This window comes from Prosopis cineraria, unplaced genomic scaffold, assembly GCF_029017545.1.
Source record: "Prosopis cineraria cultivar Desert tree isolate PC_DT_omini unplaced genomic scaffold, ASM2901754v1 PC2, whole genome shotgun sequence".
NCBI lineage: Eukaryota > Viridiplantae > Streptophyta > Magnoliopsida > Fabales > Fabaceae > Prosopis > Prosopis cineraria.
The window spans coordinates 43379995-43452083 of record NW_026555333.1 but is presented as its reverse complement, the minus strand read 5'-3'; the positions used below and the strand labels follow the sequence as shown (position 1 = coordinate 43452083).

The 72089-nt window shown below is 33.0% G+C and overlaps 3 protein-coding genes, 1 non-coding gene and 1 pseudogene across 5 annotated transcripts; all 5 read right to left on the bottom strand.

Moving 5' to 3' along the window:
- Positions 1-5576: 5576 nt before the first annotated feature.
- On the bottom strand, positions 5577-8683 carry LOC129302788 (subtilisin-like protease SBT4.3). Its single transcript, XM_054941669.1, has 2 exons — positions 7951-8683; positions 5577-7129 (listed from the first exon to the last, which is right to left on the bottom strand). The coding sequence occupies exons 1-2, from the start codon at positions 8681-8683 to the stop codon at positions 5577-5579; spliced, it is 2286 nt and encodes a 761-aa protein (XP_054797644.1).
- Positions 8684-18476: 9793 nt separating this feature from the next.
- LOC129302787 (subtilisin-like protease SBT4.10) lies at positions 18477-42391 on the bottom strand (annotated as a pseudogene).
- A 12769-nt stretch (positions 42392-55160) lies between these two features.
- Positions 55161-58185, bottom strand: LOC129303403 (uncharacterized). Its single transcript, XM_054942693.1, has 3 exons — positions 57973-58185; positions 56316-56353; positions 55161-55586 (listed from the first exon to the last, which is right to left on the bottom strand). Exons 1-3 carry the CDS (start codon positions 58043-58045, stop codon positions 55473-55475), a joined length of 225 nt encoding a protein of 74 aa, XP_054798668.1. The 5' UTR covers positions 58046-58185; the 3' UTR covers positions 55161-55472.
- A 17-nt stretch (positions 58186-58202) lies between these two features.
- TRNAE-UUC (transfer RNA glutamic acid (anticodon UUC)) lies at positions 58203-58274 on the bottom strand. The gene has a single exon. It is a non-coding gene; the product is annotated as a tRNA-Glu (tRNA).
- Positions 58275-60524: 2250 nt separating this feature from the next.
- Positions 60525-70245, bottom strand: LOC129302479 (PH, RCC1 and FYVE domains-containing protein 1). 2 transcript variants are annotated; one of them, XM_054941401.1, is made up of 10 exons: positions 69977-70245; positions 69569-69833; positions 67915-68001; positions 67334-67423; positions 66685-66765; positions 66338-66532; positions 64095-66233; positions 62906-63052; positions 61602-61987; positions 60525-61146 (listed from the first exon to the last, which is right to left on the bottom strand). In XM_054941401.1, exons 2-10 carry the CDS (start codon positions 69635-69637, stop codon positions 61014-61016), a joined length of 3327 nt encoding a protein of 1108 aa, XP_054797376.1. In that variant the 5' UTR covers positions 69638-69833; positions 69977-70245; the 3' UTR covers positions 60525-61013. The 2 variants fall into 2 exon arrangements, with proteins under 2 accessions (XP_054797376.1, XP_054797375.1); XM_054941400.1 differs by having other exon boundaries at positions 69569-70245.
- Positions 70246-72089: the final 1844 nt, after the last annotated feature.

Here is a 72089-nt window from a genome sequence, read left to right as displayed (position 1 = left end):
ATAGTTAAGTGATGCTATGTGACTGGTCGGTTTAATATATGGACCATTAGAATAGATTATAGCTCATTGACCTAAGTTGTGTGGTATGAGTTATAGTCTTCTTTTATGCTATTTGCTGTGATAAGTGATGTAGATCACTTATATGTTATAGGGATTGTTGGTGGAATTTGTTTGAAAGTTAAAGGACAAGTCAAGTCATATTTTTATATAAAGGGAACCTTTTGGTATAAAGGGGTTGAGGTAATAGAAGAATTTATATTTCTTATTACTTTGTTTAGCTATTTTTGAGTAGATAATATTATCTAGCATGCATTACATGTTTTAAATAATTGAATGCAAATAAAATGTGTTTTATAAGGGTTTATGGGATATTACTTTAATAATAATGCATATGTGTTTACTATCTATTTAATAATGATGTTATTTATGAAAATAAGATTATTAACATGCATTGTGGTCATAAAAATGAGGAGTTACACTTAGAAAGTACAACTAGGTTTGGTAACCTTAGAAAGGCTAAGGAACTACTTAAGGGATAAATTATGAGCGTTATACTATCCTAGAGTGTTAAAGTGGTTAATACTCGAGAAAGGTAGAAAAGGATAGAAGGCATGATCTCGGTGGAGTTCACTAATAGGGAGATATGGCCTTGTGATATTCTATGACTCACTGTTAGTACTTAGTGTTGCCTTTCGTATTGTGGGCTTAGTACATTAAAGTGGTTAGTGAATTGAGTGTTCAACACTTTTTAGTGGGAGAGAAAATTCCGACATATGAAATGAGAGGTTAAGTACCTAGGCCAAGGTAGCTCTCACATGAAGAGTAAGTCGGGCTGGCTCTAGGAGGAGTTAGCTTTGACTTCTTAGGATTCACGTTGAAGGGACACCAATGCTTTGGTAGACCAGATCATGCCTTGGTTTATATTTTATGCCTGTGGAGGTACAGTGAGTGTAAGGTTTACCTACAAGCTAAAGAGTGTCAAGGGATATTCTATTGGTTAGGAAAGATCATATTGGCCTATTCATACATTCAAACATTTTAATTAGTTAATTATATATTATTTTGAATCTATTATTTATTTACTTGACTATGACTTTTTGTAATAAGGAATATTGATTTTTCTGTTATTAAGACTGTGGTTGTCTCACCCCTTTTTCATAATATTTACAAGTCTAAGCAAAGGATCCAGTAATGGATGGGAAAAAGAGTCGAGCTAGGGGTTTGTTTATAGATTGCAAAGATCTGCAACCCCTTTCTTTTGAGCAAGTATATTGTAATGTATTTAGGTTAGGGTGCCAGTAGGATATGACTATACATATATGTGCATATGTGTGGATTGTGTATGAATTTTTACCGCTTGTAAGCTTGTGTTTAGAGAACTTGGTTATGGTATGTGGTTTTGATGGATTCATTTAATAGACAAAGTTTTCACTACAAGCAAATATTTATTTGGTGTATATATATGAATATGTGTGATTTTACACACAATTGTAAAATGGTTGCATTGCGAATTGTATGCTAAGGGCAAACATACATCTTGGATAGAGAGAGTAGGTGCGTGGGCCCTACGGGGATATCTGAGTGAAGTGAAAATATTTAGCATGTGCATTTATATAAATATATGGTATTTGAATTAATTTTTGACTACTCTTATATGATTCGTGCATTTTGGGGGTTTAGGGTTCATTTTGAGAAATGGCACCCGGGTGGTCAAATTTTGATATAAGGAGTTTTTCTATAATTTGAATGTTCTATTAGGTACTCTTAGTCCTATTGATAGGTCCAAAGTATTCTCACAGGTTTGTGACCATTAGGATGAGATTTGAACAATTTTGAAAATGATTTTTACCAAGAAGCTATACTTTTGCATCTGGGTGTTCAAATTTCAATCCAACCGTTGGATTTTCATGAGATTTGGATCACAAGTAAAAAATTTTATAATCTTCATGTGGGCTTTAGAATCACCTTGATTGGACATCATACAGAGAAACGGTATACTCCAGAAGTTAATTCAAAAGTGCTGTCATGACAGTTATTTAATGCTGTCATGATAGTAAAGTTGCCGAATTTGTAACATGTACAAATTTTAATTTAACCGTTGGATCTTTTTAAAATTTGGTACGCTTGTAGTATCCTTTGATTTTGATGTATGGGCTCTGAATCGCTCTGATCAGATGTCAGATGATGAAATGGTGCACTCTAAAAGTTGGTCTGAATGTGCTGTCATGACAGCAAAAATGATAAACTTATAACATCCAATTTTTAATCTGATTGTTAAATCTTTTTAAAATTTGGTGCACTACTAGTAATCATTAAGAATGGCGCCTCCCAAAAGTTAACCCGGGAGGGCTGTTATGATAGCAATTTAATGCTGTTATGACAGTATCTTTTTAACTCACTTTTGCCTAACTTGCTTCCGTGCGCTATAGGTAGAACTTATAAATTTTTATAAAGGTTTTAAATGTTTATTTTGCGACGGTGTATCTATTTAGTGATTTAAATGATTTGTTTCTTAAGTTAGTTTTAGAATCAACTCCTTAACCACACTTAATTTATTTAAATTGTGTGATTTTTGGATAACACTCGGGGCAAGTGTTACAACAAACAATGAGGGAGAATCAATCTTTTTTATTCCAGTAACCGATTCATCACACTTAGTTGCTACGATAGACCAATATCCATTTATCACATTTCAAATCATGCAACAATAACATGGTTTATAAGTCATCAACCACACAGCAAAAAATTTACTCTTCAAATCTCCTATTAAAAATTTTCTGAACATTTAAATAAATTTTCTATGCTTCCTAAAATCATCTCTTTATGCAAAATAAATTTAAATCCCTCATATTAGTCCTTAATATATTAAAGATAGTTAATTACTCTACTCCAACTCTTCTAGACATTTTATCAAACATCTAGAGTGCATTAAAAATTCATAGCATATCATCAAATTTCTAACTAACAATTTCAATCCACATAGCTTCCAATAAATCTAATAAGACTAATACCCCAATCATTCAGACATCACTATGATCATGATTGAGGGATCAAATGTGTGATGCAACAACAAAAAGGGAAGGTTCCTTTGAGCTTACCCACGACAAATCACACAAATGGGAAAAAGAAGGAAGAAGCATGAACAAAGACAGCAAAGTGACAGCACGGACAGAGGAAGATGTGGAAGAATTTGGCAACCTCTAGTAGCAAAAGATCTCCACTTCACACATACATAAGCGACATATAGACGAAAGAGGAGGAAGAAGAATCCATAGCAAAAGATCTCCACTTCACACATACATAAGCGACATATAGACGAAAGAGGAGGAAGAAGAATCCAGCAACACACTAACACCCAAAGCAAGACATGAACAATATAGAGAAATTTAGGCAGCATGAAATAAAGGGAGAAGAATTTGGTGACCTCCAGCAACAGCACTTAGGAAAACCCCTTACCCACTTACTCTCGCCGATGACTGAAAGAGGAGGAGAATTGCAGAGAAGGGTCTTGATGCACACAAAAACTAAAAAGACACCGCAAGTGTATGGATCACAATTGTATCTAATGCCAAATCAAGGTTGATCTTACATAGAATTAATTAAATTGGCAAATAGACACTAAATTCCCAATTTCATTCAAGTTAAGTAAGCAACATTAAAGTGATGAATGATTCAAGTTAAGAATAAAATAAAATGTAAAGTAGGCAACTGAGATTTTAAAACACTCTAAAGTCAAGAAATAATTAGGAAAGCACCCTAGAGTTTTAATCCCTCATTTTCTCCATTGCACTTAACTTACCAATTAAATTGATTTTAATTTCAATTTTAATGGTTAGGACATTAGAATTAATTTTTAAATATCTTTCGATTACTCAAAATCTTACTTAATTCTAATCCAATAATTCCTTGCTAAAATTAGATTAAGAGCATTAAGTTTAAATTCCTTCCAACCACTTATGTCCTTTAAGTACATTCCTGTCCTAGAGGCAAATTGCTATAATTAATCTTAAGCATTCAATTCGAATGGTCTAAATAGAAATTTCTTTTTTAAGTTCATTCTGTTCCTCCAAGTTATCACTTAATGGTGGCCAATTATCAAGCAACATCAATAAAAACTAGAATTAAAACATAAAACATCTATTAATCATAAAGTAATCAGTAAATTAAGATACAACTAGAGAAAATGAGTTCATAGAACTTTAGAGCATCAAGATTCAACTATACATAACTAAATACAATCTCAAAATAGCGAAATAATAGGACTAAGTCAAATGTACAAGAGAAAGAAAAGAAAAGTAAAGAAAAAATCAATGGAAACATAAAGCTCCAAAATCGTCCCAAGCTCTTCAAAATTGCCTCTGGACCTTTAGAGAACGTAAAAAATAAAGCCTCCCTCAAGAAATCCTAATTTCCCTCTTTTATCAAACAGAAAAATTGAAACTGTGCGTTTTAGTGTGAAACATCCAAAATCGTCTCAAGCTTTTCAAAATCACCTTTGGACCTTTAGAAAATGTAAAAAACAAAGCCTCCCTCAAAATACCCTACTTTTTCTCTTTTATTAGATAGAAAAATTGAAACTGTGCGTTCTGGTGCGAAACTCACTATAGTGGGCCATATTTCTAATTCAAAATTTGCCTTATAATATTGACCCACTATGGTGGCTACTGTAGCAGGTGATCATAATAATTCAATTTCTTCATTAAAATCATTATATTTTCTTTCTTAACCTCTTTCAAGTTCTTTTAGAGTTTCCTAAAATCCAAAATGACTATAATTAACAAAAAAAAAATCCTCTAAAACAAAATCAAAATACAATATTTACAAGACAAGCTAAGTAACATCAAAATAAACTCTAAACACAAGATAATTAATTAAAAATAACTAGATGACTCTTTAATTAACTAATAAAACTTCTCAAAATACATGAAAATATAGAGTCATTAGGTCTCAAAGGTTCAAGATCCCTCTCATCTTTGTCGGCACTCTCAAATGAAGATGGAGAAGAGAGCCGGTTAAAAAAAAAAAATCCAATAGTGTGCTGTATTTTATTTTCCTTTATCAATAGGTGCATTTTGGTAATTTTTGAAAACTGAAGCAAAAATGAAATTTCTCATTTTGCACTACAAGATTCGAACTCGAAACCAAAAGGATAAGCTACCAGCCAATTCTCCACCAGCACACTGACGTTTCTCGTCATATTTATTCCAAAACTTAGTAAGATCAAAATATGCTACTAATTAATTTTGTTAATTTCATATTTCTCTAGAGTCATTACAATTATCCCTCTAATAGAAGGACTAACATGGGAAAAACTATAAAGACCTAGAACATTTAAAAAAAATATATAAGAACTAATAACAAAATATCATAAAATTATAAAAATTAATAATTATGTTTTCCCATATATTCTAGGATATCTCTTGTTGGGTGATGTGAGGAGGGAAATTCGTTGTAGAGAAGGAACTAGATTTTATTTTATAAATTTATTTTTCTAGCATATATCATATAAGAAGGACATCAAATTTATAGATAACAAATAAGAAATTGCAGTCGATCGATCCTAATTAGTTAATTAATTAAGGAGTGTTATACGCCATCACAACAATTGGACTTCTCACAACGTGTCTGCCATCCGACCATACCAACGACGATGAGATTGCTGAACGATCCGAAAGTTCCTTTCCACGAACATCGACCACAAAAGATTTCCTCTCATTCAATGATTTGAACCTCAGAACCTTAGGTTTCACTGTCAAAGTCATATTATTAAAACTTGGTGATGAAATACTTGCTTTGAACGTTGACTTGGCAAGTCCAACATTTGTCACTGTCCTATTGAACTGAACAGTGAATGACTTCAAAGGCTCAACTTTAGCCGCCAGTGAAGGATAATTAAGATTTTTCACCATGTCTGTGTGAGAAGAGCTAGGACATCTTCTGCTATAATTACCTCCAGAAATCTGCTTAATTTGTGTAGTGTTAAACCCTAAGTTGCATAACATTCTCACGTAATCTTCTTCAGATATGTCATAAATCAACCCAGGATCACTGGCCTGTACTGGGTTCAGAAGTCCTGATCCATATTCAAACTCACCAACCAAATCCAAAACTTCAACTTTCTTCATGGGTTTTGCTGTGGTTAAAATGGCTGATTTTATAGCTGCAGGTGACCAATCTGGGTGAAGGGCCTTCAAATATGAAGCTATTCCAGAAACATGAGGGCAAGCCATTGAAGTTCCTGATAAAAAACTGTATCTCACAGATCTTTTGTCTTCTGAACTGCTTGAAACTGATGCAAGAGGTGAATATGCAGCCAAGATATCAACCCCTGGGGCACTTATATCAGGCTTCAAAATCTCTGCAACTACGAGATTAGGTCCACGTGAAGAGAAAAAAGCTGTTTTTGGAGCAGTTTTATCTCTCACAACCTCACTCTTCATAATCTCAGCTCTTGGATCTTTACTTGAGTTTGTGTACAACACAAGACTTTCAAAACCCTCCTTGGGAATCTCCAGTGAGGGTAGCGACACAACCTCAGCGTAATCACGAATTGCATTTTCGATCACACCCACAATACCATGTTCCTTAACGTTCTTGCCTTGAGGTAGTTCTCGACATAACACAATCTTACCTTTGACCAAGTCTGTGTCGTCAAGACAAGGACAATCACGTGAATTATTTTTAGGACAAGTCAACGGATCACCATTTATGTTAGCTATCGGATACTTTGACCCATTTGAGTTAAAAGCATTAATGGAAACACCGGTTAGTGTCTTGCCATTCCCAAGAACAACCTTGTCAATGATTTTGCGATCTGTAGTACTTGCAGCAACGGTTAGGATCCATGGTGCGACACTGGCGACGGTGGCGATCTCTGGGCCACTGTTGCCGGCGGAATGGACTGTGAGGATTCCGCTCTTCATTGCGTGGAAAGATCCGATGGCTATGGCGTCACTGAGAAAATCAAGGATGTCTGAAAACCCTAAGGACACTGAAATGATGTCGACGCCATCTGAAATGGCGTCATCAAAAGCGGCTAAGATATCTTGTCCTGTGCAAATGAGTCCGTTATAATCACAAGCTACATATGCAGCGATTCTTGCAGATGGAGACCCTCCTCTTGCTGTACCTGTTCAGTTCAAATATCACTTGCCAGATTTAAAAAACACATCTTTCTAAAGCTCCAATAATAATAGAGTTTCAAATAGTTTATAGTTAAAAAGATAAGAAATTATAACTTCTAGTCCTTAAATTTTGTTTTTTTCTAATTATTGGTTTAGCTTCTAAACTTTGACCGAATACAATTCAACCCATACAATTGAGTTAAAAAATTATAGAAATTAAGTTATAGTAAGTTTAAAAACTATAAGAATCAACTTATTTTAAGTTAAGAAACTATAAGAACTGAGCTATTTCTGTCCAAAGTTTGATAGATGAGAAAAAATTTGGGAACTAAAAGTTATATTTTTTTTCAAAAATTTTTGATATGAAATTCCAAGGTTTGAGGCTTTAATAATACCTCTTGTAATATCGCACCTTTTCAATTTTTTCCTTTAGATCATTACAGTGCTTCTACATTTTGAAATCTTGCAGTCATGGAATGGCATAATTTTGTATATTTTTACAAGTTTATTTAAAAGAAGATAAATCACATTGGACCACTTTTATGCAGGTTTACTGAATTCTCATAAGGATTAAAACCAGCGTTATTTAAATCGGTTCTAGAGCTAGGTTAGAAAGTTAATTTCATGAAGTTTAAAAAACCTTGTTCATAATAATAAAAATAAAAAATTGTGCGTTCCATGACCGCAAGATTTCAGGATTTGAAACAGCTAATGATCCAAAGGGGGGAAAAAAAAACAAATAGGATCTATATAACTAAAAGGTGCGGCATTAGAGCCCAAGCCTGGAATTCTAAGCCATAAAAAGTTATTGTATTTACAATTATACCATTTGCTATTTCATAGAAGCTAACATGGGGAACTATATCCCCAGCTATTGTTGAGGCAGTGTGAGTTCCATGGCCGTTTTGGTCTCTTGCAGTATCACGATCCTTCGGATAAACCCTAGCTCCGATTATCTTCTTGTTGCATGTGAAGTTCTTCCCACCAGCACAAGTTCCTTTCCATTTCTTAGGAACACCTCTCAGACATTCGTCACTGAAACTCTCAGACTCTGGCCATATTCCATTGTCAATAACTCCGACTATAACATCATCACTTTCTGTAGATGATAACGAGTTGCGTGCTACTCTTGCTGCGGCTTCTTTCTCGGTGAATCCCAGGAAGTCCCATGATCTTGTTGTCTGGGTTCGATATGTTTTGCTTTCAAAAACTGAGACAACCTCTTCCATCTCAGCCATCCTGTCCCTCTGATCATTTGTGAGTTTTGCTGCAAACCCGTTGAAGCTTTTACTGTAGCTTCGAATCAAGGAGTCTGTGACATCTTCATTGACGTCGTCGAAGTTGACGCCATTATTAGAAACATGTCGGAGAATACTAAGGTGGTGTGAGGTCGGAGAGTAAGATGATTCCTGAGGAAGTGATCCCAAGTAGATGATGTAAGTTTTCCGATCATCATCATCTTTTTTGTCACTAGCGCCACATGGTAATGGAATTGATGATGTGAATACAAGAAGAATCAAAGACAAACAAATGAAGGCTACGGAATTTTGCTTGGCCATTTTGTGAAAGGCTGAGAAACGAAGGGCTGCAATTATTGATGGTCTAATTACACACACACACATACATAAAGGGTTGAAAATTTTATTGAGAATAACTATTAACCAGATAAACTGAACCTGGTCTGAAATTAGAAATCAAATACATTATTCGCCTAATGAATAGTTCACGTTCCTGTATATGAATACATGGATACAAATTTATTATCAAATTATAATGTCACACGCCGAAAATAGGACATGTTTGGCATAGAATATAAGGATAATATCCATATCTCAAAAGTCTTTACTCAAGAAAACTCTAATTTATAAGCCATGAAGACATTTGATAATAAATTAAGCCATCCTCAATATAAATCATGCGAAAAAAAGATTTAATATTTTAAAAAAATTTGATAGAATCTCCCCTTGAAATAAAATCTCCCAAAAATAAATCTACAAATATTTTACAAAATAATAGTAGCAGCAAGGAACTCTCTACCGATCAATAAATAACAAAGGATAAATTATAAGGATGAGGACCCTAATTATAGCTTATGTGGAGCACCTAACATAAGAAATTTACTTTAAAGAAGTTTGATTTTAGTTTTTCATCTCAACTGAATATTACAACCCCTCAAGGATTAGTGAAAGGCACAACACCAGCTAATGTATCTGAGACTAAAATAATAATTTTTAGTGAATAACGTCTCAACAATAAATAATAGAACATGAATTAAAAGGAAAAGTTTAAACTAATTGTGTGAGTCAAAGAAGACATAAGAAATTTACTTTAAAGAAGTTTGATTTCAGCTTTTCATCTCAACTGAATATTACAACCCCTCAAGGATTAGCGAAAGGCACAACACCAGCTAACGTATCTGAGACAAATAATAATTTTTAGTGAATAACGTCTCAACAATAAATAATAGAACATGAAGTAAAAGGAAAAGTTTAAAATAATTGTGTGAGTCAAAGAAACAACAGCTTTCATAAAAATGTAATACACTTTAAAATAGAATAGCTCTATAAAGTTTTAAAATTAGGTCTTAAATCATTGAACTATCATGGCAAATGTTAATAGGACTTGATTCCAAGAAAGCACATAAATGAAATAAATATTTATAAACAAATTACTGAATAACATCTGTAATGAATCTAAATTTTAAATTAAATAAATTTCCTTCCAATTGATAATTAATTAATTTTAATTTTATGATAAAGAAAGAGTAATGATATATTAGAATTTATATTGGATATTTATATAGAAGTTTAGAGTTCAAATTTTACATTAGCCAAATGTTAGTTTATTTTTATGAAAAAGTACTAAAGAGTCCTTACTTTTATTATAGAAATATTATAATAATAAAAATTGATAGGGTTTTCTTTTAAAATTTTTTCATTAAACTTCGGGTCTTATTTTGTAAATTTTTTCATGAGATATTATTTGACTTTCTTTGGACCTTCTTAGTCGGTGGTGTGTACAGAAGAGAGAGAGAGAGCTCACAATTTTTTTTCCTTTCTCGTTATGTTTCCTTTTCTCCAATTACGATTCTAAAACCAGATAACAGAAGTCTGGAACTCTCCACTTTCTCCCGGCTTCTCCTTCTTTACCCACCATCTCCAGCGCCGCCGGCGAAGTAGGAGCTCATCACCTCCATGCAATGCCCAGGTCCTCAATCGTGCTCCCTATCTCGGTCTTCCTCGTATACTGCTTTGCCTTCGCTATTCTTATTCATGTCTTGCTATGAATGTTTGCGTGCCGCTGGATTCTTTTTCGTCCTCTCTTATCTATTTGTTGCTAGTGTTTGTATGAAGTGGGAGATCTTTTGCTGCTGAAGGCTGTTGGATTCTTCCACATCTTCCCCTGTTCGTGCTGTCTTTATTTTGGTGAAGGAGTGAGAGCACGAGGAGAGAGAAAGTGTTTGGTTTTTGCTTCACCACTTCCTCTTCATTTCTGACTTGTTTCTCTGATTCTTGCCGTCGATGTGCGTCCTGGATCTTCACCATAGATTCTCCATCTATGCTGTCAACTTGAAGTGCTGAGCTACATGATTTCTGTTCTCCTCTACTTTCCTGTTTGCTGGTCGTGTGAGCTCATGTTGTGCGTGTTTTCTCAGCTTTCAATTTCCTTATTCTTCTCAGCATGGGTGTTGAGTATATGTGTGTGGTAAGTTCAGCTTCTCTTATTTTTTATTGTTGTTGGTTGTTCAAACTTCAATCTTCAACTTCATTGATTGTCAGTCATTCTCCCTTATTTTTGGTGTCATTGTCGTGCTCATAAGGCTGGACGATATTTTGAGTTTGCCCTTTTTAAATTCTCATATGCTCCATAGATGGGTGAATACCACCTGTCTTCTTTTCCTCGGCCAGTCTATACGTAGATATTGGAGTGGATAAAAATTTGTTCTTTTCTATTTTCTCTGTGGCTGTGCATAAGCAAGGATAGGAATAGTGTTGAAGTAAGTTTGAATTGAGGATTAGAAAGCTTATTTTGAATGGCAATCATGCTTTAAGCAACTTGTTATTGTAAGGGAGAAATCTTGATTATTGTGGCAAATTATATGTGATGGTTATATTGTGATTAATAAAAAATTATATATATATATACACACTTGATTAAAATTTAGTATAAGAATTGGAAGGCAGATTAAAATCTAATCAAAGTGTCAAATAGAAAGGTAGACTTAAAAAGGTAGACATGTAAAGGATTGAAAGGATTAAAGAAATTGAGATTGGGTTGATTAAATTATAATGATTTAGAGTTCGATTGGTTATAGTGTTACCAAGATTGGAAGATAATTCATTTGGCTAAAGTAAGGCCATTAAATTGTTCATCACCTTGAATAGGGTGTTTAGAGGAAGGGAGACATGGATGAAGTCGAAAGAAATGAATTTTGGTTCTTGGGCATACTAAAGGTAAGTAGATAGCGTCCCAACTGATTTTTTTTTTCCATTAAAATTTCCTTTACTAAAATTTACGTTTTTCTGGACATCATTTTAATAGCATTTATGCGATTATTGGATATTTGTTGATTAATATTGCTTTATTTTGATAAATTAACTTTACCAAATTTGAAATGTTATTTGATCAATTAGATCAAGTTTGGACTTTGATTATGAGATTTTTATTTTATTAAATATTGGATTGATATAGAGAATGATTCTTGCGAGTTTAACTTTAAATTTTTTTATTGTTTGATAAATGCGAGCATGAGTATTAGATATGAAATTTTATTCTGGCAAGTTTTAATGCTTAAAAGTATTCATGTGAGTTTGATTTTGAGAATGAGAACTGTATCTTGAAAGTGATAATTTTCTTGCATGTTTGAAAATGGTTTTTTTAAAAAGAAAAGGGACTTTATATGGAACACTGGTTGCTAACGGCCGTTTCGTTAGCCCTTGACACGCCATGGTTCACCTAGCTAGCAGATTGCTTATAGGAGGTGCTAGTCCTATGCGATGGCCAACGCATGTGGAATGGAGGGATGGTTATTCATGAGCATCGTACTCACGTTTGTTTCATGGTTTCGGCCGCATTTGGTTAGCATTACCCTCATAGACTATGTGTCTACGTTTGTTTTGTGGTTTTGGCGGCGTTTGGTTACTTACCCTCGTGGATTGTATGTCCACATTTATTTTTGTGGCATAAGCCACGTTTGTGTAACGACCCAAAATTTTAAAAATTAAATAAATTTGCTCCTAATTGATATTTAATTTATTTATCTTAATTTTAGGACAAGTGAGGAATAGTAGATTAGCAAAATTGATACTAGCTACTTATATGGAGATTTAGAGTTCGAATTTTATTTAAATTAAATGTTAGTTTATTTTCTTTTATGAGGAGAAAGAGCTAAAATGCCTTTGCCTTTTATTATAGAATATAATATTAATAATTAGAAAAAAAATTTGAGGGGTCTTCATTATAATTTTCCCACCAACTCTCATATGTTATATTTATTTCTTCCTTCTTTGTTGGTGAGGGGACAGACGCGAGAGAGAGAGAGAGCTTCAGCCCTGCATCTGGAAATTTTGACCATTTGAACTCTTCTCTCCACCATCTAGCTCGTCATCAGTGGTGTGAGTCGCCGAAAAATATTCTTTTTCCTTTCTGTTCTTCGCTCCTCCCCTTGTGTTCATTTCTCTATTGTGGGTGTTATTGGAGCTTTTGTTCCGTCTAAGAGCAAGAGAAAATTTGTTGCTCAGAGCTTTAAATCCTCGATCCAACCACTTCTATTCTTTGCTATTTAACATGCTATTAATGAGAATAGAAGTTTCGCTCACCGTTGCTATGATGTCCCTCGAAACCACAATGTTGTGGTGCGAATCGTGAGTTTTTCGCTCCCCTGTTTTGTGTTGAATTTTATCTTTTTCTTTCCTTGATCTATACTTGCCATGAATCTCCACTTTTAAGCATGGTTGTCGAAATTTTTTTCCTTCCCTATATTATCGCTATTCTCACTAGTTCGGTATGGCTGTGGGCACTATTGGTGGTTCATGATTTTTCACCTCCATTGTTTCTGTTAATTTCTTCTTTTTTTAATACCTTTTCTATTGAGGTTGAATCCGGGCAGCAGCTTAGAATTTTCCCCTTCACTGAATCCCCTACGTGCGTGTGTTTTAATGGGCGATGTTGTAATTTGTTCCTCCTGGCTGATTCTATGTGTGTGTGAAAGAATGATTAGTGCGAATTTATATTTATTTTCTGTTCAATATGCTATGTGAATTTAATTGAAGGCAATCATAGTACGGTTAAGCAAGCTAGAATTTTGTTCTGGAAGAAGAGAAAGTAGCATGGGCTTGAATTGTATTTAAATCATATTAATCTTGTGGAAGGAATGAACTTGGGATGCTTGAATAAGTTATGTATTAATGCTGTATAAATGTTGAAGGAATTGTGGGATCGGATATGAAGGAAAAGCTTAGTATTAAAATTTGAATATTGGTGCCTATAAGGTATTGGATAAAAGTTTGTTAGGGGGAAGTTTTGATTGTTCATGATTTTTTTCCTTAAATGTCAATAATTCTCATAAAGCACAGTTGGCTCAGACGATAATTACTTGTGAGTCTAATTTGAGTGTTACAAGAGATTTTGTCAATTATAAAGCTAATGTGTTATTAGTTGAATTCTTAAAAGCTGTATCATTGGACAGAGAAGTGAGCATGTAAAGTATTGAATGGATTGAAAAAAGTAAATAAACAAAATAAATAAATTGAGGTTTGGTATGCTTTAAGTCTAAACTAGTTGTTAATGAGGAATTGAGTTATTGGGAAGCGGAATTTTAGAGTTGGTGATTGGAAGTATTTGAACAAGAGATGATCTTTCAATCTATTGAGATAACCAAGTGGGATGAAGGTATCATGAATTACATGACAATATGAGAGCTAGTTATTTTCTATACTAAAGGTAGGAAAATCATCAAGGAATTTGCCTAAAAGCACGTGGTAGGTTTGAAAAAAAAATAATAAAAAAAATAAGGATGTAGATTTTAAATGACTAATGGCTTAAGGATAAGTCAAACTTTATTATGCATTAGGCAAGACATCAAGTTGTTGAATAATTGATGTAGTTTTATTTACTTGAGTTATTGTTAAAGAAATTTATTGTTATTCTTGTCTAGGTAATAGAGTAGTTAAAGGACAATTGAGAGGTTTATGAGGCACAAACTATTATTTTGGGCATTTATCAGGTAAGTTGATAGCATCCCAACTGATTTTTTTTAATCAAAATTTCTTTTACTGTAATATTATATTTTTTAAAAAATCATTTTAATAGCATTAATGTAATTATTAGATATTTGTTGATTAACATTACTTTATTTTGAGAAATTAGCTTTACCAAATTTGAAATGTTATTTGATCAATTAGATCAAGTTTGGACTTTGATTATGAGATTTTTATTTTATCAAATATTGGATTGATACAGAGAATGATTCATGCGAGTTCGACTTTGAAAATTTTTTTAATTATTCAATAAATGCATGTATGAGCATTAAATATGAAATTTTATTCTAGAAAATTTTAATGCTTAAAAGTATTCATGTGAGTTTGATTTTGAAAATAAGAACTATGTCTTGAAAGTGAAAGTTTTCTCACATATTTAGAAATGATTTTAAAAAGGGACTTTATACAGAACACTAGTTGCTAACGGCAGTTCTGTTAGCCTTTGGCGCACCATGGTACACTATAGGAGATGTTAGCCTCGTGCGATGGCTAACTCACATAAAATGGAGGGATGGTTATTCGTGAGCTTCGTACTCACATTTGTTTCGTGGCTTCAAGCTGTATTTGGTTTCGTACCCTCATGGATTGTGTGTCCATGTTTGTTTCGTAGCTTTGGCTACGTTTGGTTACTTATCTTCATGGACTATGTTTGTTTTCGTGGCATAAGCCGTGTTTGGTTATTTACCCTGTGGATTGTGTGTCCACGTTTGTTACATGTTCTGATAAGTCCCTACAAATATGAGTTTGATTACTTGGTAATTTTGTATCTTGTGGGATTTAATTAGTAATTTATTTAATATTTATTTATTTCATTTATTTTCTTCTTTGAAAGCAAGTGATAGTGACATTTAATTTGAAAATTAAATGGTTCAAGATTTTATTTAAAGTTATATAAATTTCTTTTATTTCAAAATTTATTAAAATATTTTTTTATAAAAATCATTATCTGTTTAACTTACATAATTGCTTTAAATTTTTCTTATTTTATGTTCAATTATTTATCATTGAGACGTTATTCACTAGAAAGTTATTTTGGTCTCAGATAGTGTAGCTGACACTGTACGTCCTACTTTCAATAAGAGAATTTTTGCTAAGCTTGGTGGAGATTTGTTCTGTAAATATTTCCTATTTATGAAAATATGAATTTATGAATTTTGTCATGAAAATATAGTTAGGTGCTCCACATAGACTATAGTTAGGGTCTTAATTTTTTTTGTTATATTGTCTATCTATTACTGAGGAATGGAATTCCATATTGCTAGGTATAAATTGTAAAATTTTTGTTGTAAAGATTTTAAGAGATTCTACTTATGTGTGAGGTGTTGTCAAAACTTTTACAAAAAGGTTGATATTTTAATTGTGTGAAAAGTAAATTTACATGTGTATAATTAAGCAGATAGTAAGTCAAATGTATTATTTTAGAACTTTCCTTCATTGAAGTTTTAAGGGATGGGCGTTTAAGTGTACATCCCTCACTGGTCATTCCTATATTTCGGGACGTGACAGTTTGGTTTACGCTCGTGGACTGTGTGTCCACGTTTGTTAATTGTTCTGATAAGTCCCTATAATTATGAATCCAATCATTTGATGATTTTATATACCATTGGTTTTTATTTAGTAATTTGTTTATAAATATTTATTTCATTTATGTGCTTTCTTGAAATTAAGTGATATTTTCATTTATTATGATAGTTCAATGATTTGAGAGTTTATTTAAAATTTTATTGAGCCATTTTATTATGAAGTTTATTAAATTTTTTTTATAAAAATTGTTTGTCTCTTAATTTATGTAATTATTTCAAACTTTACTTTGATATTTACTGATCGGAAGAAAATTCCTTGTTGCTACTACTGTTTTGTAAAATATTAAATCTTTTGTTCGTATGGTTTGTATTGAGGATGGCTTAATTTATTATCAAAGGTCTTCATGGCTTATAAATTAGAGTTTTCTTGAGTGAAGACTTTTAGGATAACGGTATTATCTCTATATTCTGTGCCAAACATGTTCTATTTTCGGGGGTGTGACAACATCAATGGAATATAAAATCATTAAATAATTGGATTCATAATTATAGAGATTTATCAAAATAATTAACAAACGTGGACACACAGTCCACAGGGATAAATAACCAAATATGGCTCTTACTACGAAAACAAACATACACATACAGTCCACGAGGGTAAGTAACCAAATGCAGCCAAAGCCACAAAACAAACGTGGACACACAGTCCATGAAGGTAATGCTAACCAAATGTGACTTGAAACCATGAAACAAACGTGAGTATGATGCTCACGAATAACCATCTCTCCATTCTACATGCATTGGCCATCACATGGGGCTAGCACCTCCTATAAACACGTTGCTAGCTAGGTATACCATAGTGGGCCAAGGGCTAACGGAGCCGTTAGCAACCAATGTTCTGTATAAAGTCCCTTTTTAAAACTATTTTCAAACATGCGAGAAAATCATCACTTTCAAGATACAGTTCTCATTCTCAAAATCACACTCCCATGAATACTTTTAATCATTAAAACTTACTAAAATCAATTTTCATATCCAACGCTCATGCTTGCATTTATTGAATAATCAAAAATTATCAATACTAATGAAAAAGAATTTTATTAATCCTAAAAGGATATCTCATAAGGGATAAGACATTCATATGCTATGATGAATTGTTTTTTTTTTCACCACCATCTTAAAACTTAAAAAGGAAGAAATTTAATTAACAAAGTATTCACTAATCAACATAATTACTATTGAAATAATCAAAGTAACAAAATAAATTTCAGTAAAAAAAATTAATTGATAAATTTGTTGGGACGCTATCCACTTATCTGTAGAGTTTTCAAGTGTATAACTTACTGTCAGCTAGTCTTCTAGTATGATATTTGACCTTTAAATTCCTAGTACTCAAGTAATACTATTGTTATTCATTTATAAACTTTATTATTCAAGACTTAAATCCAAAATTCCAAAGAGGTATCACAAATTAACCTCAATCTCCGCTTTTCTCAAACATTGTATCAACATTTTGCAAACATGAACTCTTTAACTAATAAATTTAGGTTCTTTTATCTAAATCTTATCCTAATCATTTTCTATAAATTTTTCAATGTCAATGCATGTTTAAATTAATCAAACTTCTTCTTCAACATAAATCAACTTTCATATTCAAAGAAAATCATCTCCCAACTTCAAATTACTCACAGTAGATAAAAAGAAAAAAAATTCATAATTTTAACCAACAATTTCTCAACAGCCATATATATTCAAAGAATATTTTATTATCAAATTTCTTTGCCACCTTCAACTTAAGCTCAACTGAATAGTGTTTGAGTCAATCATTCCTCTCACCATAATTACTAAAATTTGAGCAAAAAAATGTATCATCAAACAAGACTTTTCTAAGAGGCATTTTATCAAACATCTTACATACATGAATTTTAAAATTTTAATACTCAATTCTTCTCTTCAAATCCCATCCCAAAGTTCTTCTAACAATTCAACAGCACCAAGACTCTAATAAATTCAGCTCATCCACGCGGTCACAGCCACAGAAATAGAGAAAATGATCATTAAATTTTATTTATTTATTTTTTTTGTTGTAACAATTTGTCCTTACCCACACACACATATTCAGCAAAGAGAGACACACACTTAGCAAATTTAATTATCCACTCAGACACTCACGCATAGAATCATCAAAAAGGATAGCTCAAGGCTTCTCACGTTAACCCTAAACATTGACAAAGACAAGGAAAGAGACGGGACATACAGTAGAACAAGGAAGAAATTCTAGTATGATGCATAAATCAGAAAGAAGAGCAAAGCCAATACAAACAGATCAAAAAGTAAAGGACTTACGAGTAGCACTCCAATGTCAGGATTCAGCTTTCACACCCACCCACGGCATGAACACGAATTTTGAGTAGCGAAGACAGACAAAGACGAGAAGAATAGAGGTGGACCTAAACATAACAAGGTGGCAAAGAGCACCCTCCTTAGCCGATGACAGTTGAAAAAAGAAGAGAAGGACTTCGGTTGCCATAATTTTTGACGACAGATGAGCTAAATAGCAACTGAGGAGACTAAGCAGAAGGTGACACGAAGCAGGGGAGGGGAAGAAATAGCGATCTGGACTTCCTAGCAATGATGAATGATGGCTTACCCATAACCAAATCGACGATGTTGAAGACGGTAGGGAAAGGAAGGAAGGAGAATGATGAGAACAAAAACAGAGGATGAAGCTTCTCGATATCTAGATTTCTCTTCCTCTCTCTCTCTATGTCCAGAATGATCTGGAAAAGGAGAGGAAAATAGAAAAAAAAAAATTGTGAGCTCTCCCTCTCTCTTCTGCCACACCAACTAAGAAGAACCAAAAAAGTCAAATAATAAACTCATAAAAAATTTACATAAAAAAAACTCAAAGCTTGTTGAGAAAATTTTAAAAAAAGACTCTATAATTTTTTTTGTTATTATAATATTTTTAAAAAAATAAAAACTCTCTAATACTTTTTCATATAAAGAAAATAAAACTAACATTTAGTTAGAGTAAGGCTCGAACTCTAGACCTCCATACGTATAATAAATATAAATCCCACTAGGCCACTACTCTTTATTTAATCATAAAATAAAATTAATTAATTAATTATCAACTGAAAGAGAATTTATTTAATTCAAAATTAAGGGTGATTACATATATATAAAATCCAAAATAATTAATTATGAAGTAGTACTTATCACTTAAACCATGCATACTTTTTTTGGCCAAAAAAAAAGAACCATGAAGTGTTTTTGTGTCTCCTCTCATCACTATCTCCTCCTCTCTCAATGTCAATTCAACACTTGACATGTGGGAGGATCATTATCCTCAACACCAGCACATGACAGTCAAACATTGACTCTGGTCTTCTTTCTTTCTTTCTTTTATAAAACATTGAACATCCCGCATAAAATTGGGATTTTTTTTCCCAACCATTTATAGCTTTAATAATCCATGAAATGCATGTAACGATCAATTATTCATGTAGTGGAATGAGAATACTATGAATGGTGCACAGAATTTCTCAAACCAAACAAAATACCCTATATCGATATTCAATTTTACCAAAAACTCTTCAGGATTTTACTAGTCAAATTTGAAGTCTACATTAACCTCTATTCGACTTCAAGTCAAGACATTTACAATAATAGGATCCTTAACTTAACATTATGAGTGCCACCAGACCAAACGAGTGAAGTGAACACTACTGTTTCTGCAGGTAATTTTTCTCCAGCAATGACAACAAAAGATTGCTTCTCTTTTCAAAGACTTGAAGGACAAAACCTGAGAGGTTCCACTGTAAAGTTGACCCCTGGAGTTGACTGTACGGTTACCTTGTACTTTGAGATAGCAAATCCAACATTTGTGACTGTTCGGTTAATCTTAACACTGAAAGGTTTCATAGATTGTACTTCTGCTACTATTGAAGGAAAGTTTGTATTTCTTATCAAGGATCTATCAGAAGATTTTGGACATGCAATGTTTGCTTCTCCAGAGAATAGTTTGATCACTGAAGTGTTATAACCGAGATTGCAGAGAACTTCTATGTAATCTTGTTTTGAAAGATCATAAACTAGCCCAGGATCAATGGCTTGCACAGGATTAACATTGCCTGATCCATAAGTAAACTCATCATCGCCAATTCGTTGATCTGTATTGTTAGTGCCATTCATAGGTTTAGCTGTTGTCATAATAGCAGATTTTATGGCTGCTGGAGACCAATCTGGATGGAAACTTTTCACATATGCTGCCACTCCAGACACGTGTGGACATGCCATAAAAGTTCCGGTGAGAGTACTTCAATTGACCCTTCTTGTGTCTAAATGTCTGTCAACACCTGAAGAAGAAGCAATTTGCGAGAACTAACGTTGTACGTAACAGTTTTCGGACCATGGAAATTTTCCATAATTATAAAGAGAAATATTTATTTTTTTTATTTTATTCTTGGTATTTCTTATTTCTTTCAAACACTTCTTTTGGATTCTTTCAAAAGAGAAAACTTTTTCCACTATCTAATGTATATTTTAATTCTATTTTTCTCTCAGTTGGATAGTTCTCTTATTTACTCTTTTTGAGAGAAAATTCAATGGAAACTTGACATGCATGAGAGAAAATTTGGGAGAAGTTTCGAGAGAAGAATTTTCACATCAGTTTTCTTTTTAAGAGAAAATTTCAAAAGAAAAGCATTGTTTTCCTAGATAGTGGAATAGGAAGAAGAAGAAGCAGCAGCAGCATGTGATATAAAATTTTGAAAAGGAAATCACATATAAGATTACTTAGCCGCGGTGTCGTTATTATTAGCTGATAATGAACTGAAAACACGTGAAGAAGAAATACATACATACATACATATAAACATAAGCACTTTTTCTCCGATAGAGTGGAAAAGAAAATTAAAGAAAAAGAAGCACGTGACATAACATTGTGAAAAGTGAATCACATATAAGATTACTTTGCTGCAATTATAAGCTGATAATGAACTGAAAACATGCACATGTGAAGAATTATACATGAAACATGAATGCATATATCGTACTTTGAGTGTAATTACCTGATGGTGAAGCCAGAGATGAATATGCTGCTAAGATATGCACTCCCGGGGCAGTTATATCTGGTTTCAAGATTTCTGGGACTGTTTTGCATGGCCCACGTGAAGAGAACTTAGCAACTCTTGGTGCAGAGTTATCCACAACAGTCTTGCTCTTGAGTATTTCAGCTTCTGGCTGATGCGATGTTGATGTGTATGACTCAACAATATTATAATCTTTTGAAGATAATATGAGATAAGGAAATACACTCACGCCAGGTGGCACAATACTTTCACCATCACTAACCTCTCCAATCAATCCATCGGCGCCAGCTTTGTGAGTCCTAATGTTTATATCATGACATAACACAATCTTTCCTTGGATCTCACCTTTCAAGCAAGAACAAGCCTCGGCTTCATAATTTCCAGACTTATGTGGCTGAATCTCTTAGACTTAGAGGAACTATCAACCTATTGATGGATTAAACTTGTTTTACCCATTAATTATGCTTAATGTTAATTTGGTTACTCAATCTTGTGCTTAATATCTATTTGATGCTTGACCAATATTAAATATGATTTTGGGTGTTGGAATTTTTTCTTAACAAAGGAGAATCTCTTCTAGACCATTGAAATGAGTAATATAGGATTAGATTTTATCTAATTTGTAATTAGGATAAAAATATATCTAATTGTCTCATATAATCATTGTAGAGTATTCTTGGGTTAAGTTGCTTCCTGAATAATTGTGTTAGAAATAACATAATTAATTCAAGAGAGTGTTGTTAGTGGATTGAAAGATCCTAATAGCTATTAAACTCTCGATTAACAAAATTGACTTTAAAATTAATTAATTGGGTTAAAATGGAGTATAATACATTAATAGGGAATTAGTAACCCTAGGTTATTTTTTAATTCAAGTGGTTGTTGGATCTAAGCATTTCATTGAGTCTTTATTAAATTCAAATTTAATTTTGGTTAATTAATCAATTCCAATTGGTTTTGCTTAACGTGAATAAAAGTGGGAGCTTTATTGCCTAATTGCTATTATACTTAATTTTTTGTAGGATTGACCTTGATTTATCATTAGCTATAATTGCAACCTGCACACTTGCGGTGTCTCTTTAGTTTTGTGCGCATCAAGTTTTTAGCGCCGTTGCCGGAGATGGACTAGCCTCTTCCACCAAATCCAACCTTATTAGTTGTAAAACTTTTATAGCATCCATGAGGTAATCCGAAACCTTGTTTCAAACTAAAACCCCAATATTAGATTAATCACCAATACTAAGCAAGCCATCCAGATCATCGGAAAGAAGTGTAAACGATCATTTAATAATATCACTCAATACCGAAATTAAACCTCTTCATTCTTTCAGTCAAACTTGATTACTACATAAAAAACTCAATTGTATTACAGGATATTTACAAGAGTTGGACTTCGGACATTGTGTGTACCATCTGACCAAACCAATGATGAAGAAATTGCTGCTTTTGGTATATCCAAAAATTGTAACCACGAAAGACTGTTTCTCATTCAAAGACTTGAACAACAAAGTCTCAGGTTCCACTTTGATACTCAGTTTCGAATTTGGTAAAGCAGTCACTTTGTAGTTCGAGTTAGCAGATCCAACGTTTGTGACTGTTCTATTAATCTCGACACTGAAAGGCTTCATGGTCTGAACTGTAATTGATAGTGAAGGATAGTTTGTGTTTTTGACTAAAGATCTATCAGAAGATCAAGAACATGTCACACTTTGATCTCCGGATATTTGTTTAACTGTTCTAAGATCATAACCTAAGTTGCATAACATTTGCACGTAATCTTCCTTAGAAAGGTCATAAACTAGTCCAGGATCAAGAGCTTGAACAGGGATAACATGTCCTGATCCATAAGCAAATTCACCAACATTATTAGCAGCAATTTTCATAGGTTTAGCCATCGTCATGATCGAAGATTTGATGGCTGCCGGAGACCAATCTGGGTGAAAAGTTTTCAGATATGCAGATATTCCAATGATATGTGGGCATACCATAGAAGTTCCAGTTTGCATGTTGTATTTCGCTGATCTTTTGTCTCCAGGATTGCCTAAGGAAAAACCATCAATAGGTTAAAAGCTTTAATTTCACATGAGTAGATAAGAAGTTGCTTCAACAAGCATATGTTGTGTCTGACATTTGTTTTTAAAATATTTATACTATGTTAGATAGAAAGAAAAATAGAAGAAAGAGAAAAGTAAAGGAAAAAGTAAAAAAATAGACTTCTTTCTATTTGAATAAAAAAGAGTAAATAATTGAGAAGAAAAGGCATGAGGCTCACGTTGCGTGTTTATATTTAAAATTCTCTTTAAAAGTTGAAACATTTTGGAGAGAAAACATACTTTTTCAAAACTGCCTCAAAGAAAAGAAAAAGAAGTCGAGACCACATCTTTTATATAGAGTTATCGTGATGAAAAATAGTCGCTTATTTTTTACAAATGCATTTGTCTCTTGTTCATCTAACGATTAAAGGGGAAAACATTTCTAGATCTGGACTCGGCGAGTATCCCGTCTTCTCATCCAATGAATGTCCTACATGGTGTTGTAGATGTTGAAAATTGTGACCTAGTACCAATCATTGTATTATAAACATTATTATTTATAGAATTTTTTTATTGTTATTATATTAATTGCATGTTCACGGTGATAATTATATCCTTAAACAAATTATAGTGATTGTCCTAAATGTCCCTGATCGGTCATCTATGAGGGATCATAGATGAAACAAGACCAGTATGACTTTGATTAATTATAGAGATATAAATTAAAAGCACTTGAAAGATTATAAAGTGCTAGACCAATCCGCTATGAGAAAGTTGCATAGTATAAGCCATAAACTTATCTCATACCTAACCATATCACTAAGCCTTTTGACCTGAGACCATCATGGATTCCTTTATGATGACCACTGAATTTTGACCTAGTCAAAAGTCACTTTTGACTGGGTGATTATAAAAGCTATAATTGAGTTTAGTGATATTCATACAGAGAAATATGAGTGGTCAATATGCAATTTGTTCCTCACATTAGTTGAGAGATATTATTGGGCCCCTCAATGAGTAAGATTGAGAAAATATATAACCACATTATAGTAGAAAGAGTTTTTCCATTGTTGTATTAGTCCACTCATAGATCAAGAAAGTAATAATCAGGTAAAGGAGAATGATAATTTCATGTCTCATACTTGACTGAAATATCTTGTGACAAAAGGAATGTGATACGACTATATGATAAGTTGCATTGGATCATTGATCCCTATATGAATTGGGTAGCTGCAATGTCTTGATAAAGGTCACTTGTAACTTGTGGGCTAATAGCTTAATTAGCCTACTATCAACTTCATATGGGCCTACAAGGTTGCACACAATAATAGTCTAACTCGAGCTATAAGTCCAAGTTCATTGAATCTGAAATATGTCTAAATTTAATGAATATATTATAGGGTGAACAAATTACATATATATATATATATAATATTTATGTATATATAAAATATAAAATTCAAAGTATAATTATATATATATTGAAATATATATATGTATATTCATATGTGTGTGTATGATATATGTGTGTGTATATATATATATGCATATGATCTATAAAATTTAAAATATAATATAATATAATATAATATATATTATATTATATTCTTATCTTAGTTTTGAATTTAATTTTATGTGATAGATTAAATTTAATAACAAACAGTATATGAGAAAAATCTCATATTAGTTCTATAGTTTGAATTTATAAGATAAATTTAAATTAGATATTATATTATATATTTTATTTATGAGATAAATTTAATTTAATATTTTTGTTAACTCATTAAAAGAAAGCAAAACTCTAGTCTATAAAAAGGGATGTACTTTATAAGTTTTTAGAGAGTTAGAAAAGTTCTGACGGTCAAATACTTTGAGAGCCATAAAACACCCTGAAAAAAAGTAAGCTAATATTCAAAGACAAAAGGACGTTAGGAGCGCTAGCATGCTGTTCGAGTTAAAAAGTTGTTAGTGTGAATACTAGTAGAGGGAATAGATTTATCTTATCAACTCCTGAGATCCAAACTTTTGAAGAGAACGCATGTGAGAATATGAAATTTAAAAGGTAACTTTTCTATCTATCTTGATTTAAACGAGTTTGTTCAATTCACATCAAAATAGAAATTTAAAATTTTAATCTTTCATTGTGCCTCCTTATCTAACAATAGAGATTGGCAATTCAACTGAATAGTTGCTAGAGATATGTTAGCACAAAATATAGAGAAAACATCATCAAATCACATGGCTTTACCTTTTTCATGCTCCATATTTTAATATAATGATTTATATGGCTGCAAATAAATAGTTGCGATAAAATACATCCTCATATAACTATTATTTAACTCACCGTTTGATTTATTTCTAATCAAGCATGAATTTTCCAGCAAATTACACAGTTTTTATAATAACCCTAAATTTTAAATTAAATAAATTTTTTTAATTGATATTTTATTTAATTGTTTTAATTCTATAATAAGTAAGTAGTAGTTAGTAGCTTACTGAAAGATTCATAGTTCAAAATCGTACCCTTCCTTTAATTTTCTTAATCCTCCCTTCTTACTCAAAATTTTCTTCTTCCTCTGTTATTTGAATGATAGAACCTACGAGAGAGGGGGAGAGCATCTGAAATTTCCTTTCCCTTCATCGTCGATCTGCTTCTCTATACCTCACCGTCGATTTCCACATTGCTGTCGTTGCCCGCCGGCTATTAGTCTCTCTGTTATTGTCACCGGTTGCTGTGAGGATTGAATCACCGAATCCTCCTCCCCTGTCGACCTCTTCTGCTCCTTCCTTCTTTTGTGTTGGTATGTGTAAGTGTGTTTCTCTTTCTCCTCAGTTTTGGCAGTTGCACGTACGTGGGATGAGCTTCTTGTTTCTTTTCTCTCTTGATTAAAGATCTGCCATTTTTCCCTGTCTCTGGTTGTCATTGATTTCTGCATTTTGTTCTATTTTCTCTTATTGGGGATGGCTGCTGTCAATCACAGCTATGGAGGCTGTGGCTGATCGGTGTGAGAACCAGAAAAGTTTGGTGCTCAAGATCTTTGAATATCCAACCGTCCTTTTCCTTTTTGAGATAGCTTATAACTGCTGTTGGGAGAGCTTCATCTATTACTTGAGCATCTTCTTTTCCATTCCTCCTCTCAGTTCGGCTACACATCGTCTGACTCATCCTGCTCCTTTCTATTCCGTTGTACTGGGTTGAGATGAGTGAGATTCAAACCTTCTTATTGTTGGTTCTACCGTGAGTGTATATTGTGTTCTTCTATTGTTGTTGTGTGTAAGGTTATACATTAAAAAAATGACAAAAGAAAATGTGAATATTTCAAGGTAAAATGTAATTCAAACTTTCAAGAACTCAATTTAATTAGAAATATTTCTTCCCTTCCAAAAATAATAATAGCAAGGCACTTAATTGAGCAAAGATAAATTCTAATAGATGATCCCTCACTAATTAAGTATTTACACTCTACGCTCAAGGTGTCTAAGGGTTGTGTTTCACTCAATTCCACCTATTGTAATCTATTTACCATAAGCTTGTTTCTCATCTTAATCTCTATTAAATTATGCCATTGTATACACAAATCAAAAAGATTTTTGAAAGGTTATAATGTTCTAGGTAGGATAATGAATAAAATTATTCATTGAGTCAAAATTACATACTCTAATTAGTACTAAGCATATTAAATGACGATCAAGAAAATGAAGGATAAACCACAACTATTACAAGTGGTATCAACAAAATTTTTTTTACTTGATTTTTTTGTATTGTTCATCATTTTTTAAAACTTTCAATATTATTCTTCTTCTTTCTTCATCTTCTCTTCTTTTGTTCCTCTTTCTTTTTCTTTTTTAACCACTTATGAAACCCTAACTAAATCATAAGTCCTTTATTTCTTTCATGGATGTAACATTAGCACTAACCAAAGTAACAAATGAGAATAAAAATAGATAAAAAGTGAAAAAATCTTAGCAAAAGGGCTTCTAATAATTTTTTTTAATAAGGCCAAGGCTCAATGGGGTGGAACAATGAATTTATATGAAAAAAGATGGTTATTTGACCAAATTAGCTAAGAAAAAGAATGCCTTAATCATTTTTATGTATGCAAATAGCTATTACACATCTAAAAAAAGATTCAAAATAAGTTCTAAAGATAGAATTACAATAAGTGTACTCCCTCTTAAAGAAAATGAACACTTAGGCTTAAAATTCTCACAAGCTTTTTGGACAAACTATTGTCAATTATCCAAACTTAATCTATTGCCTATTTACTAAAATTCTAGGAAGGTAGGAATAACTCCTAATCAAATTAATTTTCAAGCTCAAATCAATCTAACCTTAGCCACATTCATAAGAAAAACAAACAAACAAAATGACTAAAACAAAATGTTACGAGATTTACACAATTGAAAAAAAAATTATCATTTTTTTTACTATGTACAATATGTACAACCAACTCTTAAAAAAAAATTCAAGAATAAGCAAAATACCAAATGTAATAGCAAGTGCCTCCTCCCCTACACTTAAATTAAACATTGTCCTCAATGTTTAAAGAAGAAAACAAACAAGGAGATAGGGACATTGAAACTTCCCTGACCAACAGATGTGTCAAGTTGACTGATAGAAAGACTTTGAGAGAAGGATGAGAGTAGCATATCCTCAAGAGAATACAGCACCTGCTAATAGCATCAAATAGAAAAGTGGATAAGTTAGAGATGAAAAAATTAGAAGGTGCTTTTTGAAATTTTTGATGAAAAGTCATAGAAGCATTTACCATTAGAGCGAAATGAGATTCTGCTACAGTAAAGGTGCTCTTTGAAATTTTTGACAAGAATATAGAGAGACTCTGTTGAGGCAAAATCTTCTTTGCTGAGGCGAACAAAGCAAAGAGCAAAAATACTTAAAATCTAAGAAAAATATGCAAATGAAGCAAAATCTCACATAGAAAAATAGCCTAAACACCTCCCAATCAACACAATCATCACACCAAACCCGCTTCTACACCTCTTAACATTTAATTGACAACTTTCAATTAAAAATTTTTCAACACAAGATCTTGATCCCATATAAATACATATAAATAGCATCAATTAAACACAAGGATGGAATACTCCCCTAAAATATTATCGGCTCTGGCTTTAAGCTTCCAAATTCTTCAAGAACTTTGCAACCTACAAACATACCAAATAAAAGAAGATCAAGCTAAAGCAACTAAAACCACAAAAGGAAATGAAAACTTAGATTGCCTCCCAAAAAGTGCTTAGTTTATAGTCCTCAGTCAGACTTACTCAAATTATCAAGGTGGATTCCATTCATTTCGATTGGACACCATGACATTGCAAGGCTTCTAAAGTAAAATTTATTCATCTTCTTGTGCAGTCTCATTCGTTACTCATTTTTTATTCTTCCCTTTGTCTCTTTTAAAACCTTGAATTGACTTCTTCTCCCAACACCCTCATGGTAATTTCTCCTTTATAAACATCCACAATAGTTCTTGCTGTTGTAATGACCCTCAATTTTAAATTGAACAAAATTCTCTCCCAATAGATATTTTATTTAAATAAGTTTATGGCAAGTAGAAAGTGATAGTTTATAAGAATTTATTCTAGAAATTTTCTCAAGGATCCAGGGTCCAAAATTTTCTGAGCAAAAGTTTAGTTTTAAAAATTAAAGGAAAAATATAGTATGCTCCCTCGTAATTTTATTGTGCCTTTCCTTGTGATTTTTCCGTGCTCTTTCTGGTAATTTTCCCGAGTACTTCTTTGATCATATTTTATATTTTTTCGTGATTGAAAAACAGAGCATTCTCGTCTCTTCTCTTCACCGACCTTAGACTTCTTTCTCATCTACCGAGCTCTCCCTCCTTACCTCCGGCTTGTTCTTCTCCTCACCGTCGGTATGCCTCTTGTTTTACTAGTTCATCTCTACTGTTCGTCTGTTTTCTATCCTATGCTGAGTTGAATATCTGCTCTTTTCTTTGTTGTTCTGTGGTGAAAAAAGCTGCGCTCATGTGTGTATGTTTAGACTTTCTTTCTTTCTCCCTAACAGTTGGAAGTCTGTGTATGTATGGTAATCTGATTTGTGTGTTTACTAGTTAAAATTTTCTGTCTGCTTCCTTCCTCAGTTCTGCTCTGTTTCGTGGCTTACAAAGGTGGTGTATGCATGCATGTTCGGTCTTTCTTTTTCTTCCTCCTCAATTACTGAAAGTTTTGTGTGTGTGTGTACGGTATCTCGACTATTTTGTTTGTTGGCTGAATTTTGGTCTTCTTCCTTCTCGTGCTGTGGAAACTTGAAGCTCTTCTTTGTTCCTTCTTCAGTGTTAAGCACGTTTGATTTAAGTTGCTGTCACTGTGTTTCGTTGATGAAAGTTGCTGTTTTTCTTATTCCTTTTCGGTTCATATAGCAGCATGGTATTTTTCTTTTCCCTCCTTTGCTGATAGGTGATGTTCCTATTTCATGTTGTTACTATCATGCACTTCTAGTAAGAGTTGAGGTGTATGTGTCGGTTAGTGCTGAATATATCATGCAGTGAGGCTAAATTGACTTTTAGGATGGAATTAATAATTTGAAAGCTGTTGAATTGTATGGGTGCTTATCTCATAAATTTGTCAATGATAAATGTATCTCTCAAGGTATTTGTAAAAATGTGTGAAGAAAATTTGATAAATTATGGATTCTAAAGCTTTCATGTTATAGCTCAGAGAAGTCTCTCTTATTTTGGATCAAGTTATTAATTGAAAATTTTAAAAAACCAAAGCGCGAGAAAGAAATAAAATATTTCAAATATGGTTACTGAGTTAGGGATAAATACTAATTTAGAAGAAATGATAATTTCTAGACAAGATAATAGGTTCATAACTTTTATTGGTAGTATATGAAGTGGAGTTATTATTAAATAAAATTATCTTCTTTTTATTTAGGTAATTAGAGTAGCCAAAAGGCAACTGAGAGATGTTTAAAGGAATGAATTTTCATCTTGCGAGCTTTTTAGGTAAGTAGATAGCGTCCCAACTGATTTCCAATAAAATTTTTACTGAAATATTACATTTTTATACAAATCCTTTTTACAGCAACAATGTGATTATTGGATATTTTATGATTAAAGTATTTTATTTTTGTAAAGTTATCTTTACCAGATTTGATAATTTTATTTTATTACTAAATACAAGTTTGGATTTTAATTATGAAATTTTCATTCTAGAATTTATTGAATTGATACAGAGAATGATTCTTGTGAGTTTGACTTCAAAAATTTTTGATTATTCGATAAATGCAAGTATAAGCATTTGATATGAAATTTTATTCTGGCAAGTTTTAATGCTCAAAAGTATTCATGTGAGTTTGATTTTGAGAATGAGAACTGTATCTTGAAAGTGATAATTTTCTCGCATGTTGAAAATGGTTTTAAAAAAAAGGGACTTTATATGGAACACTGGTTGCTAACAGCAGTTCTGTTTGCCCTTGGCGCGTCATGGTACACCTAGCTAGCAGGGTGTTTATAGGAGGTGCTAGCCCCGTGCGATGGCCAATGCACGTAAAATGGAGGGATGGTTATTCATGAGCATCGTACTCACGTGTTTCATGGCTTCAAGCCGCGTTTGATTAGCATTACCCTCGTAGACTATGTGTCCACGTTTGTTTCATAACTTCGGTTGTGTTTGGTTACTTACCTTTGTGGATTGTGTGTCCACGTTTGTCTTCGAGGCATAAGCCACGTTTGGTTATTTACCCTCGTGGACTGTATGTCCACGTTGTTATTTGTTCTGATAAGTCCTGATAATTATGAGTTTTTAATTATTGATAGACCTATTTTTTATTGATTTGATTTAATGACATATTTATAATTATTTTATGCAATTATTTTCTTTATTGAAGTACATGATAATAACGTTTGATATGATATTTTAATGAATCAAGAATTTATTTAAAGTCACATAAAACTCCTTTTTGATGAAGTTATTATATGTTTGTTTGTGAAATTTTTATTTGTAACACAAATAATTATGTTAAACTTTCTTTTGATACATATTTAGTTATTTATTATTGGGATGCTATTCATGGAAACTTATTTGGTCTCAGATTCGTTAACTGGTGTTAATCCTACTGATGACATTTAAAGGGCGAAAAATTATTCTGGGTGGTGGTATTTCGCTTAGCATTATCTCCTTTTGACAAGGACATTTGAACTAATGTATTTTATTTTGAAAGTAAGGTTAGTTTTAGCTCCACATAGCCTATAGCTCAGTTTCTATTGTGGTATATGTTATGTTGTTGGCTGGGAAGGAGCTGAGCTCCTGATTGAAATTTTCAATATAATAATTTTATTAAACATGTTATAATTTCAATACAGATTCAACTATATTTTAAAATGAAATATATATTATATATATATATATATATTAAATAGGGCTTAAGGAGTGTGTAATATGGTCCACATTCCGTGCCCGGTCGCCTTTCTTATCGGGGCGTGACAGTTGTTGCTAAAGCAGGACAACTGAAAATGACTGGTGCTTCCTTATCCTCCTCAAAATCAACCACAACAAAAATTCACTATGATTATTAAATCATCTATCTTCACCATGACATCTTTAACAACCCCCACAGGATATTGTAATGATTGATTTGCTAGTTTTAAGTAACAATGGTGGATTTGGCAATCCTAAGACCTAATTACTTGCATATAGAAAGTGGCATCAAATTCACACTTGCTCTTAAGTCACAAAGTGCATACCATTAAAATATCTCCAACATTACATAGAACTATGATTGTCTTTGATTTGGGAGCCTTTGGGGGAATTTTTTGTTTCATCATGAAAGAGCACTTCTCAGTAAGTGTAAACTATTTTAAATTCATGAAATCTTTTCTTCTTAAATAACACATACTTAAATTTTGCATAGCTTGACACATTCTCAAGCATCTCCACAAATGGGATATTGACATGCAATTGCTTTAATACTTCTAAAAACTTAGTATACTCTTCATCAATATTCTTCTTAACAAAGCTTTGAGGAAAAGGTAAAAGGGGAACAAATAGTGGCTTTCATTTTACCTCTTTCTATTTCTAATGCACTTTCTTTCTTCCTCTTCTCACCTCCTATGTGAACTTCTTCTTTATTGTCTTTCTTCCTTTGAACAAATTCTTCACTACTCTTGACACCATGAGATAAGCCTTGACTTTGTCCTTCATTTTTCAAAATCCAACATTTCAGTTTTTCCATTCTTTTCAACAACTTGAGGGTCTCGATGAGCTATCCTCTAGTTTCTTTCTCATTCTTTATCATGATAGCATTGCATTCTTCTATAAGTCTCTTTCCCTTTGTCTCGAGCCACCTTGTCTCAAGGCATTTATAGCAATAACTAATTGGCCAATTTGTATTTCAATATTTTTGAGAGATAGTCAACCCTTGCATTTATGGTAGTTTATTCCTAACTATTCTTGATCTAAAATTCTGCCAACTTCACCATCACTTCTTCCAAGTTAACTCTTAAACTCTTAAGTTAACATAACTTGCTTTTCAACTTGAGAGAAACTAAGAGGATTAGTTGGCCTTGCACTCAAAGTAGATGCTTGGTTAAGAGATGCACCACTCTTCTAAGAAAAATTAGTGTGATTTCTCCAGCAGGGTTGTAAGTATTTGAGTAAGGATTTCCTTGTCCTCTTTGAAAATTCCTTACATAATTCACTGCCTCCGCTTGCATAAATATAGGACATTGGTTTAAGCTATACACATCCCCATAATGATCACAAATAATAGGAGTTAATTACATAGAATTCATATTTATCACATTTTTTTATTTACTTGACTCTCTAAGAAATCAAACCTTCTATTCAGAGCAGACAAGATAGCGGCCAACTGAGCAGAAGAGTTTTCATTGGTGCTTGATTTTGAGGAACTAGTTGTTTATTATGCCGTCTATGTGAGTGACTCTCTGATAAAGTATTCAAGACTGCATACCTTCACCAATAGGCCTTTGATCATAACTCCCATTCAAAATTGAAGTTAACATAGAATCAAATTGAGAATTTAATGTTGTGCAGAAATTCTAAATAATGGCACAATCATCCATCCCATGATTTTGGCATGCTCTTATCATTTGCTTGTACCTCTCTCATGCAATATATAAGTGGAAGCGAGCTTGGAATTTCACTTCCAAATCATCCCAATTGCTAATAGACCCTTCTATTAACTGGGTAGCCACTTTTGGATTTCCTTCAATAGAGATTGGGAATAATTGAAACTTTAAATACTTCATTTTGCTTGAAGGAATCACACACATCTAAGAAAGACATGATGTGATGATTAGCATCTTGATGTACCACACTACTAAGCAGACTAGCAATTTGAATCATGGTAATCATCACCGGCTTGATTTCAAAATTGTTTAGCTTGAAATTTTGACACTATAATGTTATGTTGAGTACTTTTTTATGGTTTTGCCCAACAAAATCACGAATTGACCGATTGTGATTTTCATCAACCATCTTTGTAACTACAGCTTCTTCATCCTATGAGATGAATTCAAAGGTGATATTGCATCCAAGAGTTCTTAAATACTCTTGTTCTTACAAGTGTCTTTTTAACCTTAGCTCTATGTGGCAATAAGTATAGTCCTACAAGCTCAAAGAGAAAGATCAAGAATCTAGCTATACAACCCTCATAAATAAAATAAATAAATGCTTTAATCGACACACTAGTAAAGGTCCTTTTAATGCTAACTCACTAATTACCTTACTCCCTAGCAACGGTGCCAACAAACTTGATGTACACAATTTTTAATGAATTCTGTAGGTGTATGGTTCATAAAAATAGTACGTGATAAATCAAGGTCGATCCCATAAAAAATTAAGTTAATTGGTAATTAGGCAATAAATTTTTCATTTTCATTTAAGTCAAGCAAAAAAAAATTTGAATTTGATATTGCCAAAATAAGAAATTAAAAATATATGAATGCACTAAAATTAAAATATCAACAACTACAAATAGTTAAGGCAACCTAGGGTGGCTAATCCTTTTTTTTATTCATAGAGCATGTAATTACCTAAATAAATTCATTAATATTAATTTGCTAATCTAGAATATTAATAGGAATAATTATCTTTTGATTAATCACACCCCTCTCTTAAATTAATGCTATTCCAAACATGATATAAGAGGAAAAAATGCATAAATCCACTCTAATGTGGTTATATGGGTTCAATAGGCATATTCCTATCCTATTGGAAAATTAAAATAAATTCTAATCTCACATTACTCAATCTAATAGTCAAATTCAAATTTTTCTCTTTCAAGGCAAAACCTAAACCTCAAATTCATACTCAATGGTGTTCAAGTATTAAGTGGATAAATAAACACAAGATTAAAAAACCTAAACCCTCCAATTCATACTCAATGGTGTTCAAGTATTAAGTGGATAAAATAAACACAAGATTAAGGAAAAAAAAAAAACTAATAATATTGCTAAATAATTATTTTTAAACATGCTCTAATCCGAGAATCAATTTACAGCTACCTTAGATTAAGAGAAAATCAGCCACGCATCGCTTCCATGACAGCAAAGTCAGCAATATATATACCAAAGTAAATAGAGAAGAAGAAAGCTTGATCGAAGCAATCCTGAGCAAAACCCTTATTTTTTACTAAATCCAAGCTTCTAACCCATTTTTGGCTCTTTTTGCTCTTCCCGGACGTTCTACAACTTCTAGAGATGAAGAATTCTCGCAAATGAGGTGCCCAAACCCTAAAAGGTCACTAAGAGTTAAAAATGTATGTTTTATTAAAATCACCCTTTGCTGTAGCAAAACGCATTTTCACTACAATGAATATGACTTATTCAAATTTTCCTTTTAGATTTAATTGTTTTGACTTGGGCTCTGAAATTTTCTTCTTTAGGCCCTTAAATTGGCCTCCCTACATGCATTAAAACCCAAAACTAATGCTAGAACTAGTCCACTAACTTCTAACACATTTTTAAGCCATTTTCAAAACTATTCATCCACTTAATTATATTTTTTAAAAAAATTGAAATAAATGATTTTCAATTATATTTAAAAACACTAATAAATTTATAAAATATTAGAAGTCATCAGTCCTACTGTTGCAATACAGTTGAAGAGACGAGAAATCATCCTAAAGCTTGATAATGATATACATATGGGTCAACTTTGAGTTAAATTTACTTTGTTTAAATTGGTTGATAGTGAAGAATTAGTGAGGATTATGTTAGAAGAGAGATGAGATGTGAAACTTGAGGAATATAATTATTAGATGGTTGTTTGAAGTGATTGTTAGAAGAAATTGAAGTTGATTTTGAATATTATGGGGATTCATTAATTCTTGTGAGAATTATGAATTTGGAAGTTGTAAAAAATATTTGCCTATGAAATTTATAATGTGATTTTGAATTTCTGAAGATGGATAGTTGTTGATGAAATATTGAATGTTAGCATTTTTATGATTAGATTGAAAATGATTTATTTAGTGCCTTGACGAAATGCTAGTGAGGATTATTTTTTTAAAAAAGGTCTGAAATGTATTATAATTTAATATTGTGGTGAGTGAGGTTAGAAAAAGGAATTATTGTATTGATTAAGGGTTGAATAAAATTTTAATATGATTTATTGGAGTTTGGAAGAGGAGAAATTGGATAAAAGTTGAGGGGGAGAAATTAAATTTTGAAAATTTCAAGTAAGTGGATAGCGTCCAACTAATTTTCTAATAAAATTTCCTTTACTAAAATTTTTATTTTTATGCAAATCATTTTTATAACAACAATGTGAGTATTGGATAATTTGTTGATTAAACTTATTTATTTTATTAAAATTACCTTTATCAATTTTAAAATATAATTAATCGATAAATACAAGTTTTAACTTTGATAATAAGATTTTATTCTATTAAATATTGGATTGATATAAAAAAGTTTCATGTGAGTTCGATATTGAAAAAGAAAATTTTATTTAATAATGATTATTTCTCATTATGTTTGAAATTAAATTTGAAGGGACTTTATACATAACAGTGGTTGCTAACAACAGTTCCGTTAGCTCTTAGCACTTGATTAATAACTAGCTTGTTTGAATTCATGAGCCTTGTTCTCATATTTGTTATTCATGGGTCTATACATGCGTTTGATTTCATGGCTTCGAGTCATGTTTGGTTAGCATTATCTTCATGAACTATGTGTCCACGTTTATTTTGTAGCTCATACTACGTTTGGTTACTTACTCTTGTGGACTCTGTGTCCACTTTTGTTACTTATTTTGATAAGTCCCTATAATTATGAATTTTTAATTATTTGATGGATTTATTTTCATAGTTTTGATTAATGATATATTTATAATTATTTAATGCAGTTATTTGCTTTATTAAATTAAATGATAATGACGTTTGATATGATATTTTAATGAATCAAGATTTTGTTTGATGTTACATAAAGCCCTTTATGCTGAAGTTTATTAAATATTTATTTGTGAAAATTGTTATCTTTAGCGCACACAAATATTTTAAACTTCCTTTTTATACATATTTAATTATTTATTGTTGGGATGCTATTCACTGAAAATTTATTTGTCCAGATTCATTAGCTAACATTGATCCTACTACTGACCTCTGAAGGACATACAACTGTTCTGGGTGGAATTTTGCTTAGCATTATCTCCTTTTGATGTAAATATTTGAATTCATGTATTTTATTTTGGAAGTAAGGTTAGGTGCTCCATGTAGCTTATAGCTAGGTTTCTATTTTGATATATGCTATTTGTTGGCTAGAAGGAGCTGAACTTCTAATTGATGTTATATTTTGTGTTGAATATTGTATTGTAGAATTTTTGAAAGATGATCTTATTTACGGGGGGAAGTTTTGTCAAAATTTTTACAAAAATATTGAAACTTTTATTATAATAATTTTTATTAATTATATCATAATTTTCAATACAAATTCAACTATGTTTTAAAATGAAAAGATTTCTTATTTAGGATTTAAAGGATGTGTAATATGATTTACATCTCAGGCCATTCATCCTCTATTTTTAGCTGTGACAGCTTTTATGTCACTTACTAGTTTAGAGGATTTGAGACATTCATCATATAATCAAAAATCCAACATTCATATATGTATATATATATAATATATAAACAAAGCCTTGTAATATATCAAGGTTACCTGAGGGTGAAGCAATAGGTGAAAATGCAGCTAAGATATCAACTCCTGGAGCAGCTATATTTGGCTCAGAATCTCTGCAACAGTCTCATTTGGCCATCGAGAAGAAGAATCAGCCACAGTTGGAGCTGTATCATCTTCAACAGCCTCACTCTGAGAATCTCAGCTTCTGGATCTTTCTCTGATCTTGTGTTATCCCTCACAAGATCATTATCACTTGAAGAAAAGGTCAAACAAGGTAATGGACTCACAAAAGACACATTACCTTCACCATCATCTCCTGTAATTGCACCGATCGCTCCGGAACTGAAAGCCTTGTCTTGTCCATCAGAATAAGGACACAACACAATCTTCCCTTTAACCAAATTACGTTCTGAGCAGTCGCAGTCTTGAGCTTCAGCTTTCGGGCACTTTTCTGAATGGCCATTTTTCAAAGCTATGGGAAACTTAGTGCCATTTGATGTGAAAAAATTGATTGAGTTCCTAGCTAGGGTTTTTCCATTGCCAAGAACAAGCTTTTCGTTGATTCGACGATCAATGGTGGTTGATGCTACTGTGAAAAGCCATGGCGCTACGCTTGAAACTGTGCTTGGATCTGGGCCCTCGTTTCCTGCAGAATTCACTGTGAGGATTCCTCTGGCCATGGCGTGAAAGGAACCGATAGCTACGGCATCGTTTTTGAAGTCTGTTGCAGAAGGTTTTCCTAATGAAACAGAAAGGATGTCTACTCCATCTGCAACTGCATCGTCAAAAGCAGCCAACATTCTCTCGCTTCATTACAACCTGCGACCATGTTTCATATATATGTGTGTAAGAAAAATATCATTAATTAGAATGAGAAAAACGTAGAGGACATAGATATATAAATATATATATATATATATATATATATCCCCTACCTAGAAGAGGAGGGAGATGATAAAACACACGTACATGTTATATCAAAACCTTTTCTAGGTTCACTTCTCATCAACAAATCTCGAGACCCTTGCTTTATCCTCCTTTATCTTTAAATATAGGGTTAAATGTAAAATTTAAACTATAGAGCTCTAAGAGCTGAGACCTTAAACTCGTAATTTATATAATGTTATCCTTTAATATTTTAAAATATTACAATATTATCCCTACCATTAACAAATAATCACTCCGATCCAAAATTTAAGCATTTCTTGTCAATTAGTCTTGATTCAAAATATAAGCAATTTAGTACATGTAAAAAAATTCTCCATTTTTATCCCTTATATTTATTAACCTAAATATTTGTGTAAATATATCTCTTACTTATTATAGAGTGTACTAGTAATTGGGACTAGAGGTAAAACGGAAAAACAATATATATATATATATATATATTTTTATGGGAATGAGAACTTTATTGGTATGTAGATTTTTTTCAAACACTACTTATATTTTAAATTGAAGAGAGTAATCCCTCCATCTCAAATTATAAAACAATTTGAGACATGGTTATGCATAATAATGGCAATTTACAAACTTACTTTTTCAAAACAAATCTACATTCAAAAAGTCGTTGCACATTTAATTATTATGCTACAATATCACTTCAATTATCTTTCTACATGAGAAGTAATATTAAAAAAAATATTATTAATAAAATCTTATTTTTCTCAAATTATCTTATATTTTGAGATAAAGAAATTCCTTCAAAATTGTTTTATAGTAACTTGGGACGAAGGGATTATTAACTTTGACCATTGGTTAATAAAAAAATTACAGATAAAAATAAAAAAATACAAAAAATAACCAAGCAAAATTACAAAAAAGGATCCTTTTGAAATTTTTTGGTCTATGTCTGTAATTTTTTAGTTAAATAATTGTTAAAATTAACTTTTATTAATAGTAGGAATGACAGTGTTCTTTTTAAAAGTTGAAAGTAATATTATACTAAAAATGAGTTTAGGATTCGAAACGTTCATAGAGTCCTAGACACATAGTTTAAGCATAAAATTACCACAAACCGTTATATATATAAACGCATGAAAACCTAAAGGATGGCAAACTTTGTAAGTGTGCGTGTGTGATTTTTAGTTTGTCAAAAATCAGTTTAATGAAAGTTCATTTGGCAAAAGGTAGTTTGATGAAAGTCAATTGTTATAACAAAATTTATATTTGGATACATTTTTTTCAAAAGTCAGTTTAGCAAACTGAAAGTTGTTTGAATTAATAAAAATTTATACTTTTTGAAATGTACTTTTTAATACGTAATGACCAAAAAGGACATTGATTTATGATAATTTGTCATTATTATTATACAAATACAATATATTAAAAATGTTTAAAAAGTGTAAAACAAATTTAAAATAACATAAAATTTAAAATGTTAAATAATAAGAATAAAAAAATATAAAATTTAGTATTGAAAAAAATTATGTAATAAATAGTTAAACATTCATTAATATTAAATAATTACATGATTAACAGTTCGATCTATAATATATAATTTAATCTCTAATAGAATTTTGAATTTTTTCATCTCTCTATCTAGTAGGGTACCATTTCAAAATTTTTTCCAACAAACCTTGGGCCTTATTTGGTAAATTTTTCAAGGAAATTATTATATCATGCTCTTCCTTCTTCCTTGTCGACGATGCATAGAACAAAGTGAGAGATGACTCATGCTTTTCCTTTGCTTTTCTTCTCCTCCCCGTTGCACTGGTTTCAGTTCTATTGTTAGCATGTGTGTCCCCTCATCGCCGAAAAGTCACTCACTCCCGTTCCCTCTGCTGTTCGTTCATTTTTTGTCTAGTGCTGTAGCTGAATTTCTTTTCTATTCTTCGTTGTTGCATGGTTGAAAGAGAAACAGAGTGTCTCACTTTGGTGATACCCACACAAAAGAGAGAATGAAGAGATGAGTTCTGAAACGTACACTAAGCTCGAGCACAAGAAAGACAAAACTTACAAGGGGTATTATGGTCATTTTAATGCTTACATGTTCAAAGTACATTTCAAAAGTTACAAAACAGAACTTTTGAATTTTTTTTGTTTCATCCCATTCTTAAAGTTCTTTTTAAAAATTAGTTTTATATGATAAATGAATTTTAAATAAAATTTGATTTTTTAAAAGTAAAATGTAGCTTCGTAAATGTTAAATGTAGAGAGATCAAACGCACATTAAGAAGCAATTCTTGAAGAAGGAACGGCTTCTCTTACAGTGCCACGTGCAAGTCCATAAAAGCTGGCGTCGTTGACTTTGTTTCCAGCAGCAATAGAAGCAGTGTGGGTCCCATGGGCATCGATGTCTAAAGAAGAATTATCGATGTGGAATCGAGCTCCAATCATCTTCTTCTTTCACGTGAAGTCCCGCACCCCACCCAAACTTCCTGATTCAGTGCATTACACGCACAATTTAACTAAACAACACCAATAGTCGAATTACTATAATTACTGAAGGTATATATATATATATATCGCTTAGGTAAAAGATACTCCCTTCGTTGTTATTTATAAAAAAAATTATAACTTTTAGCTTGTTCATTATGCAAAGAAAATTACATTTTCAAATAGACATTTCTTATAAATTTTTTAAATTATCCTTCATAATTTTATCATTCATAATCATAAGAAACAATTAATAAAAGCTTAATTAACATGATTAATAAAGGATATTATAGTCAATTTTTTAATTTTCAGATACAATTAATACAGTTAATTGATTTTCTCAAAATTGTATGATACAATTTTTTCTCTCTTACAAATAGAAATGGAGAGAATATATAATAAATCATAATAAATTGCAGGAAATAATATGACAAAGAGCATATTAGATGTATGTACAACAATTCCACATTAAATAAGTAGTAGAGATAATTGATTATAATTATAATTATAATTATAAATGTGTGGTAATTAAGTCCTTCCAAAATAACTTAAATTATTTTTATGTAATTGACAAGTTTAAGTTTATGATATGCATAAACCCTAATATAAAATATCAAAAGCGGAGCTGATTTGGAACTAAAATAAGGGGGGAGAGTATAGAAATAAAGGTACTATTAAAAAATATGTAATTACTGCCACATAATATGCTTTATATTAAGAATCAAAAAATATTTTTAAAAGATGTCCTATAATAAGTATAACACCCTGTCTTATTATCTAGATACTTAGCAAATAATTATTTAAATTAGTTTATGGTAGACTACTATCCAATAACTATATAGCTTATCCAAGAAAAAGAAAAATTAGCCAATAGTCTTTTGATGAAATTTTGAGAAAATAGATGGAGAAAGAAAATAAAAAAAATTGAGAAAAGGAAAGAAGAACAAATAGATAATATGTATCAATTAGCGTATATGTATAGAAAAGGAAAGGAAGGAAAAAAGAAAAAAAAAAAAAAAAGGAGGTGCGTGTTTATGTGGATCTATGTGTGCCTAAATAAATCCACATCACAATTCAATGTAGATATGTATACAGAAAAGAAAGATAGAAAGATGCATTTATTTATATACATGTGCTACGCGTACGGTGAGTATGAGCAAGGAAAGAGAAGATGCACCTAAAACCTATGTACACTGATAAAGTAGTCTGACACAAGGAAAGGCAAAAAGCAAGAGAACAAGTGTGAAGGAAAAAGGAAAACATAAAAAGAAGATACAAGTTGAAAGGTACATGAAAAGAAACTCGCGGAGTGAGCAAATACAAGAGAGAAAATGTTGGAATAAAAATAGTGGTGTAGGGTTTATAATTAGGTTATATTTTAGATTTATGAATTTAAAAATTTAAATAAATTTTTTTTATTTATTATTATTATTTTTATAATATTTTTAAAGATAATTTTAGAATGATATGATGTCTTTTAAAATTTAACAAGATGATCTAACTATTAATATTATATATATAAGTTAGTTTCAAATATTTATTAAATTTAATTACGTTAGTTATTACATATATATATATATATATATATGTTACTGTCTTACTATTTTAGACTTAATAAAATTTAAGATATTATAAATCTCCCTTCCTAAGAAAATTTTGTCCCTAAAATTTGAGGTGTAAGCTAATCTCATACCTATTCAAACAATAATGGGTACTCTTCTATCATATTTTTCTCAGTCTCTCAAGTTGCATCACCTAGAGTCATTCCTTTCTACACCACCTTCACTAGCTTGATGGTCTTTTTCCTCAACTGCTTATCCATTGCATCTACAATCCATTCTGATTCCACTTTATAGGTCATGTTTTCTTTGAGCTCAATCTTTTTAGGTTTAATGATGTGGGAGGGGTCTGGATGATAATTCTTTAATTGTGATACATGAAAGACATTATGGACATTCGTCAATTGTGGGGGTAAGGCAATTTGATAAGTCATTGTCCAATCATCTCAAGAATTTCATAAGAACCCATGAAATAGGGAGTTAATTTCTTAGCATTGATTGCTCTTCCGATGTCAGTCATAGGTGTGACCTTTAAGAAAATATTGTCGCCCACCATGAACTCCAATGGTTTCCTTCGTTTGTCTACATAACTTTTCTATCTACTTTGAGCTATAAGTAGTTTTTGTTTGATCATCTCAATCTTTTGAGTAGTTTGGTCCACTAAATCAAGGCCTAACAAGCTTCATTCACTCAGCTCTGTCCAACAAAGAGGAGATCTGCACTTTCTCCCATATAATGCCTCATAAGGCACCATTTGTATACTTGAGTGGAAGCTATTGTTATAGAAAAACTCTGCAAGTAGCAGGTGCAGGTCCTAACTCCCTTTCAACTCAATCACACAAGCACTCAGCATATCCTCGAGTCCTTGAATGGTCCTCTCAGATTGCCTATTAGTCTAACAATGGTAAGCAGTGCTAAAATTTAATCGAGTCCTCATAACATCCTGGATTGCTCTCCATAATCTTGAGGAAAACCAAGGGTCTTGATCTGACACAATGCTCTTTAGTACCCCATGTAACCTAATTATCTCATCCTCATAAAGTTGTGCTAACTTCTCAAGTGGATCACTCACCTTGATAGCTAGAAAGTGAGCCGACTTGGTTTACCTGTCAAAAATTACCCTTATGGAATCATAGCCAAATAGTGTTCTAGGTAAACCCGTGATAAAGCCCATAGAGATGCTATCCTATTTTTACTTCGAAACTTTTAGATTCTACAATAACCCTGCTGGCTTTTGTTCTTTAATTTTAACTTTTTAGTAAGTCAAACAGCAAGCGACAAATTTAGTTACCTCCTTTTTCATACCTGGCCACCACCAATCCTTTCTAAAATCATAGTACACCTTAATTTCTCATAGGTGAATGGTATACCTACTTCTATGAGCTTCATCCAATATAAGTCTCCTCAACACCTTATCATTAGGCCAGCATACTCTCCCATTATACCTTAAGATTTCATCATTTCCAACCTTAAAATCTTTCCCCCTTCCTTCCTCAACTTTTTCTATGATCCCCAATAAGAACTCATCTTCCAATTGCATTAACTTAATCTCTTTCTAGGTCATACTTTCCACTGTTAGTGCTTCCATGGTAGTAATCATCCCTGAAATCTCAATAAGGGTATTCTGGGCATCCTCTAACAATTTTTGCTTATGAACACTTAATTGAGCTGTGTGGAGAGACTTCCTACTTAAGGCATCTGTAACAACGTTAGCCTTTCCAGGATGATACTTTAACTTATAATTATAGTCCTTTAAGAACTTGATCCACCTTCTTTGCCTCATATTAAGCTGTTTCTAGTCAAATAAGTATTTTAAACTTTTATGGTCGCTGAAGACTTCAAATTGCAAACCATAGAGGTGGTGCCTCTAGATTTTTAAAACAAATACTATTGCTGCCAACTCCAGGTCATGTGTAGGATAATTTTCTTCATGTGGTCTTAATTGTCTTGATACATAGGCTATGACTTTACTATTTTGCATTAATACACACCCAAGGCCTTTCTTAGAAGCATCTGTATGCAATGTAAAATTTTATGTAGGATTTGGGATCATAAGTACTGGTGCTATAGTCAGCTTGGTCTTAAGTTCTTGAAAGGCTAACTTAAACTTTTCATTCCACACAAATGGAGAGTCCTTCTTTATCAACTTAGTAAGTGGCATGGCTATTTGTGAGAATCATTTAATAAATCTCTTATAGTAGCCTGCCAAACCTAAAAAACTCCTTATCTCTGTTACGCTTTGTGGTCTTTCCCAACTCAATACTACCTTCACTTTGTCAGGGTCTATAAACACCCCACCGGCTGACACAATGTGACTCAAAAATTTCACTTCTTTTAGCCAAAATTTACACTTGGATAGCCTAGCATAGAGCTTATTCTCCCTCAACACTTATAATACCAATTAAGATGTTCCCTGTGTTCTTCCTCATCCTTAGAGTAGATGAGGATATTATTAATGAAAACCACCACAAATTTATATAAGTAAGGCCTGAAGATTCGATTCATGTAGTCCATGAAAATAGCTGGGGCATTGGTTAATCCAAAAGGCATGACTAAGAACTCATAACGACCATACCTAGTATGAAATGTAGTTTTCGGTATATCTTCTACTCAAACTCGTAACTAGTGGTAACCTGATATCAGGTCAATCTTAGAGAAAATTGATGCTCATGTTAATTGGTCAAGTAGGTCATCAATTCGAGGAAGGGGATACTTATTCTTTATGGCAACTTTTTTCAAGTAAGGTAGTCAATGCATAACCTCATACTCCCATCCTTCTTCTTTACAAATAATACAAGTGATCCCTAGTGAGATGCACTAGGCCTAATAAAGCCTTTCTCCATCAACTCTTCGATCTTCTTCTTTAGTTCTGCTAACTCTGTTAGAGACATTCGATAAGGAGCTTTAGATATAGGCTCCATTCCTAGCACAAGATCAATTGCAAACTCCACTTCTCTCCTTGGAGGTAATCCTATCATGTCCTTAGGAAAAACATCAGAGAACTCACTTACCACTACAATTTCATTCACTCCTTCTTCTACCTCTGCTTGCACTGAGAAAAAAAATCATATAAGCCTGGCAACCCTTACAAATATACCTCTTTACTTGTACTAAAGATAATAATTATGGTCTATTAGGATATATAGAAGGGATTGGTAGAGAAATGGTCTTGCTCTTACAATTAAGAATGGCATTATTTGTCGATAACCAATTCATCCCCATTATTAAATCAATACCCTTTAAAGGTAGGCAAACCAGATCAATGGTAGATGTCCTACTATCAAATTGAAGCATACAATTCAAAGAAGGTCAGGAAGTTTTAACTGAGGCTCCGGCTGGTGTAGAAATAATTATATCAAATGATAGATTAGAAACATGCAATTTCATTCGTAGAACACAAGCATCAGACACAAAGGAATGGGTTGCACCCGAATCAAAAAGAGCTTTAATTTCAAAACCTTAGAGTTTGAGAATACATTTAATGAGGTTGGGTGCTTCATTCACCTCCTACTATGATATTGCGAAAACCTTACCAGGAACTATAGTCCTAACATCATTGGCTCTTCGCAATCCTTTTTCACAAACTCTGGAGATGTAGCCTGGCTTCTCACACTTGAAACAGATTAAGCTTTTCCTTAATGTATCCTTCCATATTTTCCAAACCTCTTATTATTAGTTGTACTAGTTGCAGGAGTAGTAAAAGCCTTATAAGAATATTGTCCCCCTGTAAACTAGCTCCTTGAGGGTCTACTGAATTGGCTTTTTGGAAGGCCGTTAAACTGACTCCTTGGAGGTTGGCTTAGCCAGTTTTTAAAACCACTAGCATTATTGCTATTCCTCTTACTGATGCCCCCAGTAGGTCTCCAGAATAGGGTAGATCTAACTTGAGATTCTTCCTTTTCTCGGCCTCTTTTTGGCTCATCCTCTTAAAAATGATGTATATTTTGTCATACATCTCTTTAAAATTCTCAATTTGAAAAAGTGCTAATGCTGTTAACAAGTCTAGCCTAGTCTTTTTCAACAATCACTCTGCTTTCCATTTAGGATCATGGTGCTTTTGGAGATAGGTATTGTACTTGGACAACTCCAAAAAAACAAGTTATGAATTCCTCCTTGTGCAAATTTCCTTGTTTAAAAGCATGGAACTCTGCTGCTTGATCTGCTCTAAGAAGTAGGATAGTAATATTACAAAAACTTTCTCTTGAACTCCTCCTAAGTAATGTCAGCATCATTATCAAGTTTGGTGCTATCCTACCATTACTAGCCTGCTTTCTATAACAGTTGTTCAGTAATTCACACCTTTTATGACAAAGTGCATTCCACAACCCTAAAAATCTTTTCTAGTGGCTTCACTTATTCCTCTGCTTCAATTGCATTCATTTTACTTTCAAATATATAAGGGTTAAATTTTTGAAAGATTTCCCAAACTTGTGTGATACTGGTCAATTGAGGCAGAGGGCATACTCCCGTATTACTACTCAATTAATTTATTTTATTGCCATCCTTTGAATGATGATCACTGGCCTCCTCATTGATAGGGCCATTCTCTCTGATATGGTTCTTGCCTTATCCTCTCATTACAGCTATCTCCTCCTTACATCTATTCACTTTTTGACCTATGTTCTTGACTAGATCTCTTAACTCTCTTAAGATAGCATCATTGTTTTCATGTGGAGGTTGATCTTGGGGAGGTAGAGGTGGAGGTGGAGGTGGAGGTGAAGGTGGAGGTGGATTTGAGCTAGCTCTACAATTCACCATGATTCTTTACTCTTATATAAATACATGAAGAAGATTTGAGTTACAAAAGTACAATTTTATGTAAATCTATACTCAAATAAAAAGAAAGTACACATGCTAATATTTACTTGCTATGACTTCTAAGTGCAAAAGAAAAGTCAAACAACAAAATGGCCATAGAACAATCGAGCTCTGATACCAAAAATGTAACACCCTGTCCTACTATCCAGATACTTAGCAAACAATTATTGAAGAACAAAGGTTACACCCGCTTTATTTAATTCAAAGCATATTTTTTTGTGACATCATAATTTAACATATAACCAAATTCTAAAAATCTTAATCTAAGCCAGTTTATGGTGAGCTATTGTCTAATAACTAAAAGCAAATAGAATGAAAGAAATATAGCCTAAAAATGACAAAAGGTCTTATAGTCATGACGAAAAGTAAATATAATCCCGCATGTCCTGTGAGGAGTACAAAAGCTAAAGGCTCATTCCTCCGGTGTCTTCCCTTAATTTTTACTTAGGCTTTCTCTTGAAAGATGTTAAAGAAAGGGTGAGCACTAATATCTCAGTAACCCAAAGTTTAACCATACATGCACAAACAACAACTACACAATTATACAACCAATATACAAGTGAGTTCATAAGAATCATTCAGGTATAACATAAAAATTTCATACAATATAGCTCATAACATGTCAATATGAAGTACCAAAAATCTCTCTTATTACTCTATCCATCCTTATTCTGCCAACTAAAACTATAGGCTTAAATATGATTTAGCCCATGTAGACGATAAATGTTTTCCTATGATCAACATCATCAATCGTGGCATTGCAAGGTATGGGAGCAAGAATGAAGAAAGCAATTGAATATTTTTAGCCATTATTGGTCACTTTTTGGGATATTGAAGGAAGCATTAATATAGTTTATCTCTGGTTATTATTTTATGAGGAAGAACAATTTATTACTGTTTTGTAGCAATTATTACTTTTAGATGTTGGTATTAAACCAAATCTATTTCAATTAAATAATTATTAATCTTGCTTGGTTCTTTTTTTTGCCCAAAAAAAACAAATTTTTAATCACCCAAAAAGCAATTACAAACACCAATAGCCGAAGCTAAAGAAAACACTCAAAAAAAACCTAGACACAAACTAAAACACAACTCACAAAAAAGAAAAACACAACAAAACCAAGAAAAAACAAACAGAATAATACAAAAATAGTATTAGCTAAGAAAATTAACCAATACCATCCTTATCAAAACAAGAAACATCACTAAAACCAAAAATTCTACAATCTATGCTAGAAGAAAAGACAAAATTAAAAGACTTGCTATCAATAGATTCCTCATTCAGCAAAAGATCCAAAGAGGATGGAGCATTCATCAACCAAATAGGTTGAAACATTCCCTTTTCTGCACCAACTGCTATACAGTTAGCAACTCTATTATCGTGACGCGCAACTAAAGTAAAAGAAACATTAGTCAAAGAGTTTTTCAACTCAAGAAGCTCCTACAACAAGTCTGTACTATGCCACTCATAACCTCCAGATGACCCACCAATCAACTTTGTCAGCAAGCTTTCACAATCAGTTTTAAAAACTATATGAAAATCATAAAATTGATGCCTTTCCAGCATAGCAAATTTTAAAGCCAAACATTCTGCCATAAATGGGGTATCTGCAACAATCTTCCTCCTTAAAGCCCTTAAAAATTCACCTCTGCTACCTCTGCACAAAAACCTAATACTTGCAGAACCATTTTTGGCTTTAAAGGAACCATCAACATTAATTTTTATAGAACCCTCTCCAGGAGGCACCTACTTATCCTGCCTAACAATTGATTCAGGAAAAAATTTACATTTAATAGGGTCAGAAATAGCCTTCAAACTCCAAAACTCATCCACTTGCAATCTAACAAGTTTTACTACTTTATTAGCATTTAGCACCTCCTCTCCAAAAACTGAATTGCATCTACTCTTCCAAATCTACCAACACATAGTGACTAAAATGGACTTACCATATGCATCCAAAACTTTCCCACCTACAATCATCGAAGAAAACCAATCATCCACCCTAAAGGCACCTTCACCATTGAATTGAATCCCTAAGACACAACCAAACTAACACCTTTGAGCCCAGGCACAAAAAAAAAGAAGATGCTCAATAGATTCTACATCCTCACCACAGATAAGACATAAAGGATCCCTCGCACACTTTTTTAAAACAAAGCCTCCTTCGTAGCCACTGCCCTAACTAAAATCTTTCATAGAAAATGCTACACTTTAGGAGGAACAGTAATCTTCCAAATATTTTTCCACAATGCTTTGTTTATACTGCTAGAAGTGCTTAAATCTTTACTTGGTTCCGTTGGCATATCCATTTTAGTCATTTTATACTCAGACTTAACAGTATAACCACTACCCTTACAACCTAACCAAAGCCATTTATCCTTCACAAATCTTTGTGGAATGGGAATTTTCAAAATCAACTCCCTTTCCTCATTGGAAATCTTATCATTAATACTGCTTAAATCCCAACTACCATCCTGAATCAACTCCACAACCCTCATCTTCCTCTCAACATCATTATCAACAAAATAAATGCAACCTATTCCCCTTCAACCCCAGAACCTAACAATCACCCCAAATTCTAAACTCATAACCATTCCCAACAATACCACACAACTCTTCTAGTAATAAGCTCCTACCTTTCAATATATTAACCCATACCCAGGAGGTTTTTTAGCCCTTAAAAGCATTTAAAAGCTAGTATTAAAAAAATACCTACCTTTCAACATCCTGCACTATAAATCTTAAGGCCTTTGAAGCAACCGCCAAGCAATTTTTGCAAGGAGAACTCTATTACAATGATGAAGATTTCAAAAGCCCATTCAACCATTAGCCTTTGACTTAGACATGTGCTTCCAACTCTTTCAATGAATGCCCCCTCCATCTTTACTCTGACCCCACTAAAACTGAGAAATCAAACTATCAATTTCTTTACAAGCTTTAAGAGGAAATTAAAAAACAAGTCATAAGGTATGTTGGAATAGAATTTGCTACTGCCTTGATTAAAATTTCATGCCCAATAAAAGTAAGAAGTCTTTGTCTCCACCCCTATAATTTCTAGCCAATCTTATCCTTCACATATGCTAACGCAACAGATCTTGAATGACCCCAATCATAGGAAGACCAAGATACTTCCTAGGTTGTTCAAAGGCATTAATCCCCATACAATCAACAATCTCATCTCGTATTTCCTAGGGAGAATTAGTAGAGAAATAAAGACTTGACTTATCAAAATTAATTCTTTGACCAGAAGTTGCACAAAAATCCTCTTCAACAATATACAATTATCTTTATTTTCTTGGATAAAAAATAACACATCATCCGCAAAAAAATAATGGATAACATTGGGGCCCTTTTAGCAATCTTAATACCCTTCAACTCCTTACAATTCACATGATGCTGAATCATAAGAAAAAAACTTCAGTAACAGTAATAAAGAGATAAGGAGATCAAAGGTTTCCTTGCCTTAAACCCCTCTTTAACATAAAAGAATCCACAGTCCTACCAACAACCTGTAGATTCAAAGCCACTAAAGAAATACATTTCATTACCTAAATTACCTATTTAGCACAAAACCCTATTTTAAACATCACCACCTTAAGGAAGCCCTATTCAACTCTATCATAAGCCTTATTCACATCAACCTTCATAGCACACTCCTACTTATTACCCTTTTTTTTTTACATTTCAAATAGTGAAACATGTCATGAGTAATGATTACATTATCCTATATCTGTCTTCTTGCAATAAAAGCCCTCTAACTGGGAGAAATAATTGTGTCCATCAATAATTTCATCCTATTAGTCATGATCTTAGTAATGATTTTGTATGACATATTACAAAGACCAATAAGTCTAAAATATTTAACCCCTTTAGGCTTCTCAACTTTAGGAATCAACATAATATTCATTTTATTAAGTTCACAAATCTCATAGCAGCCACCAAAAAAACTCCAAAACCATATTACAAACCTCAATCTTAATTCCAAACCATGAATGTTGATAGAATGCAGCAAAATAACCATCAGGCCTTAAAGCCTTATCCACACCAATATGAAAAACAGCTTCTTCAATCTCTGTATAAGTAATAGGTTTGGATTATAAGGCATTATCATCATCAGAAACAACCTTATTAACATACTACAGAATAATGTAAACCCCCTTTAACTCAGTGACAACAAACAAGTCCCTATAAAACTCACTAAACTCCTTATCAACATCACTTTGATTCTCCAACCAAACCCCATTTTTATTCAATAATCTCAAAACTTTATTCCTTTGCCTTCTACAGATAATAGTGTCGTGAAAAAATTTAGTATTTCTATCTCCAAACTTAAGCCATTGTACCCTTAACCTTTGCCACCAAAATCTCTCTTCCCTATCCCAAACCTCCTCAATACTCCTTGTCAACTCCTTAATTCTTCTAATCTTTATATCAGTTAAGACCTCTTCCTAACACTCAGTCAAACTCTTCCTTAATTGTTCAATAAGTTTCCTATTATTAGGAAATACTCTCTTAATCTATTGAATCTTCTAACAAAATCCACTACATTCGAATCAACAACACCATCCACCTTATTTCACCCCAACCTAACTATGGCTAAAAAATTAGCATGTAAAATCTAATTCAGCTTAAATCTGAAGACCTTTGGTATCTTATGCTCATTAAAACAACAATCAATAACAAGAGCATGATGATCTAAACCAATTGGTTCAGTATGAAACACCATTGCCTTCTCAAATGTCTCCCTAAACCCCACATTCCCCATTGCTCTATCAATCCTCTCCCTTATAACAGCATCCTCGTCTCTATTATTACACCATATGAATCTAGAACCTTGAAACTCCATATCCATCAAACCATAGTTAGAAATCATACTCTAAAAATTTAAAATCTTCCTTATAGATCTCAGCTTACCTCCCTCCTTCTCAAATTGAGAAGCTAAATCATTAAAATCACCAACTACCAACCACTCCCCCTCACATCATGTGCAAGTCTCCTTAATTTATTCCAAACAATCAATCTATTCTTCTCACAAGGAGGGCTATATACAAATGTAATAAAATAAGGTGAAGGAATAAAACTAGAGATTAGCTCAACATGCACCAAGTTCTTAGTAGACATCAACACAGACAAATCAATATCATCATTCACCCATACCCGTAGACTACTAGATAAACCATCAGGCTCAATATAAATCTCATTCATCATACCACAACCTCTCTGAATACGAATAGCTTTCCTATTGTACATCTTGGTCTCCATTAAGAAGATAATAGAGGGATTATTCCATCTTACTAAATCTCTCAAATTTTTGACCGCTAGGGCTCTCCCCAGACCTTAACAGTTCTAAGAAATAAGTTTCATGGCTCCTCAGTGGCTATTGAAGGCCATCCACCAACACTCTCAGCAAAAATAGAACCCACTTTACCATCTTCACGAGGCTTAAAAGTGAAACCAAGGTCTTACCTGATTCATCACCAACCATAATTGCATCCTCCCCATCCTAGACTTTGTTCAAAACCTAAGTTTTTCTTGATCCTGATGATCTGTGCCTTATACCAGAACCACGCCTTAATCTACTTTTTACTTGTCTTAAGTTCTCAATAAAGACTATCATAAAAGCACTGTGACTAATTTGCTCTATAGATACTTTCCTTCTCTTGATAGTAACAGGCCCAATCTCAACCTCAGCACCCCTTTTTAGGCCCAAATTATCCAACTGTGACACCATTGCTTGCACTTCCTCTTTTGCAAAAGGCATAATAACAGTACAACTCAAATTATTGTTACCAACCGCCTCATCCAATTTCACAAGCAGCTCACAAACTTTACTATCCCTAATGTGTAAAACCTCAAGCCTAACATGCAGATCTTGTAACAAGATGCTCCTCTCTTTGCTAGGCCCAGTACTTAAAATATCTACAGTACATTAACCTTCATCTTTAACAGCCTTCTCATAAATGTTCCAATCTTCTTTCGCTATCCTCTTCCCTTCTCTCCAATCCTCCATATTTTTGACAATATTTTCCTTCCCAAAGTATTTTGCTCTAGAAGATTTGATAATAAACAAGTCATCATCATTATATGCACTAACAGTACATTGATTCATAATCTTCTTACACCGCATCTCATTTCGTCTCCTCTCAATATCTACTCCCTTAGCCCAGTCCTTCCAAACTAATACCAGAGCTTCTTCCCAATTCCTCACTTGATTAGTGGACATCCAAGCACCATAACAAGATTCTAGAGGATTCACCACTAACATCAACCTCACAGAACCACAAATTCTTGGCTTATGTTCAAGCTTCCCGCACTTGAAACAAAAGTTAGTCAACTTCTCATACTTCACCGACATCCAAACCTTATCATTATTAGGTTTCAGAATCCAAAACCTCAAGATGAGCGGTCTCCTCAGATCCATAACCACACGAACGCGCAAATAACTTCTTAACATTCTTTTATTACAGATTGGATCCTCAACCATCGCCACCTCACCAATATGATTACCAATCATAATTGCATTCTCCATATTCATAGCTTCTAAAGGCACATTATGAAGCTGTATCCAAAACGGTGCCCTACTAAAATCAAAATCCTCCACCAACTTATACTTCTCTCGCTCCTGCAAATTAAGAAGATGACCATTCATAGACCATGGTCTACCTCTTAAAATCTTGCTACATTCATTAAAATCAGCAAATTTAAAGATTGAAACATTATCTAAAACTTCAATAATATCTAGGCCTTCATCCAGATTCTAGGCCTTTCTAATCATCCTTTCCATTGTAGGATGATTGACCTCCTTAGTGCAGAGAACCTATCCTAACAGAACACGCTTAACCTCCTCATCTTTCCAAATCAATGGTTTCTCAGAGTCTTCAACAGATCCCGACCCTAACGCCATCGCAAGCACGCACATAACCTCTAAGAGCAATCACTAGAATTTCATCACAGAATTAAGGACGCAATTCAATCTAACGTAACCATCAATCACTAGAGAATCAAAGAAGAAAGAAGGAGAAAACAGAACGAGCTCTCACATAGGAGAGAGTCTATTGACATCTTGCTTGGTTCTTGATTTGACTTGATATTGAGCCATTTCTTGTAAGGTCAAATAGGCAAAGATCTCTAGTCCATCCGTGCCTATTAGCTAGAAAGCAACACTAACTATTTTATTGAAATAAAAAAGATGCTTGAAAATGAAAAAAAAAAAAACTTTAAATATAAGTAATATTGGAAAAACTTAATTAATACTATATCAAGTGACCTACTAATAATAAAATTTTATTTCTTTTAAAAAATGTCTTATAATAAAAATTAAAGAAAGTATAAGAGCGTATAATAAGAATAAATTTTATATTATTATTTATGAAATGATAGACCAACGGGGGTTAATTATAATGTAAATTAACAAACAAATATAAACAAAGATGTCAGGCGAAAAACCTGCTTATGGAACTCCCAAAATTCCATCGTCAATTAATATAATGGAATTGTATTCAAAAAAAAATTGGTTGAATTAGATTCCCTAGTAATAGTCTTGTGCATCAAATGCACTTTATTCTTGATTCTTTTTCTCTTTCCATTTCGACCTTGTCAATTATTAGTTTATTGTACATGTCAAACATAGCATAACTTATATTAGTAATAACAGGATTTGAACATTTAATCTTGTAAACTTTGGATTAAATTTTACTAATTGGATTAACTCTTATTATTACATACCATGAATTCATAGCCAATGGATTGTATCAAATTTACATTTAAGTTATTGAGAAATGATGCGAACATAGTCATGTTTTATGCTTCTTAGTAGACAACACACACGTAAGCTACATACCTACAAAGACTTCATGCATGAAAAGGTCAATATTGAATCAGAATTTTCGAAAGATTTTCAATAGTAAAATACAAGAAAATGCGTACTGAATCTGAAAATTTTAAGTTATCATGAGATTCTAATTTAGTATTAACTTTTTTATGAGTTCCTTATTTCTCATTCTCATATAAGTTTTACTTTTCCATTCCCTGGCCACTTGTGTAGCTAAGATTGCAACCATCATTGTAAAAAATCATACTTGGATCCTTTGCATATTTTAAAAACATTTAAATGATTAAAGAATTGGTACAATCTTTGAGAATTTATAAATTATTACTCACATGATATATCTCGTTTGCAGTCAACAACACCCGGATTATCATTACAGGATTATTCATTTCATCATTCTGCCACATAAGCAAACAAAACACAGTTGAGGCATATACACTGTGCAACCCACAGACTACTTTTTTCACTGCAAAGAACTACAGTATCACCATGAAAGGAAAGAGTATTGGATCAAAAATACATAGAAAGCTCTTGAAAAGAAAATTCAAGGGCACCATCAAAGGATAAATACATAAAAATTAAAAAAAATCATAATGAACAAGAAGGTGCAACTAAACCTTATGGGAGGCTCCATAAAACTCGAGCAAATTTCCAAGACTTTCCATGGGTGCCAGATTTGAGCTCATAAGCAAGCCTCTGTCAATAGGGAAGCGGAAAATATTCATGACCTCAGTATTCAGTATGACTTCCCACAATGTATCAAGCTTCCAGCACCCAAGAAAAGACCAAAAACTGCAGCACTTCCCAGTGTGGTCTGTCCAATATGCCTAATTTTCAAAACTCCAGGTACCTGCAACACGCATTATTTAATTTAAAAAAAAAAATCAGCCCAATAAAACACTAACCCTTAATTTGGATTGGGAGAAAAATAGGGAGGAAGGAAAACTATGAGAGAAAACTCCCAAAAATAGTAATTTACCATTTTTGGAAATTTCTCCTTCCTGTTATCTTCTCACTTTTCTCTCCATCCAAACCAAGCCTCAAGTAAGGAATTGATTTTTACTCCCAATATAGTGCGATTCAATAAATACAATTGTAAACAACCATGATGGTATTGACATAAATAGAGACATTACTGCTTTGGTCTTGCAATGAGAAAACAATTATTTTCTATAAATTACTGGTCTTCGACAATTAGGAGTATTTTATATCTTCGGTTCTGTCTGAGTTGGACCAAAATCAAATTGAACTGATTTTATCACTTTTACAAAATAGAGGATCGATTCAGTTGAGTTTGCCTTAACACACAAAAACATATCTAAGGGCTTGCTTTCATAGTTGGGCTCTATTAAGTAGCAAAGGTCAAGTTGATCAAACATTTAAGCTAAACGCATTCATAGACAGAGTGGTCTGTGTAACTTGTAAAACAGAACGAACTCACCCACAACCGAGCCCATCTAACTGAAGGAATAAGGAACAGCAAAGACTCAGCTTGACCTCGACAAGAACAAACTTGTCTATAAGGAAAACAAAACTGGAAACCACACATAAACTATTAGGGTACGAACATATAGCATACCTTATACCTAATAGCCTCGTATGTCCCATAAACAGCACCTGAAAAATGGCAGAGAAATTACTTAAAGTATGTAAAAATTTAAAATACAGGTCAAACATACCTAATGAAAACCGTTAATGCATGTGATGATGTAATAGCTAGGTAGCATGTGATTTTAAAGCTTTTTATGAGTTAGACAACTCCAAAGTCTCTAGTAGTTAGTGCAAAGTTTTACATGACCACCAATTTGGAAATCTCAAGTGTTTGAAGAAACATTCCAGCCAAAGGTACTCGGACTTCATGCAAAGTTTAGAGATCAAGATTCAAAAAATCCATACTCACAGCTAATAGTAATAAGTGTGCCTCAACTGGATTAAAAACTGAGGCCAAATTTACTGTTAACGCATGCACATCCAGTACTAAGTACCAAACAGGATGCAAAGCACTGAGGGAGGAATCACTCACTCCCTCAGTCCCCTCGACTTCTATTAAGAATAATTATAATATTTGAAAGCTATTAATCAATCAAACAGGTTTGAAGCTTGATATGATTAATTACTGCGACATTAAAGATTGAACAGAGAATCAAAAGATCACAATGGGCATGTCCTATATAAAATCCTTGTGAAAGACAACATAATTGCTTTCATATTGAACAAACCCTAAGGCTTGAGATCGTAGATCCTGGATCAACCAAATGAGCACCACAACAAGTGATAATAAAGTAATAGGGAATAGAGGCATGAAAGATGAAACAATCTCGGCAGAAATTTGTTTGTTTGGGTAGTCTAACTATACATAAATGTCCTGCATGGTAAGCAGCGCAAGAGAGAAAAGAGCTAAATCAAGTAATTTCTTCACAACTCCAAAAAGATGAAATACAAAATAGTAAGAATTTCAAAATTATATGTTCGACAGAGAAGAGTTTATAATCCAAATGTTGAACAAGACTACTTCCTGAATCAAAGAAAATTTTCTAATCTATGTGATTCTCCTATTGCAAGATCTCCTACCAATGAAGGAGGATATGGAAAAAGAGACGAGCTAACACTTCATTGAGACATGCAATTGGACATTGCTCTGAACGGAAAAGAGAATCAGTAAATTTTGTTAAACATAAGCATTCTGCGCGAAGCATCAGGCCGTCAGCAGAATGAAACAATTTAAAAAAAAAAATCAAAAATAAACTCCAATAACTAACACATCTTAGGTAGAAATCAACAAGAATGAACAGTCAGTTTTGAGTAGTAGCTATCTAGTCCAACCATATAACAGCCATAAACAAACAAATAAATAAATAAAAACGCCTAAAGCCTTAAAATTCCAGGATCATAAGGATGAATGACTCTGCAAAAAAAAAAAAAAAACAATTTAAGCATCAAATTAGTAGATTAATTCGAACAATTTAAGTTCGAAATTTACACCAACAAAAGAAAATTAACATGCTAGCCATATCCCGATGACCCAAAAACAATCACAGAAAACAAAACGAAAAGGCAATGATTTTCCAATACAGCTGACTAATTTTTTTAAAATAGAAAAAAAAATACAAATCAATTAAAAGTTGAAGCAGAACTAGATGAACCATAAAGCATCAAAGGAGACGAAAAAGAAGTTGAACAAAATGGTGAAGCCAATGAAGGAAGGCAATCAAAGCAGAGGAAATAAAATGAAATACCGACAGCGCCGCCGACCGCACCACCAACAGCAACGCCAGCGGTGACACGAGCAAGGCAGCCATCCTTCGCCATAAGATAATTGGAACGAACACAATTGAAAATTTGAAATCCTCTTGGAAACTGAACCAACAAAGAAGTACGTGGGGGAGAGAGAGAGAGGCCAAGCCCTAATTGAAACTGAATACCATATTGACAAATTCAAAAATTCCAAAACTGGGTAAAAAAAAGATCCCGTTGCCGGGAATCGAACCCGGGTCTCCTGGGTGAAAGCCAGATATCCTAACCGCTGGACGACAACGGAGTTTGCTGAGAGATGTTACGATAATTAAATTATACCTATTCATTCTCATTGTCATATTCATTCTTAAGTGGCAATTTTATATTTTTTTTTTATTTTTTAGGTGTATAATTTTCAGATTAACTAACATTCAAACTTAAATTTTATTGATGATAGAGGCGCCACGCTATTTGTAAATATTGAAGAAAAACATTACATCAAAAAAATAAACTGATTAATTTGAGAGTAAAATTATGCTTTAATCCTTTTATTTTTCTTTTACAGTCAGCCATGTATGTCTTATGTAAAAGTACTTCAATCAAACACCATGAAAAATTATATTTTTTGAACTATAAAAATAATTAACAGTTTTCTCCCAAAATACGTTAACTAAGAAATAGATTTATTCATTCAATTTAATTACTTATCAAAATTCAATTGAAGTGGTGATAATATATTTAGTTCAATTATATTTAAAATTAAATTCTTTTCGCATTTCCAGTTTAAATTAAAGGAAGAGTATATCACCCGGGGGGGGGGGGGGGCTCTTATCTCCATCACCTTACTCTTTTGAAATCTCCTAGAATCCATTTATAAGAACTTCTGGTTTGATTTCTCTTTTTACCTAATTATATTTTGCAATATATCTTAATTCTTTTTTTTTTTGCCAGAATAGAGCATAATTCAATCTTATTATTTTATTTAATATTTTGGCTTAATATTACAAAATATTAAGTTTTATTAGGTTTTATTTTTATCAAGTTTTATATTATCAAATCTTATATTATACTCTTTTTATCATCATGAATCCCCACCTCCATATTTTACTTTATTTTTATTTTTACCAAAGAAAACAAAAGTATTCAAACAACACAAGTGATTCACAAAATAAGAGTCTGCTAACTCCTAATTAAATAAGGATATGTCTCTAGCCAATTCTTAATCCCTTTTGATTCACTAGATTTTTTGAGAGAATCATATACAAGTCCCACACAAAATAATTAATTATTACAAGATTAATTATTTTGTGTAAAACTTCAATGTAATTCTCCCAATTTTTTTATAATAGAAACAGCCAAGCTAACAAATTGACATAGTGAGCAAGGTTTATGATGTTTCACTAGAAGGGAATTTTTATTTTAACAGCTTGATAAAGTGAGCAATATTTGCACTAGGAGGGCATTGGCTTATTAAAAATTCACTATGATAAAAAAAAAAAAAATAACCTCTCAAACAATGTGCCAATGATCAATGGATTCAATTGCATTTCTGCAGCAAACCACAAACTCAGATCCAGAAGCATCCATACCCACAAAAACATTCAATAATTCAATTAACGAAGTTTATTTCCCCCCTTGATGGATGATGATCCTATGATGTTCTATTCTATTCAAGTCTATTGCTTTATCTTCAGTGACGCTTGCTTGTATTGGTTGAATGCTTGGAGATTACTGCTACAGTTGATTTAAAAACTCTCATAAACTTGCATTCAATGAGGGTCTCAAATCCTCTTACCCAATAAATATTTCACATGGTATTACACAGGTTGCCAATTAAACCAAACAGTTGTTGAAGATATTAAAATTAGATATTAAAAAAAAAATACCAAATCACAACTCTATTTTTACTATACTACTTTTTAACCATAATATAAGTCACTTTTTAAAAGCATTCTTTAATCCAAAATATAAAATATGGGATAAATTTTATATTCATTTTCCATTTACATTCCTTATTTTTTTATTCATTATCTTTAAATACCCCATATTTAAAAACTATGCACGTAACTAAAAAGCATAAATGAAAAGATATAAACAATTTTTTTTAAAAAAAATAAGGTTTCACCTAAATTTTTTTTATGGTAGCATGAATTTGTTAACAATAACTAATACTGTGATTCAAAGAAAGAATTATGCACCACATCTTAATCCGACAATTCATACGATTGCCAGAAAAATAAAAAATTGTTATATTGCATCATCACAACACCATTTAACTCATCATTTCATTTATTTATGATCAAATATAAGTTCTCAACCATTGATAAAATCATACGACTACAAAATAAGCACTCACTCGAAGGGAGAATTTGGAACACTTGATAGAATCCAAATCCCCCTTACACAGTCTCTTGCTTCCCACTCTTATAATTTCTCCTCTTATTATTACTCAATTATAAGTTCCAAGATATGCTTTGGATTGAGTATGGACTACCTTTACGTTCTGCTATATTATAAATGAGGGACCTTGCAAGATCAATCACGCAACCATCAATTTCTCCATCAAGAGCTGCAAGTGTCAAATTATCTCCCAGGTAAACAATACTAATTGCAAGAGCTATGGGGAACCAACACACACATAACCACGTTTAAATCAAGAACCACCCCTCCTAGGACCGAGGGAACTTATGAACAGTATAGAAGGGGGAAAGAATTAGCAAATGCATTTGCTTATGAAATTTACACTGCAGCTACTTTCAACAAGAGCCAGCAACCTACTAAGAATTTACATTTCTATCCCTCAACCCCCACACAAGGTACATATAGGGAAAAAAATGGAAAGTGAAATCAATTTTAGAAAGGGGAAAAGAAGGGGGAGAAATTACAGAATCACAATCAAATCCCTATTCTTTCCTATCATGCCAAACTTAGCTTCCTTCTAGGCCTTATAATAGATGGAAGCTGAATGTACTTGATCAGTGCAATCTTCCTGTAAATCAGAGCCAAAATGTCGAAAAGAAAATCTCATATACAGACTGTTATGTCAATGAGCCAGATCCTCGCTCCCCACACCAACGGCAGATTTGTCAACCATGCGCACGTTGTATTGTTCATACACACGTGCACGATTCTCGGCCCACCATTGTTCTGCCTGTTTTTCACTAAACCGCTTTCGACTGCATTCAACAGTGTAAAGGTTAAAATATGTAAGAGACATTGTATCAAACACAAGCCAAAAAGTGAGGATGAGGGGGTCAGTAACATAGCAAGCACTCCTGGTACAGGTACTCCTAACGGAGATAATCATTCCTCTCTATATTCCAGCTAAACTGCTACATAAATTAGTTTCTTGATGCTAAAGATTAAATACAGAGCAATAGGCTTCTTTGTCTTATACACAACATGATACAAGTCACTCATCCATGCTAGAAAGCCTAAATAAGTTACGGCACCATTTTTTTTTTTTTTTAATTGCCTTATGGAGGCTCAACTGATATTAAAATCAAGCGATAATTGAATAAGGACCGTTTTTTAGTATGCATAAATACCATGACCACATTTTACATGACCAATTTCCTGATTGAGTCCTGCAAATTTACATGGAAACATTACCCCACAATGGAATCCATACCTGAAACGAACTCTCTTCAGATCTATTACACCTCCTGGTAGGGAAGTAAGTGTGATATATACACCAGGTTCATCCTGCTCAACCCATTCATTCTCATTACGAGATTCACCTTCCTTCGTTCTGCTTCCATTTCTATTTGATGCATCCGACTGGCTCTGTTTATTGTGACCTTGAATGCGGTTATTGATGGTGCTTGATCCATTTGACAGTAACTGATTGTTTGATCCTGTCAAGTCCGGTTCTAGATTAGTAGCCTGGATATTCAATCGCTCAACAGAAGCATTGCCGACTTCATTGGAACCAGGACTGGAACTAAAAGAAGCGAGAGAAGGTGATTTGACGTTCCTTGCTGCTCCAACAGGTAGCCTCTCAGCCATTTCCTTCAACTATTCAGTGTAATATACAAAGAAACATAGGATCAGTTAGACTTGTTCAATCAAAGCCCAATATAAACTCTGATCTCTTGTCAATTTATTTCTTGAAAAACAAATTCAAAATCTGCTTGCACAGCTCATGAAACATTATTTCTCAACCTGTGAAGTGCACTTTATTCAAAATACAACAATTAGTATTTTCATCAGAACAAAGACATGGTTACCACTAAAGTCTCCAGATGACCAGATCAGGATATATTTTAAGTTATTTAAGAAAGCTATCTTCGCCAAAGAGGCAAAGTAAATGCTCTGAACAAATTCATACTTAAAAAACGAAGTTGGAGTCTCAGAACTACATAAAATACTACCGTAATACCCACTCTTCCAAACAATGTCCTTATTCCAGAGTACTCTAACTTAAAACACAAATTAAACACATGCTCAAGGTGCATTATCATCTTCCCAATAATATATTTTGAGACGATGGATTGAAACATAAAACAAACATAGCTAGCTTCTCCGAGTCATCATGAGATGTTTCTTCAATCAAATATATTTGAATAAGAATATAACGGTTTCAAATTACAATACAATCATTTGCTATAAAAAAATTACAAGACTCTTAAAACTGATAAGTTACAATCTATAACATAAAAAATTCCACACAAACAAGTAGACTCTCAAGTTGGTGTTTGTGTATCAATATGAGCTATTGTTTGTAATGAAGGTCAAATTGTTTGGAGTGTTTTCCAAGACTATAATTAGCAATAATAACTTTTACTGCTAGGGTTGTGTTATGGTCTGTGGAACAAAATCTGCTGAACTACTTAAAATTTTGACTTCAATCAGAACAATCATAGCAACAGAATCACATTAGATACAAAATTTATATACTACCACACTACTTTACATTACTAATACCCATCCTACCTGAGCAGTAAGTGACTTAATCACTTCCTTTGCTGCCTTACATTTAGCAGTTTCTTCACCAGCAATGGCTATAGCTTCTTTCAGCTGTTTAGTAGTTCTTTCTAGCTCAATTTCTTGAAGTTGAGCTTGGCGAGTCAGATTTTCCACCTAAAAGAAATGCCAGACAACCACGTGAATCAACCACCATCAAGTAATCAAGCATTCAAAAAAGAAAAGAGGGGATCCCCTCAAACACACAGAACCCATGCATCAAACAGTCAACTATATACCTTAAAAGACTAAATGTTGAGCAACTTATTAAAAGTAATTGATTGAACCATCCAAACCAAAAAGGTAAAGCAAAATTCCCATTGTTAATTTTGTATATCTAGTTGGACTCTACGAACCATGGAACTTGTTAGCTTAGATATGAGCACATTGGAATACAGAATCTCCTTTCCTGGCATCATTGTTCGCATATTGGAATGACAATTTTTAGCTTGCATCACAGAATCTGACAGCCCCAAACATTAACAAAACCAGATACTCTTTCCTTTTTGGATGATTGTCCATCTTTTACTCCCTCCAGACCACAATATTTGTTATTGTTAACTAATTCACATTTTATGAAAAAAATTAGTTGAAACCTTATTTTCCTAAAAAGGTCCACATCTTTCCATTTAAGCCCTTGAGTTTTCTCTAGTAACGCATGCATAGTCTTCATACATAGAGCATTTAAAGACAGAATTTTTTAAAAAAAAAAAGAGCAAAGGTATAAGTGGCGAAAAAAAAATCTTAACATTTATCAAATGCCCTATATTTTGGACCAAGGGATGCTTCTAGAAAGCAACTTATATTGTAGTGCAAAGGGAGTATCTTTTAACAGAAATGATCTAAGATGAACAGGTCACAACATAAACAGGTAGTGCTTTCTTTGGAAAATAAAAGAAAATACATTTCACTAAAAACAATCCATGTGAAAAGGAAGGAATTGACACAACTCCATTCTTGCCTACGCTTCCACATGGTACCCAGTTAATTTTTTTCTGACACTATTTACATTGATGAGAAACATATCCAATGTCAAATCAACATGACTAAGTCCATATGAGAGAGTGGAACTCGTAAGCCCATAAATATAAAGATTCTATACTAATATTATTTTAGGCAGGAAAGGGAATGCTGTCAATGAATTACTAAAACAAATTACCTGCGCTCTTAATTTAACAACCTCCTGACTGAGGCTATCATTTGTCCTCTTAACATCATCCACCACAATCTTTGGGGAAGTAAGTCCCCCTAGTGTTGGGGTTGGAGTAGTTGAACGAGGCGGACTTGGCCGTCTGGAAATGGGGGATGTTGCTCGAGAAACAATTCTAGATCCAGGAACAGAAGCTGAAAAGAACTTCTTCGACGATCCAAAAACAGGATTGAAAGATTTAGAAATATTCAATGCTCCCCACTGGGAGCCTCCATTTGGAGCAGGTGAGACACGACTACTGTTGAATTCCAATTTCTTGTTTTTCTTTGAAGACCTGCTTTCCACTTGCTTCAAGGATTCCATTGAAGCGAATCTTGCAGGATGATTACGAGATCTTGAATCCAACTTATCATCTTTATCAATAAACTCCAACGATCCCTGATTGATACTTCCTCTTCTGCTCACAGAAGAATGTGATGAAGAATCAGTTTCAATAGCTTTTTTTAGCTTATTGAAACAATTGTCACAGACACGATAAGGTTTGTTGGGATTTGGTGCCATTGAAGCTTTAAGAGACTTCTTACTGCTACATGAATGACAAAAAACAAGTCCACAATTATAACAATTGTGACGTTTTCTTTTAAAATTAAATGGCAGGCGGCAACCAGAACACATGGACTGGTCAACACCAGAGACCCATTTATGAAGACAGATAGCTGCAGTAAAATTAGTACCACAAGCAATACTTTTGACTTGCTTGTCTTTAAGAGCCTCTACTAATGTTGGGGTATTTCTATCATCTGTATCCCCATGGCCTAAACGTCCATTTGCACCCTTGCCCCAAGTGTAAACTTCAGTCCTCGAAGTTAGAACTGCAACATGATATGCACCACAAGCTATCTCCTCCACAAAACTCTTTGAGAGCTTTCCTTCAACACGTGTTGGTAGTTTCCCATCAACTTGGGGATTTCCCAGCTGACCATAGACAGGACTACCCATTGCATAAACATGGCCTTGTGTAGTAAGTGCAACAGTCAGACTATGTCCGCAAGCAACTTGACAAAAGTTGGGATCAACAAGAGCTGCAACACAGGTAGGAACAAGTTTTGCTTCCTTATCACCATGCCCAAGTCGACCCTTGTCTCCATCACCCCAAGTAAACAGCTTCCCTGAAGAGCAATTGCTGGAACTTGAATTTCCAACCATGACTTCCACCACAGCAGCAGTATGCCAAACGCCACAGGCAGCACGCACAGTACGAAGTCCCTTAAGGGACTCTACTTCCCTTGGTATTGAAACACTTTTTCGGTCCCCATGACCTAGAACACCAAATGTACCATCACCAAAAGTAAACAATTGCCCAGAAGAGGTTACAACTGCAGTATGCCATGGTCCACATGAGATAGATGAAACATGCATGCCCTCCAAGGGTCCATTTACTCTTTTGGGGACCCAGTGGCTCACTTGATTTCCATGCCCAAGGAGACCATAATTGTAGGTGCCATCACCCCATGTATAAAGATCACCAGAAAGTGTCACGGCACATGTATGATACTCCCCACAAGCAACAAGCTCAATATTTGTATTACTTAGAGCTTCTACAAGCTTTGGATGAAGAACATCACAATCAACACCATGACCAAGCCTTCCTCCTGATTCTTCACCCCATGAAAAAATTTCCCCTTGCTTAGTCACTAAGGCTGCATGCCGTCCACCACAAGCAATATTCTGCACGTCAAGTACTACTGCAGATTCCAAGGCTTTGGGCAATAGAGAATCCATTTTCACACCTAAACAACTACCAACTCGCTGAGTCCCACCGCCCAAAACACCATCACCCGTGCTTTCTCCCCAAATGAAGACATCTCCTAATGCATCACCATCATCATGACCAGAGCCTTGGCTGGAAGAACTGACAGCACTAGAAAGACTAACTCTAAAAGCATCCATAGGCATTGTCCTCATATGGCCATGTACACTATCAGATCCTCCTGATGACACAGAGTGGACTGAACCGCTAGCAGAATCTGGAGGGAAGAATCCCTTTGGAGGAACAGCATACAGAATCACATCAGATAATGCTTTATCCAAACCATTCTTAGGGGGACTCTCATAAGGGCTATGAAGACGAAGGTGATCTCCACTATCCTGAATAAAGCAATGAAAATACTCTAAATAAAAAATCTATAATGTTGACCAAAATGAAGTTATGCAAGGAAAAAATGGAAAGGAGCGCACATATATAGTAATACCTTCTGTAAGCTTTCATTACTACCAAATGGAGAACTTAAGGGAGAACTTCTTCTAGTGTATGTTCGAGGACTATTAGCTTCGGAAGGAATACCATCACTTCTTGATTCTGTTCTCCACTTCCGGTGATGGCTGCGCGATATTAATGCTTTCAAACCACTGAACCAAACTTCAGCCTCATCTTTATCTTTGCAAATCTAGTTAAAAATAATCAAATCACCCATTTGTATTAAACTTTTACAAACAAAATAACTTGATACCATTCAGTGTACCAATGACATTCTGCAAAACAAAGCAGCAGGCCAGAAGCAGCTGATAAATCAAAGGAGGTGAATGAACAAAGCCATACCAAGTCCAGTGACCTATCATTGTAGATAAGAGAAAATGACTGGTATTCCTTTTCTGGCCGTGGATATCTTTGAAAGATTGGCTGCGAGTAGGATCAATGTTTAATCAGTCACGACAGCAGATGCCCAGGGACAAAGAAAGAACTAGGAATATATTTAAATTAGACACCCCTGTACAAGCTCACCAGGAAATCATGTGCAATGTCATTTAATAAATGACAACTAATTAGATTAAGAATAACTGGAGAGCAAATAAAATAAGTAAGCATATATAAATCCTTGAAAGAAACAGCACATTTATGGCCAATAGAATCTTCACACAAGGGGGTGAGGGTAACAAAACCATGACCACAGAAAATTACTCTCAGGAAAAATACCACAAATATTTAAAAATATTAAATATAGCATCCAACAGTTTCCATTAGAGTAAAGACCTATCAGCATTGGAGCACATGAGGGATCATATTCAAAAGAGTTCACACGGATGATGCATATAGAATTAACCAAACAAATAAGAACGAAATAATAGCACAAAACATCTCGTGAGAAAAAGAGAAAAGCAATTGTCACAAGGAGTTCTAACAATTTCTGTCTAAATTTGAAGCAGCAAAATAGTATCAACAAATTCCTTCTTCAATCTACAGCACTTACTGTGCGCTGTCCAGAGATGATTCTGGACACGTGGCTAAGTTTAAGGTGTTTCTCCTCCTTCCCTGAGAACCATATTAAAACAGATTCATCCTGAAAGCAAAGCAAAAATAATAAATTACTTTCAACTTTTAGAAGCAGGAAAACATATCAATCAACTTCATGATGGGATCAACTAATGTATTCACCTACAGCAAAATAAATTGCCAGCAAGACTACTGTAACAATGATGATCATAGTGATATTATTAAGTAATGAAAAGGCAAACATTAATGCCATATACAGCAAAGTTTCATGTGGTTAATAAGGTTAAAAATGTTTACAATTTTTCATAAGTTATTTGAAAACTCGTGATGTAAATTGGAGTCACTGCCTTGGCAGATTTGGCAAGGCAAGCTTCCTTCAGTTGAAATTGCACAGCAATAACAGTTTTTCAGCTTCACATTTCAACTAGCCTCTAAATACTTCATAAGAGGTCAAAGACCATCGTGATTTCCCTTAAGAAATTCACACTGCTTAAATAACAATGCAGATAAACTTTTACAAGGACTAATTTACATCTATAGGGGAAACATCAAACTCACATTTGAAAGGCGGAAGGGACAAAACTTGGGCTTCCCCCTTCTTCCATACTTGAGCAAGTAAGCCCCTTTCTTTAAGGCGGTAATGGCCTGCATATAAGATGAATAGAGGACCTAAGTCAGCATATACAACGCATTTAATTATGAAAAACATTTACAGCTAATAGAACCTAGCACATAATTTAGAAATCTAACAAAAAAATGAGGGAGTAGAGAACCAATGGCATCGTGTCAAAGTTCTATACACCCCATCCCAATGCAACAATAGACTTAAAGCACATCAACTTTTGTAAAGATGTCATCATGTAAAATACCACAATGAGACAACATGGACAATCTATATGTACGATTTTCTTATTTACCGATTAATCTGGAGAAAATAATGGTACATTCTATTTCTTTGAAGCGTTTTAAATGAAAAAAGATAAAAACCCTCAAAAAGAGAATCCAATCAAATAAACTGATCCAACAAATATTAGACTAAAATAATTAAACATCTCAATGACAAATTTAACCAGGCAGCTAAAGGACAATAGGCCAGTCAACATCTCACGTAAACATAGAAAATATTTAGCATTTCTTTCTCTCTCCTCCAGAAAACTCTGGTGAAGGTTACTCACTTAAGCAAGTTCCTATCTCTAACCTGATTTACCACAAAAAGCATAAAAACATAAAGTGCCCTTCCTGTTCTATATCTCCTATTATATTTCGCTTAGCATTGTATAGAGCCTGATGAGGTTTGCATAACTTGTAGGATTTAAATAGCACTCCACCACAATTTCACATACCCAAAGGTCCTAATTTAACATCTTACAGTATACTAGCATCTATTCCTTTTTCTTAAGCTTAACCGTTGGTAGCCATCATTTCCATTGACTGGACTGGAAGTCAGTTTGTCTTCTTTTACTTGCCATTCGTCATTCGGTATACTGGGATTTATTCCTTTCTTTAAGCATAACCGTGTAGCCAACATTTCCATTGACTGAAATTGACTGAACTTGATGTCAGTTCGTTTTTTTTCCCTTGGCATCACTGCAAGATTCTTTTTTTTTTTTTTTGGATAAGAACGGAAATCAGATGGACAAACATGAACAGTGGTGTTAAATGTCTCTTTGGCAAGATAGTGTAATCAAAGATTTTGCGAATGAGTGGTTTAATAACTAGACAGTTATTTACATGAATGTGAAACTGTTGGCCCCAGAGAAAATCAACCAATTATCAACAAATTCCCTATTCCCAAACACCTTAAAATCGTAATATTCAGAAAGTTGCAAAACAATGCCTCAATAATGAGCATAATAACAACTTTCTTCTTCTTCATGCAAAGAAAAGAAAAAAAGCTATGATAACAATACCAATAAGACCACTCTCACCAGAGCTCAAAAGGTTACAGGTACTCGCACATCTTGGGATTGTAAAAAAATAAAAATAAAAATTAGCGAGCAGAAAGGCAAATCACTACGTAAGTTGGATATCTACCAAATCCTACTTGTCCTTTATCCCATAACCTATAAAGATAAAACATTGCTTATTGTGCCAAAAACAGCACAATCTAAAAGCAAACAGTGCTCTAGAATCAAATATCCAGAAATATCTGTTTCAACACGGTAATGTGGAATTCAGGAAAGTTTCCAAAGAAATGGACAACCATAGATACCTGTTCAGTGTCTCTTTCCACAGGACCAGTTTTGTTAAGATCCGACATCATTCTATCAGTCCGCGACATTACCCAAACAAAAAGCACTATTAATCACTATTCCCCAATCTAAGCAACAGTCTTGCAGTCACCCATTTTCATAACCAAGCCCTTCCATTCATCAATTCATACAAGAACTCCTCAAAACCCCTAGTAAACGCCCAATTGCAGCGCTCCAACAGCTCAAAATCTTCACCATCCCGCAAATCCAACATGATATTCCCTCCTGCTGAACAACAATTCGCTGGATTAAAATTCCATTATGCACTCACCACACCAAAACAATGCTTCCGAACTGTATGCGGCCAAGCACAGTGAAAACTCAAGGGCCGTCCAAAGTGAACTTCGACACTATGTAACAAAGAAAACCTGTTAGGTTACGAAGGCAAACCGATCGACAAATGAGGGACAAGTTTCATGGATTCCGGCAATTGAAAGGTCACTGAGCTCAGGTCAGTGTGGCAAAACGGAAAATCGGACTGAGAAAGTGCGGGAAATAAAATGGCAAAATCTAGGGAAGCATGATCTGATTATCGTTGCAGGAGAGAGAGAAAGTGAAGAGAAGAGAGAGGGGAAAGCATGGAAGAATTATAAAAGAATAAAAATTCCGCCGTCTATGGCTGAGATGAGAAGAGAAGGGAGAGAACTGAAAACAGAAATAAGCAAAATGTAAAAAAGTGAAGGCTCAGGGAAAATTGCCCAAAATGTTGCCCAAATTTTCGAGATTGACACTTTGCTTTTTTTTCTTTCTTTCTTTCTTTCTTTTTTTCTTTAAATTATTTGTTGGTCAGAAAATCCAAAACACGAGGGGGAAATAATAAAGCGAAATCTCATGCAAGGCCCACTCAAAGAATACAATTTCTTTGAAAGTCCAGGATTATGATATTCCTCTACAAATCCAAAGACTCCAAGTTTTGCTAAAATAACCTAGTTACTAGTTAGTGAAAATGCTTCAAGTGTAAACACACATGGACTAGTAGGAATAAATAAAGTTTTTGTTGTAAACAATAAAATTTTTCTCGTTAAGTATGGATCTTCTATTATTTAATTTCTTCAATTAACTTGTAAATTTTCTTCTCCTCAAATACAAATGTAGACTCACATAAATTCTTATTAATCCTTCTGTTATTAATTTCTTCAATTAAACATGTGATTTTTTTTTTGATAGCAAATGTGAACCCATATGAATTGTTGTGAATATACGAACTTTTCGTTTTAAATAATTGGATTGTTCTTATTATTTTACAAACATTTTATTATTTTTTTTTCATTAACTTGTAAATTTTCTTAAGTACAAGTGTAAATCCACATGGACTGTTGTGAATAAATGAACTTTTTATTATAAATAATTAGACTTTTTTATTTATAAATTTTCTATTATTATTTATTAATTTTATTTAGTTAACTTAAAAAATTTTCATATATAAGTGTAAACTTACATGAACTCTATAAATAAATAAAATTCTTGTTATAAATAATTATAGTTTTATTGTTATTCTTAGACTTTTAATTGTTAATTTCCCTTGAACAATTACTTATTAAGAATAGTTCAACCTTTTTACACCCAAAACAATTTCACTCGAAACATTTGGGCTTGTAAAAGAAATTATGTTTATTAAATGAGTTTTATATGCGATTCTCCCAATAATAAACAAAAAGTGACTGATTTTTACGTGTTTAAACTTCATAGAAATAATATAATATTTACTCTCTAATTATTTTTTAATTATCAATTTAATCTTTAAACTTTGACTTAATAAAACTCAATCATATAAATAATTGAATTAAAAAAATTTAAATTGTATTGAGTTAAAAAATTATAAAAATTAAATTGTTCTAAGTCAAAAAAATATGAAAAATTACTATAAATCTAAATTCAGGGTTTGAATTAATAATTAAAAATAAATTTTGAAAGCAAAAGCTATATTTCCTGAATAATTATTAATCAGTGAACTGACCCCATCTTTTTTCTCTTCCCGTCTCCTCATTTCCCGTTGCAATGGAAGATCAGATTCAGCTAAAATAGAAGTTTGTCGATTCTTTGATTTAATAATCATACAGTATAATAATAAAATAATAAAATAATTTCTATAAGTGTTGCATTAATTATTTTTCTTTAGTGGAGTCAAATCAGAATATCAAGGACAATTTGATATGCTTCCATTTTCTCATAATCTTGGTTTTGATTTAAAATTAAATTAAAATTTGATTAAAAATAAAACTTATAAATTCATAATTGATGAATTATAATTTTTTTTAATACTAGGAGCATGGACATCATAAAATTTGAAGTCCTATTATTTATCTAACAAGATTTTAAATTTTTGAGACGTATAGTTAAATGATAAATATATTTTTTAAAATAAAATGATAATAATACACCATGCATATAAGATTAATATTGTATATTCACACCCTTTAATATTATAAAGTATTTTTAACTAAACTATATCTCACTAAATTAGTTTATTATCTTTAAAAT

Coding starts and splice junctions, on each gene's coding strand:
- LOC129302788 (XM_054941669.1), bottom strand. CDS start 8,683: ATGGCCAAGCAAAATTCCGTAGCCTTCATTTGTTTGTCTTTGATTCTT. Junction 7,130..7,950: donor CTTCTATGAAATAGCAAATG/GTATAATTGTAA, acceptor TGAACTGAACAG/GTACAGCAAGAGGAGGGTCT.
- LOC129303403 (XM_054942693.1), bottom strand. CDS start 58,045: ATGGCGAAGGATGGCTGCCTTGCTCGTGTCACCGCTGGCGTTGCTGTT. Junction 56,354..57,972: donor TGCGGTCGGCGGCGCTGTCG/GTATTTCATTTT, acceptor GCCATTTTTCAG/GTGCTGTTTATGGGACATAC. Junction 55,587..56,315: donor ACGAGGCTATTAGGTATAAG/GTATGCTATATG, acceptor TGCGTGTTGCAG/GTACCTGGAGTTTTGAAAAT.
- LOC129302479 (XM_054941400.1), bottom strand. CDS start 69,637: ATGTCGCGGACTGATAGAATGATGTCGGATCTTAACAAAACTGGTCCT. Junction 67,424..67,914: donor GTCCCTTCCGCCTTTCAAAT/GTGAGTTTGATG, acceptor CTTTGCTTTCAG/GATGAATCTGTTTTAATATG. Junction 61,147..61,601: donor CTGAAGAGAGTTCGTTTCAG/GTATGGATTCCA, acceptor TGTTGAATGCAG/TCGAAAGCGGTTTAGTGAAA.